At 39.0% G+C, this 72,089-nt stretch overlaps 1 pseudogene; it reads right to left on the reverse strand.

Annotated features, from left to right (window-relative positions):
• Window positions 1-14,133: 14,133 nt before the first annotated feature.
• On the reverse strand, window positions 14,134-49,910 carry LOC125157052 (40S ribosomal protein S24-like; annotated as a pseudogene).
• Between the last annotated feature and the right edge of the window lie 22,179 nt (window positions 49,911-72,089).

The following is a 72,089-nucleotide window of genomic DNA, read 5'->3' on the forward strand; positions in this document are numbered from 1 at the left end:
GCGTGAGTTGAGTCAGTTTTCAGTGTAGTTGAGTACATATGCACAGGTAAATAGCATAAAATATAAAAATGGTAAGTTCCCTGTAAAAAAATTTAAAAGAAAATTCCATGCGGAGCGCCTGGGTGGCTCAGTTGGTTGAGCGTCCAAATTCGGCTCAGGTCATGATCTCACAGCTCGTGGGTTCAAGTCGCGTGTCAGGCTCTGTGCTGACAGCTCGGAGCCTGGAGCCTGCTTCAGATTCTGTGTCTCACTCTCTCTCTCTGCCCCTCCCCTGGTCTCTCTCTCCCTCAAAAATAAATAAAGATTAAAAAGAATTTTTTAAAGAAAATTCTATGCGAGTCTGGCAGGGAGTTGTCATTTCTGCCTAATGGTAACTGGAGAAAGTTTCATGCAAGAGGATGCCTGGGTTTTCTTATCTTTTCTTTGATGTTTTATTAAATTGAGATGAGGAGCTTGTATATCATAATTATTTTTGAATTTTGTTTATTTTAAGTGGGCTCCACACCCAATGTGAGTCTCAAACCCATGACCCCAAGATTGAGTTCCATGCTCTACTGACTGAGCCAGCCAGGCACCCCCTGTATATTTTAATTTGATGGGCACGAAATGTCTACCTGCACAAAAATGTATCCCTTCCTGACCTTGCTATAGGACCTCAAATTGCCATTTTTTGAATTCTTTGGAAGTTTATATTATAGCCCAATTGTGGTTAGATGGAGGTAAGAACATCCAAAGCCGTTTTCCTCCATTAATATCTTTGGGTTTATTTCTGAAATAAACCATAATGAGAAAATTTCTGAGCAAGTAGGACACAGAAGTGGGAGGGTCTCCTTGTTGGCTTGGTGGGAAAGAAAGGGAGTCAGGAATAGTCTGGAATGGTATCCTAGGAGAAGGGTCTTGGCCTGTATAGACAGATGACTATATAAATTACTTGGGTACTTGGTGCTGAGGAGTGCTGAAAGACAAAAGGAAAGCTTAGAACTTTGCCTGAATAGGTAGTTTTGTTGTTGTTGTTGTTGTTTTCCTGAATGATGGTTTTCCAGGGTTACCTATTTCAGTGGATGGCAACTTCATCCATCTGCTATTACAAATGAGGAACCTAATGGAAGGTGTAGACTGGATCCTGTTCTGCCCTTCCTTCTCTTTCTGTTGCTCTGCTCTGTTTGCTATGAGAGAAGACACATATTGGAAGCCTAGGACATAGGTGAAAACAGCTACAGTCTTTTTGAAGATATTCTAATGGGAAGCTAGAAGTCAATGTTGCATATGAGAAAATATGAGAGTGAAGAAGGTTCTTTGATAGGGTAGTCCTATAGCTCCAAATTACTGCAGTAAACCTTATATATACTCATGAGCTCCCACCAGTTGGTGATTGTAAGAAAGAGGTTCAGGGTTTCCAGAGGATCATTTTTTTTCACTTTTCTTTCCTAAGGTGTCTGGAATGACTGTTAACAATTGAGAGTTCAAAACCTATCTGTCTATCTAGTATCTATGTATCTATCTATGTATCTATGTATCTATCTATCAAACACAGGGGAGTAGTAGAGAGAGAGGAAGAGAGAGAATCCCAAGCAGGCTCCACACCCAGTGTGAGGCTCAGACTCATGAACTTTGAGATCATCACCTGAGCCAAAATCAAGAGTCAGATGCTCAATTGACTAAGCCCCCAGGTGCCCCAACAATTGAGAGTTTAGGAACTAAAATGTTTTTATTTAAGTCTTGCTCTAAGATAGTACCTTTCTTTTGAATATATGTCTTGTTACTTTAGTGAAGTGATATTTTGAAGAAGAAAAACGATAGAGAATACATATACTAAATGAACTTTGAATAAGTTTTCCATGCTTAGGGTGAGATTATTCATCAAGTCAACACAAACCAGTCACCAAAGTATATCTGATGGCAGTGACACACATTATAAGCATAGTGCTAAACAGTGAATAGAATAGCTGGTGAAGCTAATCTTGCAACCCATTGACATCGAGTTTTAGAGAAAGTCGTGACGCCTATAGTGAAATTTACTTGTTAGAAGGAACAATCTTCTGAAATGTAAGTGAATTATCTGTGGATGCAATTTAAATAACCCTGTATCAGTGTTCTATTCATATTTGCATAGCTGTAGATTTCTGTGGGATTGTTGAAGATGAATTGGAATTGCAGAGTATATCTAAGCCCCTAGAAATCTACACTGGGTAGTACCTATGAGAACAAATTGTTGATATTTTCAAACTAAAGTCTAGCCTTTGATTAAAAATACACACACACATATGTAACAAAAACAAATATACAGTTACACGATTTTATAGCAACATGTATCATCTCACTTCATTCACACGTCCCTTTGATGTATGACCATGATTAGCTCCATTATAAGGGTGAGGAAACTAAGAAACATTAATAGTACCAACTCAAATTTCATGGACTCTTGTTTCTTGATTCCTACAAGACCTCCAGCTCCTTGCAAAGCCTATAACCCCATCTTGCTCTTTCTTATTTCTGTCTGTCATTTCTACATGTCCAGATACAACTTGCAGACCCACACAGTTTGTGTTGTGTGCCTCTGCTGGGCACTTCTCCTTCTGTACTGACTTCTACCTGCCTCTGGTTTCCCCTGGGTGCTGCTGTTACTGTGTTAGGTGCTGTAGTGTGCTGTGTGTGTGGAGATGCAGTGGTACTGGGTACTGGTACTCTGCACACTTTCTAGCCGCACTCCATTGCTGCTGCATTACCACGCGGGGGAAATGTCTGTCTCCTGCTGGGTGCCTACACTCTCCCCTTGGACACTCTTGCTGCTAGTCTGGATGCCCCCTCTGGTCATTCAAAGCACTGATGTTGGCACAGGTAAGCAGTTCTTTGTGGAAAAGACACCCCCCTTTCACTCTGTCCCATAGAGTTAGAGGACTTCCAGAGCTGTGTGCCCATCTCCCAATGTGTTAGAGCTTTTTGTGGAAACAGCATTTTGCAACTTTTACACCCAATTTTCTCTCTCTTCTTGGAACGCATATGTATCCATGGGTCTAGGCCAAGGACAGATTTGAGTGATAGTCCTGTGTTAAATGTGGAATAACCATGCCACTCAAGTCACTCAGGCTTTGTTGTATGGTCTTTTTTTTTTTTTTGTCTTCTTCCATCTATGTGTCTCTTTCTGTAGGATGAGGTTTCTCTCAGATGCCTCTTTTTTGAAAATTTTGTTTTTATTTTATTTTTGAGAGAGAGAGAGACAGAGTGCTAGTGGGGGGAGGGGCAGAGAGAGAAGGAGACACAGAATCCGAAGCAGGCTTCAGGCTCCGAGCTGTCAGCACAGCTGATGTGGGGCAGTTCAATGTGGGGCTCGAACTCACAGACGGTGAGATCGTGACCCCAGACACCCAACCGACTGAGCCACCCAGGTGCCCCGCAGATGCCTCTTTATCCCCTAAGCCCATCCTACCATATTTGTTCAAGGATTTCTTAATGACAGTCATGGCAATAGTTGAGGTTCAAGCTTGGCTCACTTTCATGGGGAAGAGGACACCCACTGGACCCTCTTCAAGGCGTCAGTTATCAACAAAGATAAATCCTGACTAGAATCTTGATTTTCCTTATTTAAAAATAACGTGGTTCGAGCTGATGAATTAACCAATAGGAGCTGTCACAAACTGTTTTTAAAATACATTTTTACATTTCAAGCTAAAAGAATGCCCATCAGTACCCAAACTCTCAATTGCTTTCTCTCTTTGGATTTGTGCTTCACATTATTATTATTTCCTTTATGGATTCTGTCAGCATATTAATAAGATAATGTGGCCTAGAGAAATAGCTTTTTATCAAAATTAGGCAGCTTTGCAAAAGACACACTTTCATCTGGATGTATTTTCAAAATGCAGGGCTGCAAAGAAAACTCACCCTGTTGTTGAGATCAAACCTTTTATTACCTCGTGATTGAGTGTTGGTAATGCTGGAGTTTACAGAAAAACATGCATTAGAGAATTTCTAGTGGTTTCACAGAGGTTATTTCAGTTATATTCTGAGCCTTAACATTTTTTATGGGAAGGTTTGAGAATTTGGGGTCAGATTTGAGTGATTTAGACTAACACTCATGGGTTGAGTTTCTGACCATGTTGCTAAACCAAAACTAATGTAATCAAATAGAGGATTTTTCCATTGTGGCCCAGAACAGTTTCCAAAGTTGACAAATGGGATAAATTTGGAAGAAACAAAGTTTATCAGGTAATATCCATAGTACAAGCCAATTGCAAAGCTTACTAATAAAAAATACTGATATTGCAGCTGTAAACTAAATGTAGCTGAAATGCTAAGATCATTTCTTGTGTAGAAAGGAAGTCATATTTTCCTCTGATTCTATGAGCATTTATTACTCACTTTCTAGGAGTTAGGCACTGTACTAGATGCTTACACTATCTTAATAAGATGTTACTTATAAATGTCTATGATCCTAAATGCCACTTCCATAAGTTCCTCTCAGTATTCATTTTTTTTTATATTTTAGAGAGAGAGAGAGAGAGAGAGAGAGAGAGAGAGAGAGAGAATCCTAAGCATCCTCCACATTCAGCATGGAGCCCAACATGGGGCTCGATTCCATGACCCTGGTACCATGACCTGAGCGTAAATCAAGAGTTGGGCGTTCAACTGACTGAGACACCCAGGTGCCCCCCTCTAAGTATTCATATAGATTTTAATTGTTTTTATTGAAAATAGCTCAGTAATTTTAAAATATATTATAGAAAATTAGAAAATATAGTCAAACAATATTTTTCTTTCTTAAAAAAATTTTTTTTAATGTTTAGTTATTTTTGAGAGAGAGAGAGAGAGAGAAACAGAGCACAAGAGGGGAAGGGGCAGAGACAGAGGGAGACACAGAATCTGAAGCAGGCTCCTGGCTCTGAGCTGTCAGTGCAGAGCCTGACGCAGGGCTTGAACTCACGAACTGTGAGATCATGACCTGAGCCGAAGTCAGATGTTTAACTGACTGAGCCACCCAGGCACCCCAAGCAACATTTTTCTAAAAATCACTCATAACTCCGTTGACCAGAAATTGCCATTGTATCATTCGCATGAACATCATTCCAAGCCTTTTTCTATGACTATATTTCCATTTTATAGGGGTATCATTCTAAAATAGTTTCTTTCTTTCCCACTTTTCCTTATTCTTAAGTGTAGTATGCTCATTATTATTTAACTTCATCATGATTACTTAAACTCAGGATTATAAATATCAATTATTTTCTTCTTTTAGCCTAAGATTGCTATATGAAGTCTTCATTCTGGATATCTAGAGGCAGCCAAGAGGCTGCTTTTAATCTAAGGAGTGCTTCAGGAGTCAATGAAATCAATACCAAAAATAGAGGAAGTGTACACATGTTTAGTGATTGTTGTGAATCACCTATGTACTGTCACCTGCAGAAATGCTCTTCATGTCTCATTCTTGGTAGAGTATTTTCGAAGAATACTTCAGTCTCAAGGATGATTATTACCATATTTATTTGAATAGGTGATATGAGACAAAATTGTGGCCTTAGGTTTAGCTTTTGTGACTATTATTCAGACTAGTTGATTGCTTATAGATTAGAATTCAAGTGTATTAGAAAATATATCAAAAGTATCTCTCCAGAGGTGTTTCTCACCTTCCACTTCAATGGTATAAAAATGACCCATTAGAATGTCTTCCTGGTTATAGGGTATTAAAGGTCACTGTGGAAATGAAACAGTGTTATGTGAGAAGGGAGGTACAATGAACTACCATCATCCAAAAACACCTGAGTTTGAATAAGAAATGGAATGTGGCAAATAATGTGGTGCCGGTATAGAGTGGTTGAATGATAATTTGTTACTTGAATGTTGAATGGAAGTTTACACAGCTTCAGTGGAAATGGCTCAGAAAGTAGTACAGAAGAACATCAAGTAGAAATAATGGTTCCTTTGCTGGTCTCCATTTATGGAGTGTTCACTGGCCACAGCCTATGGAATGATAACTATCCCAAGTAGAATATATGAGAAAAAATGTGTTGTAACTTTTGCTACTTTGCAAAAGTCACTTAGATTGGAGATTGAATTCTTTAATCCAATTTGAGTTGAATATTTTACCTAGGATGACTAAACGAGAACTAAGTATCCTTAAGGGAGAGAAGAGATACCAAGTTTTCTAGATTGGGATACATTTATAGCCAGGATCAGCAAGACAATTTTCACCTAAGGTTATAACACAACAGTTATTGGAATGGGGTAACAAGCCTGTTTCATAGTTGACTTTATCTATGGTTGGAGCTTTAGATCAAGAGTTTTCTTGTCTTCTTTCATTACACTCTACTTGTGGGAAAATCACTCTGGAGTAAATAGAGTATAAATGTGACCTGAAGTGTAAAGTTAGACCGCCTGGTTTGGGAGCTAGCATCTACCCATTGCAGAGTCTTGAAAAGACAAGAAACAAGAGGAAAGAAATTGGGCTCCTGTGGTATCATCGTGGCCAGGAGTCAGGAGATCATCCTGAGTAGTGCTCTGCCCAGAAAGGAGAAAAGTTAAGGCAGCTCAAGAGGAAGAATGTGGAAAGGGCACCAAAGGATAAGACTGCTTCTGTGTTACTTTACCATGGCTGGCAGGGTATTCTTAGACCCATGAGCTATAGGAAGGGTAGGAGTTTCAGGATATAGCATTGGGTTTGCTTCTACTTTCTCTTCTCACGTCTTGGATTTTATTCTATCTTCTCTCTATTCCCCTTTGTATAGACCAGAACATTTTGTAATAGTTTTGAATGATGAAAATAGGCTGTAAGTGTTAAAAAAAATGCCAGGAAGTCAAAACTCAGTTCAGAATTTACCTTCGTGCCTTCAAATTTTCATTTTATGAGTAGATATTTTAGTTCTGGAAATTCAAATTACATCATGGATGTCAGGGAAAACCAAATAAAGGTAAACCAATACACTTTAATATATGCTTAAATTTAATGTATTCATTTTTTATTTTAGAAACATATTTAAAAATGTGTGGTTCTTGTCTTTGGTGAGAGAGAAGTTGAAAATAATCTATGCATTCCAGGAAGCATCCCGATTTTAATTAAAAATGCCAGGCTAATTTGTCTCCCTCCCAGAGCTACCGATATTTTGCCTTTGGGCTGTTGTGTAGACTTGTCTGCCATTTGTCTGAATATAAATAACTCTCATTTTCACACTTGTCTTTTCTTGCAGTTTGTCAAAATGGTTGCTTATAGTGGTAAATTAATTTCATATCTGGAGAGCAGTATATATATATAGAGAGAGAAAGCACGAGTAAGTGTGAGAAAGCTTGCATACAATTTCTCAACAAAAGACTATTTTATCTGTTATGTAAAAACAAGCAAACATATTGTCTTGGGGGTCCCCAAGATCACCCTTACATTGGATGATTTGCTGGAAGGACTCACAGAACTTAGAAAAGCTGTAATTATCATTATGGTTCATTACAATGAAGGGATACAGATAAAAATTAGCAAAGGAGGGACCCCTGGGTGGCTCAGTCACTTAAGTGTCTGACTCTTGGTTTCGGCTCAGGTCATGATGTTGTGGTTTCATGAGTTCGAGCACTGTGTCTGGCTCTGCGCTGACAGTGTGGAGCCTGCTTGGGATTCTCTGTCTCCCTCTCTCTTTGCCCCCCACCTTGCTCTCTCTCTCTCTCTCTCAAAATAAATAAAAGAAAAAAAAACAAAACTAGCAAAGAAAAAAGATGCTTAGGGTAGTATCCAGGAAAAACTGGGCACAGGCTTCCAGTCATCCTCTCCCAGTGGAGTCCCACAAACAGCATTTAATTCTTTCTTCAACAATGTGTGATGACATTTGAAAAGTGTTGTCAAATAGGAAAGATTCTTGGAACCTTGGTGGCCAGGATTTTATTAGGAGTCAGTCACATAAGCATTGAGTTCCACGTTACTGACCTTAGCTGGGTCTCCAGCACCACCCTCCTCCCCTCAGATCTAACTGATACGGTGTTGCCTAGGGCCCCAGATAACAAAAAGAAGTGTTCAAGATAAATCACAGTGTTAGCATATTGTGTCTGGTGTGGAACAAGGACCTAGCTTTACAAAGATACTCTCTCAGAAAGTATGTTCCAGGTGTTTGGAGGTAATCTCCCAGAAGGCTATCAAGGGTCATCCTGAAGACTTTTGGATTGTGCAGCATTTGGATAACCTAGGCTTGATGAGTTAGCTCTTTAATGCATGGTCACGGTGCGAAATACAGAGGCTTCTCACATAGTTCTGAATGCTGACTTCTTTCTTTGCGAAAAATGTCAGGGCGGTATGGTTCCTTCCTCCTCAAAATGTTGAAGGCAAGCAGACAATGTTGACTTATCTCAAAGGGGCCTCTTACACTGTGGTGTAGGAATTCTAAGTGGAGGTGAGTTGAGGGGTAGACTAACTGGCATTGTGGAGGCCAATACTGGACCCCGGATTTGTGTAGTGACTAGTGCCTTCAGTCTGTTGTGTGTTCTGGTTGTTTCTAGCGGCCCCTTGTGACAGTTGCAAATATTTCCTGTAAGGGGAAAGGCAACCTGGTTAACAGTTCTTCTGCTTCATCAATTTCTTGATCATGTTATACAGCATGTAATCTGGCAGAGAAGAAACGACAAAGATTTGATAGATGGAAACATTTTTATTGGGAAAAAGTAAGAACAAAGGTCTTGGGCACAAAGTGCTAAAAGTGGTAATCTAGTGACCATCTATGGGGATCCCTGAGAATCAAGGCAACATTCTGATGATAGGGTACATGGGGAATTTTTAATCAGTATGAATCCAATGTGATGATCTGTTTCTCTGACTTCCCAGAATTTTTGGAGGGTAAGCCTTTCTGGTATGATAGGTTTTTAGGCTCTTAAGTTAACATGTTAACCTTACATGATGTCAATCATTTAGAAGAATATAATGCATATACAGGATATACGGGTGTTCGTGGCTGCTATGTGAGACTTGTTACCCATGGTAACAAGATTAGTTCCAGATTTCACCTATAGGTAGAACAGGAATGGATACAGTGCTGAGAATTTAAAGGAACATGGCAATTTGATTGCTGAAAGGTGAACGGGAGTGCAAGGCAACATACCTGGTCTCATTCAACATAGACCAGGTTTAGTGAGATGACCAGCATACTTTTCTGTTATGAATGTATCATTTTATATTTAGATAGTCTGAATTGCCTAGAAAATACAAATTTGTAACTCAAATGGTTTTTAGAACTAAACTGAATCCTGTGTGATTTGGAACCTAAATGTATAATAGGGCTCATTTAAGGAGCATTGGGTAAACACAGAATTGAATACACTTGGGCCTTGATTATTAATAGTGATGTCTGAATGTGTTTAATAAACAGAGAATTTCCTAAGAAGAACTTATTGAAACAGTGAGGTATACTAATACATTTTTAGAGCGGGTCAGAATTGACAATTCAGTCTTTTTGTTGGTCTTGGTTCCTTATGGAATATATAATTTTTTTGTGTGTTTCAGATCCTGCTAAGTTGGTTATAAAAAAGGACCTCTTGCTTTTTTGTGTTGTAATTAATTTTTGAAAAAATTTGGATTTTATTACAGAGGGATTGATTTGATATTCATGTGATTTTTCAAATTTGCTTTTAAAATAATGCAGTTTAAAGGCTGGATGATTTTACTCAAATAAAAAACTACCTGATTCTAATTATTTTCCCCTCATCTCCTGCTGTCTCCTGTCATCTTTTTTCCCTCCTACTCATCAGTCCATGTATTCATTGAATATTTGTTTAATACCATCCTATTCAGAAGTATAATAGTCACTACATGGGATAAAATGGTGAGTCAAGTTCATGTCTTTTCCTTAAGAATCTCAACAACCTCACCCATATCTAGTGTTAGTCTTTTTGCTTTAATCATTTTTATGGCTATGAAGTATTCTCTTATTTTGATTTTAATTTGTATTTCTCTGATGATTAATGGTGTTGAGCACCTCTTCATGTGCTCACTGGCTATTCATATACCTTCGTTTTTGAACTGTCTTTCTCTTTGGCTAATTTTTAGTGGATCATTTATTTTATTTTATTTTATTTTTTAATTGTAGGTATAAGTTCTAAGTTCTGGATGCAAGTCTTTTGGATATATATATTTGAAAACATTTTCCCATTCTGTGGCTTTTCTCTTTATTCATTTAATGGCATATTTTCACAGAGAAGTTAATTTTGATAAAGAATAATTCTTCAATATTTCTTTGTGGGTTTTTATTTTTTTTGAGAGAGAGAGAAAGAGCACGAGCAGGGGTGAGGGGCAGAGGTGGGGAGAGAGAGAATTTTAAGCATGCTCCACACCCAGTGTGGAGCCCAGTGTGGGTCTTGATCCTATGAACCATGAGATCATGACCTGAGCTGAAATCGAGTCAGATGCTCAACCAACTGAGCCACCCAGGCGCCTCCATCAATTTCTTTTATGTTTAGTATTTCTGTGTTCCACCTATGAAAATGTGTTCACCAAAGGTAATGAAGACATTTACCTGTGCATATTTCTAAAAGCTTTACAGTTTTAGCTTTCATGCTTAGATCTATTATCCATCAATTAAATTTTTGTGTATATTGGGATGTAGAAGTCAATGTTTATTTTCTTTCAATATTAATAATTTCTAAAAAATGTTTATGCAGTTATAATTAAAATACAGTGTTAACATTAGTTTCAGGTGTACAATATGATTCAACACTTCTCTACATTATTCAGTGCTCATCTCTGTAAAATGCACCCTTGATCTCCACCTATGATCCATCTTTTTTTTTCTTTGTTTGTTTTGTTTACTAGTTTTTTTTCTAAGAGAAGTTTTAGATTTACAGCAAAATTGAGCAGGAAGTACTACCTGTTCACCTGACCACTGCCTCCTCCACTACTATAACACTCCAAATTCTGTGTCCAGTGTCAGGTAGAGAGCAAGCTTCTTTCTCCCCCACAATTTAATAGATTTTATTTTTCTCAAGCAGGTTTAGATTCATAGCAAAATTGGGTGGAAAGAACCCCTGCCCCCTCATATCACCAACTCCTCCATTATCAGAAACAGACTACACCAGGGTGGCACATTTGTTACAATTGATGAACTTACATTGATAAATCATTATTACCCAAGGTACATAGCTTACATTAGGTTTCATTCTTGGTGTTGTATATTTTATGAGTTTTGACAGATTTATAATGACACAAATCCACCATTTTATTTTATTTATTTTTTAAAGTTCAGTTTATTTATTTTTTAAAGTACAGTTGGGAAGGGATAGAGACAGGGAGAGAGAGAATCCCAAGCAGGCTCTGCACTGTCAGTGCAGAGCCCAATGCGGGGCTTGAGCTCACAAACCATGAGATCACAACCTGACCTGAGATCAAGAGTCAGACGCTGAACCCACTGAACCACCCAGGTGCCCCCAAATCCACCATTTTCATATGCTGAGTGGTTTTACTTTGCCAAAAATCCTCTGTATAATCATCCTTCCCTCTTTCCTTAACTGGAAACCACTGATCTTTCAGTAGAAAGTGTTCAAAGTTTTGTCTTTTTTAGGATGTCATATATAGTTGAAATCATAGTGTATGTAGCCTTTTCAGATAAGCTTCTTTCACTTAGTAATATGCATTTAAGGTTCCTCCATGTTTTTTCATAGCATGATAACTAATTGATTTTTAGTGTCGAATAATATTCCATTGTCCGGATGCACCACATTTATTTGTTCACCTACTGAAGGACATCTTAGTTGCTTCTACATTTTGTCAATTACCGATAAAGCTGCTATAAACATCTGTATGTAATGTTTTGTGTGGACCTAATTTTTCTACTCTTTTGGGCAAACATCAAGGAATGCATTTGATGGATCATATGGTAAGAGTATGTTTAGTTTTGTAGGACTGCAAAGTATGTTACTATGTGGGCATTCCATTTTGCATTGCTATCAATAGTGAATGAGAATTAATGTTGCTCTTCATCTTTGCCAACATTTGGTGTTGTCAACGTTCCAGACATTGGCCATTCTAATAGGTGTGTAGTGGAATCTCAGTGTTTTAATCTGTAATTCCCTGATGGCATATCATGTTGAGCATCTGTTCGTGTGCTTGTTTGCCAACTGTATATTTTCTTTGGTGGAATGTCTGCACAGTGTTTGGCTAGTTTTTTTTTTTAACGTTTATTTATTTTTGAGACAGAGAGAGACAGAGCATGAATGGGGGAGGGTCAGAGAGAGGGAGACACAGAATCTGAAACAGGCTCCGGGCTCTGAGCTGTCAGCACAGAGCCTGACGAGGGGCTTGAACTCACGGACCTCGAGATCATGACCCGAGCCGAAGTCGGCCGCTTAACCGACCAAGCCACCCAGGCGCCCCTGGCTAGTTTTTTAATCAGATTGTTTTCTCATTGTTGAGTTTTAGGAGTTTCTGGAATATTCTGGATAACAGTTCATTGTCAGATATGTATTTTGCAAATATTTTCTCCTAGTCTATGGCTTGTTTCCTCATTCACTTGACATTGACTTTCACAGAGCAGAAGTTTTTAATGTTGCTGAAGTCTAGCTTCTCCCTTCTTTCTTTCATGGATTGTGCCTTCGGTGTTATTCAATATCTATCACCACAGTCAAAGTCGTCTAGATTTCTCCTATGATGTACACATTTTATAATTTTTTATTTTGCATTTAGTTCTGTGATGCAGTTTGAATTAAATTTTGTGAACGGTGTAATGTTTGTGTCTAGATTCTTTTTGTGGGGATGTTGGCTATGAATGTCCAGTTGTTCCAGTACTATTGGATGAAGGGTTCATATTAAAAACACAATTGTCCTGTAATTCTTAGATGTTGAAAAGCCTTTCTTTTCCCTAATTGAATTGTTTTGGTGCCTTTTTGAAAATCAATTTACCATATATTGTATGGGTCTGTTTCTGGACTTTTTATTCTATCTATTGATTTGTCTATTGTTCCGATAACCACATGACTTAAGAATTGTATCTTTAAATACAGTAAGTCCTTACTGTTTTTTAATTAAATTTTTTTAAGTTTTTAAAATTTATTTTGAGAGAGACAGAGACAGAATGAGCAAGGGTGGGACAGAGAGAGAGAGAGAGAGAGAGAGAGAGAGAGAATGAATATCTCAAGCAGGCTCCATGCTGCCAGCTCAAACCCATGAATTGTGAGATTATGACCTGAGCTAAAACCAGGAGTTACATAACTGACTGAGCCACCCAGGTGCCCCTAAATAGAGTAGATGATGTAAGTCTTCTGCCTGTGGATCTGTAGAATTGATATTTTGAAGTTTTACAGTCCATGAACATAATAGATCTCTCAATCTCCTTATGTTTTCTTTAATTTTTGCCATCAATATATTTTAATTTTCAGTATAGAGACTTTACACAACTTTTCTCAAATTTGTTCTTCAATATTATTATGCTGATGTTATTTATAAACAATATAAGTTTTCTTTCCCAATTTGCTTTCTCCTAGAATAAAATACAATTGATTGTTCTTTACTGACCTATTAAATTAATAATTTAATTGATAATATTTTAACTCCCATCTCATTGCATTCATTAGGACCTCTAGGGCAATGATGAAATAGAAATGAGAGTGAAATCTTTATCTGATTTTTAGTTTAGGGACCAAATGGCCATTATTTCACCATTACATATGATTTTCTTTTGGATGCTATTTATCGAATCATATCACATATTTACTTCTGTTCCTAATTTGCCAAGAGGTTTTTATCAAAATTATGTGCTGGATATTATCAAATGCTTTCTTTACATTTCCTAAAATGGTTGATTGTTATTTTTTTAACCTTTCTTCTGTTAATGTGGTAAGTAAAGTTCTAAAATCAATCTTAAAAAAGATCTTCTATACTTGGAATAAACTTGCCATGGTCCATTTTACACGATATAGGATTCAGTTTATAACTTTTTGTTTAAAGTTTTGCACTTATGTTCTTGAATGATATTGGCATATAATCATGTTTCATAATTTTTGGTTTTGGTCAGGTATTGGTGCTGAAAGTATGGTGATTTCATTAGGTAATTGAGCTTTTCTCTCTTTTTATTGTTATTATTTTTTAACTTCTTAGTTTATTAATCCTCTGATGAAAAATCTGCACAGTCTCTGCAGAAAAAGTCACTACAGAATCTTTACTCTTCCTTTTGTCCAATCTCCAGCTTACTTTTTATTGGCACCAACATGGGCTTTCACAGTCCCCCTGACTTTCTTTATTCTGCTCTTGTGTTCCTTTCTCTGTTTTCTTGAGCTCTTTTTCTTTTCATACAGGCCGTGTCTTGAAAGTCTATGTTTGGGTTCATTTTTCTTTGCATCATCCATGGAATCATAAATCATGGCAAAACCAGTTGTCTTCCCACCACCAAAATGGGTTCTGATTCAAATACAAAGATGATATCTGGTGTGGTCTTCTACATTTTGGTTAGTTTTTCCCTGAATATTCTGTTTTAGGTACTGTTGCCTTTCTGAGGTGAAGAACATCAATGACCATCTGTTTCTGGTGATGTAGTCGGTTGGTCTTGAACTTTCTGATCTGGATAGTTAGTGTGTTATTCGTGATGGTGGCCAACTTTCAAGCAGTGAGGGAGGAATAGAGCTCCCTCTTTTTATTTTTATTTTATTTTTATTTTTTTTTATGAAATTTATTGACAAATTGGTTTCCATACAACACCCAGTGCTCATCCCAAAAGGTGCCCTCCTCAATACCCATCACCCACCCTCTCCTCCCTCCCACCCCCCATCAACCCTCAGTTTGTTCTCAGTTTTTAACAGTCTCTTATGCTTTGGCTCTCTCCCATTCTAACCTCTTTTTTTTTTTTTTCCTTCCCCTCCCCCATGGGTTCCTGTTAAGTTTCTCAGGATCCATATAAGAGTGAAACCATATGGTATCTGTCTTTCTCTGTATGGCTTATTTCACTTAGCATCACACTCTCCAGTTCCATCCACGTTGCTACAAAAGGCCATATTTCATTTTTTCTCATTGCCACGTAATATTCCATTGTGTATATAAACCACAATTTCTTTATCCATTCATCAGTTGATGGACATTTAGGCTCTTTCCATAATTTGGCTATTGTTGAGAGTGCTGCTATGAACATTGGGGTACAAGTGGCCCTATGCATCAGTACTCCTGTATCCCTTGGATAAATTCCTAGCAGTGCTATTGCTGGGTCATAGGGTAGGTCTATTTTTAATTTTCTGAGGAACCTCCACACTGCTTTCCAGAGCGGCTGCACCAATTTGCATTCCCACCAACAGTGCAAGAGGGTTCCCGTTTCTCCACATCCTCTCCAGCATCTATAGTCTCCTGATTTGTTCATTTTGGCCACTCTGACTGGCGTGAGGTGATACCTGAGTGTGGTTTTGATTTGTATTTCCCTGATAAGGAGCGACGCTGAACATCTTTTCATGTGCCTGTTGGCCATCCGGATGTCTTCTTTAGAGAAGTGTCTATTCATGTTTTCTGCCCATTTCTTCACTGGGTTATTTGTTTTTTGGGTGTGGAGTTTGGTGAGCTCTTTATAGATTTTGGATACTAGCCCTTTGTCCGACATGTCATTTGCGAATATCTTTTCCCATTCCGTTGGTTGTCTTTTAGTTTTGTTGGTTGTTTCCTTTGCTGTGCAGAAGCTTTTTATCTTCATAAAGTCCCAGTAATTCACTTTTTCTTTTAATTCCCTTGCCTTTTGGGATGTGTCGAGTAAGAGATTGCTACGGCTGAGGTCAGAGAGGTCTTTTCCTGCTTTCTCCTCTAAGGTTTTGATGGTTTCCTGTCTCACATTCAGGTCCTTTATCCATTTTGAGTTTATTTTTGTGAATGGTGTGAGAAAGTGGTCTAGTTTCAACCTTCTGCATGTTGCTGTCCAGTTCTCCCAGCACCATTTGTTAAAGAGGCTGTCTTTTTTCCATTGGATGTTCTTTCCTGCTTTGTCAAAGATGAGTTGGCCATACGTTTGTGGGTCTAGTTCTGGGGTTTCTATTCTATTCCATTGGTCTATGTGTCTGTTTTTGTGCCAATACCATGCTGTCTTGATGATGACAGCTTTGTAGTAGAGGCTAAAGTCTGGGATTGTGATGCCTCCTGCTTTGGTCTTCTTCTTCAAAATTCCTTTGGCTATTCGGGGCCTTTTGTGGTTCCATATGAATTTTAGGATTGCTTGTTCTAGTTTCGAGAAGAATGCTGGTGCAATTTTGATTGGGATTGCATTGAATGTGTAGATAGCTTTGGGTAGTATTGACATTTTGACAATATTTATTTTTCCAATCCATGAGCAGGGAATGTCTTTCCATTTCTTTAAATCTTCTTCAATTTCCTTCAGAAGCTTTCTATAGTTTTCAGCATACAGATCCTTTACATCTTTGGTTAGATTTATTCCTAGGTATTTTATGCTTCTTGGTGCAATTGTGAATGGGATCAGTTTCTTTATTTGTCTTTCTGTTGCTTCATTGTTAGTGTATAAGAATGCAACTGATTTCTGTACATTGATTTTGTATCCTGCAACTTTGCTGAATTCCTGTATCAGTTCTAGCAGACTTTTGGTGGAGTCTATCGGATTTTCCATGTATAATATCATGTCATCTGCAAAAAGCGAAAGCTTGACTTCATCTTTGCCAATTTTGATGCCTTTGATTTCCTTTTGTTGTCTGATTGCTGATGCTAGAACTTCCAGCACTATGTTAAACAGCAGCGGTGAGAGTGGGCATCCTTGTCGTGTTCCTGATCTCAGGGAAAAAGCTCTCAGTTTTTCCCCGTTGAGGATGATGTTAGCTGTGGGCTTTTCATAAATGGCTTTTATGATCTTTAAGTATGTTCCTTCTATCCCGACTTTCTCAAGGGTTTTTATTAAGAAAGGGTGCTGGATTTTGTCAAAGGCCTTTTCTGCATCGATTGACAGGATCATATGGTTCTTCTCTTTTTTTTTGTTAATGTGATGTATCACGTTGATTGATTTGCGAATGTTGAACCAGCCCTGCATCCCAGGAATGAATCCCACTTGATCATGGTGAATAATTCTTTTTATATGCCGTTGAATTCGATTTGCTAGTATCTTATTGAGAATTTTTGCATCCATATTCATCAGGGATATTGGCCTGTAGTTCTCTTTTTTTACTGGGTCTCTGTCTGGTTTAGGAATCAAAGTAATACTGGCTTCATAGAATGAGTCTGGAAGTTTTCCTTCCCTTTCTATTTCTTGGAATAGCTTGAGAAGGATAGGTATTATCTCTGCTTTAAACGTCTGGTAGAACTCCCCTGGGAAGCCATCTGGTCCTGGACTCTTATATGTTGGGAGATTTTTGATAACTGATTCAATTTCTTCGCTGGTTATGGGTCTGTTCAAGCTTTCTATTTCCTCCTGATTGAGTTTTGGAAGAGTGTGGGTGTTCAGGAATTTGTCCATTTCTTCCAGGTTGTCCAATTTGTTGGCATATAATTTTTCATAGTATTCCCTGATAATTGTTTGCATCTCTGAGGGATTGGTTGTAATCATTCCATTTTCATTCATGATTTTATCTATTTGGGTCATCTCCCTTTTCTTTTTGAGAAGCCTGGCTAGAGGTTTGTCAATTTTGTTTATTTTTTCAAAAAACCAACTCTTGGTTTCGTTGATCTGCTCTACCGTTTTTTTAGATTCTATATTGTTTATTTCTGCTCTGATCTTTATTATTTCTCTTCTTCCGCTGGGTTTAGGCTGCCTTTGCTGTTCTGCTTCTAGTTCCTTTAGGTGTGCTGTTAGATTTTGTATTTGGGATTTTTCTTGTTTCTTGAGATAGGCCTGGATTGCAATGTATTTTCCTCTCAGGACTGCCTTTGCTGCGTCCCAAAGCGTTTGGATTGTTGTATTTTCATTTTCGTTTGTTTCCATATATTTTTTAATTTCTTCTCTAATTGCCTGGTTGACCCACTCATTCTTTAGTAGGGTGTTCTTTAACCTCCATGCTTTTGGAGGTTTTCCAGACTTTTTTCTGTGGTTGATTTCAAGCTTCATAGCACTGTGGTCTGAAAGGAAGCATGGTATAATTTCAATTCTTGTAAACTTATGAAGGGCTGTTTTGTGACCCAGTATATGATCTATCTTGGAGAATGTTCCATGTGCACTCGAGAAGAAAGTATATTCTGTTGCTTTGGGGTGCAGAGTTCTAAATATATCTGTCAAGTCCATCTGATCCAATGTCTCATTCAGGGCCCTTGTTTCTTTATTGACCGTGTGTCTAGATGATCTATCCATTTCTGTAAGTGGGGTGTTAAAGTCCCCTGCAATGACCACATTCTTATCAATAAGGTTGCTTATGTCTATGAGTAATTGTTTTATATATTTGGGGGCTCCGGTATTCGGCGCATAGACATTTATAATTGTTAGCTCTTCCTGATGGATAGACCCTGTAACTATTATATAATGTCCTTCTTCATCTCTTGTTACAGCCTTTAATTTAAAGTCTAGTTTGTCTGATATAAGTATGGCTACTCCAGCTTTCTTTTGGCTTCCAGTCGCATGATAAATAGTTCTCCATCCCCTCACTCTCAATCTAAAGGTGTCCTCAGGTCTAAAATGAGTCTCTTGTAGACAGCAAATAGATGGGTCTTGTTTTTTTATCCATTCTGATACCCTGTCTTTTGGTTGGCGCATTTAATCCATTTACATTCAGTGTTATTATAGAAAGATACGGGTTTAGAGTCATTGTGATATCTGTATGTTTTATGCTTGTAGTGATGTCTCTGGGACTTTGTCTCACAGGGTCCCCCTTAGGATCTCTTGTAGGGCTGGTTTAGTGGTGACAAATTCCTTCAGTTTTTGTTTGGGAAGACCTTTATCTCTCCTTCTATTCTAAATGACAGACTTGCTGGATAAAGGATTCTTGGCTGCATATTTTTTCTGTCTAGCACCCTGAAAATCTCGTGCCAATTCTTTCTGGCCTGCCAAGTTTCAAAAGAGAGATCAGTCACGAGTCTTATAGGTCTCCCTTTATATGTGAGGGCACGTTTACCCCTTGCTGCTTTCAGAATTTTCTCTTTATCCTTGTATTTTGCCAGTTTCACTATGATATGTCGTGCAGAAGATCGATTCAAGTTACGTCTGAAGGGAGTTCTCTGTGCCTCTTGGATTTCAATGCCTTTTTCCTTCCCCAGTTCAGGGAAGTTCTCAGCTATTATTTCTTCAAGTACCCCTTCAGCACCTTTCCCTCTCTCTTCCTCCTCTGGGATACCAATTATGCGTATATTATTTCTTTTTAGTGTATCACTTAGTTCTCTAATTTTCCCCTCATACTCCTGGATTTTTTTATCTCTCTTTTTCTCAGCTTCCTCTTTTTCCATAACTTTATCTTCTAGTTCACCTATTCTCTCCTCTGCCTCTTCAAACCGAGCCGTGGTGGTTTCCATTTTGTTATGCATTTCGTTTAAAGCATTTTTCAGCTCCTCGTGACTGTTCCTTAGTCCCTTGATCTCTGTAGCAAGAGATTCTCTGCTGTCCTGTATACTGTTTTCAAGCCCAGCGATTAATTTTATGACTATTATTCTAAATTCACTTTCTGTTATATTATTTAAATCCTTTTTGATCAGCTCATTAGCTGTTGTTATTTCCTGGAGATTCTTCTGAGGGGAATTCTTCCGCTTGGTCATTTTGGATAGTCCCTGGCGTGGTGAGGACCTGCAGGGCACTTCCCCTGTGCTGTGGTGTATAACTGGAGTTGGTGGGCGGGGCCGCAGTCAGACCCGATGTCTGCCCCCAGCCCACCGCTGGGGCCACAGTCAGACTGGTGTGTGCCTTCTCTTCCCCTCTCCTAGGGGCGGGATTCACTGTGGGGTGGCGTGGCTCGTCTGGGCTACTTGCACCCTGCCAGGCTTGTGATGCTGGGGATCTGGCGTATTAGCTGGGGTGGGTAGGCAAGGTGCACGGGGGCAGGAGGGGCAGGCTTAGATCGCTTCTCCTTAGGTGATCCACTTCAGGAGGGGCCCTGTGGCAGCGGGAGGGAGTCAGATCCACTGCCGGAGGTTTGGCTCCACAGAAGTGCAGAGTTGGGTGTTTGCGCGGAGCGAGCAAGTTCCCTGGCAGGAACTGGTTCTCTTTGGGATTTCGGCTGGGGGATGGGCCGGGGAGATGGCACTGGCAAGCGCCTTTGTTCCCCACCAAACTGAGCTCTGTCGTCAGGGGGCTCAGCAGCTCTCCCTCCCTTTGTCCTCCAGCCTTCCCGCTTTCCAAGCAGAGCTGTTAACTTATGACCTCCCAGACGCTAAGTTGCGCTTGTTGTGGGAACACAGTCCGTCAGGCCCCTCCGCTTTTGCAAGCCCGACTCGGGGGCTCTGCTTGGCCGGCGAGCCGCCCCTCCGCCCCTGCTCCCTCCCGCCAGTCCGTGGAGAGCGCACCGCCTCGCCGCCCTTCCTACCCTCTTCCGTGGGCCTCTCGTCTGCGTTTGGCTCCGGCAACTCCATTCTGCTAATCCTCTGGCAGTTTTCTGGGTTATTTAGGCAGGTGTAGATGGAATCTAAGTGATCAGCAGGACGTGCGGTGAGCCCAGCGTCCTCCTAAGCCGCCATCTTCGAGCTCCCTCTTTTTAAATGTAAACTGTGTAAGAGTTAAAGATTGCTGATATGATATATTTATGAATCCTTAAATGTTTGGTAAAATTCTCCAGGAAAGGTTCCTGAGCCTGGAGGTTTCTTGGTGGGAACATAATTACAAATTCAATTCCTTTAATAGATTTTTTAAATCTTTTTTATTTTGAGAAAGAGAGTGTGGGGGGGGGGGTGAGAGGCAGAGGGAGAGAGAGAGAATCTTAAGGAGGCTGAATGCCCAGGGTGGGGTGGGGGTCTGGATTCCATGACCATGAGATCATGACCTCATCCAAAGTCAAGAGTCAGATGTTTAATCGACTGAGCCACCCAGGCACCCTTCCTTTTATAGTTTAAAGTTAGGTAAAAATCTGTCTATTTTGCAGGTTAGGAACAGTTTTTCCTCCATACTTCTAGATTATTTGGCTTGTGTAATAATTAAATTGATGTAAGACAGGTTTAATGGGAGAAATACAAATTTAGTTTTGTATATATGGGAGCTTCATAAAAATATGATGTCTCATGACAATCAGTTACAGCCTTATATGCCATCCTGAGTTAAGCAATGGGAAAGGGGCTCTTTGCTCCAAAGAGTAGGAGGGCAATTCACAGGAGCATTAAAAGAGCGTATGTTTAGTGATTAGATGTTTGTCTTGACATACAGATAGACATTCATATCAAAGTTATCTCTGGTAATAGCTCTCTTTCTGGGGGGCAAAGACCGTATCTAAATTCTTTTAGGTCGTTAAGGGAGAGGTAAAAGTTTTTGAGTGTACGTGGTCTTGATTGCTCTCAGCCCCAAATAATCCACATGCTAAAGTGGCATATTTCAGATTCATGTATTTTGCTTCCCTTCAATTTTAACTAAATTTTCTTTTTGTTTAATATTTTCATGACTTTTTTTAAAACTTCTTGAGAGAAATGACTAGATCAGATCACCTTTTTTTAAAGCTCCAAATAGTAGATATTTTAGGCTTGTGACCAATACAGTCTTTTTCACAATTACTCATCTCTTCTATTGTATTTCAAAGGCACCCATAGGCAATACTTAAGTGAGCTTGACTGTATTTTCCTAAGAATGTTAACAAAAACAGGTGACTGTCCTGTGGGCCATTGTTTGTTAGCTCTTTACCTCCATCATTGATTTTTCAGCCTTTTTTCCCTAAGTTATGCATTTAAGATTATGAATTTTTCTCTAAACCTCAACTTTTAATATAGCTTATTTTCATTATTATGTAGTTCAAAATATTAAAGATTTCACTGAGATTTCTTTTTTGCCCCATGGTTATTTTGAACTGTATAGCTTAGTTTCAATACATGTAAGGGTTTTTAAAGTTACATTTTGTTGTTTTCTAGATTAATTCCACTGTGGGCAGAGAGCATGTTCTATGTAATTTAAAGCTTAATGGTCATTTTTGGTATAATTTTGTAAAATTCCACATAACTCTTTAGTTCATTGTGCTGTTTATATGTACTAATTAGGTGTAATTTGTTAACAATTTTATTTATAATGTCTCTATTTTATTTGTTTTCTTATTTATCAGTAAGCGAGATAATTGTGTTCAAAATTTCCCACTATGGATGTGAATTTGTCCATTTTCATTCTGTGTGTGTATGTGTGGTTTTATATTTTTCCCCCAATTTTATTGATATATAATAGAATACAGCATTTGTATGAGCTTACAGTGTACAGCATAATGACTTGTCTTACATGTATTGTGAAATCCACAAGTTTAGTTCACATCCATTATCTCATGTAGATACACAAAAAGAAAAGGAAAAGAAATATTTTTTGTGACCTGGAAATTTTCATGTTTACTCTTTTAATGTACCATTCAGCAGTGTTAACTATAGCCATACTGTTATATATTACGTCCCTATTATTTATTTCTCTTCTAACAGGAAATCTGTGCCTTTTGACCACCTTTTTTTCCATTTTCAATACTGTGAAATTTTCCTTCCATATTTTGAAGCTATGCTAATGGTTCCTATGAGTTTAGAACTGTGTTATCTTCTTAATGGATTGACTCCTTTATTGTAATGAAGCATCCCTCTCTATCTTTGGCGTTAGTTCTTTTCTTTAAGTTTACTCCCCTGAGTTTTACATAGTATTATAGTAGACTAGCTGTGTCAGCTTCCTTTTGTTTTAAGTGTGCATGGCATATCTTTTTCATCTTTCTACTTTCAACTTTCTGTTTTCTTCTATTTAAGATGTGTTTCCTTTAAGAAGCATATATATTTGTATTTAGTTTGACAATTGTTTAGCTGGAATATCTTGTTTGTTTAGATTCTCTATAATCAGTACATATATTTTCATTTAAATCTATATTCCTCAACCCATCCAATGTCTTCCATCCATTTTAAGTTCTTGTCTTCTTTCTTATCTTGCCTTCTTTTGGATTTACTATCCATTTTGTATTTTTTATTTTTTCCATTTTCTTTTGCATGCTCACTATATACTTTTTAATTATTTTGTTAATGGCTACCCTAGATATTACAGCATCTATCCATGGTTTCTTCTGACCTTCAAATACAATAACTCCATTTATTATTTTCCAACTTGTGTGCTGTTTGAATTGTGTGTTTTAAATTCAGAAATATGTATATTTTTAATTTTAATGTTTATTTATTTTTGAGAGACAGAGCATGAGCATGAGCACGGGAGGGGCAGAGAGAGAGGGAGTCATAGAATCTGAAGCAGGCTCCAGGCTCTGAGCTGTCAACACAGAGCCCCATGTGGGGCTTGAACTCACAAACTGTGAGATCATGGCCTGAGCCAAAATCGGATGCTTAACTGACTGAACCACCCAGGTGCTCCTAAATTCAGAAATATTTTAAACTCAATCAGATATTATTATCATTGTTGTTGTTTACAGTCAATAGTCCTCTGGATTTACCCCAAAATTTCTGCTTTCCCAGCTCCTCCTTTCTTCCTTTATTTCTTTGTTTGTATCTGGGATTATTTTCCTTCTTCCTGAAGAGCATCCTTTTAGTATTTCCCTCAGTGTAAGTCTGGGTGGTGAAAAACCAATTTTGGTTTGGGTTTATAATTATTTTCTTTTGGCATTTTGAGATTACTGTTTGCTTTTCTCTAGATTTTGTTGTCTTTGTTGAGGTAAGCAGAAAATATGATTATTAACATGCTGGACATCATCTATTCTTCTTCTTTTTTTATTTCTTGAGATAAAACTTTTTAAACCATTTTAATATATACAATTTCATAGTTTTTAGTATTCTGATTTCCTCTAAGGCTTTTTTCATCAGTTTTACTATGAGTGGTTTTAATTATTATATTTCCTGTTTCAAATTCATAGGGCATTTTGAATCATTTATTTGATGTCTTTCTCTAGTTTCAGAATGTGTTCAGTCATATCTCCTCTATTCTTTATTTTCTCTTCCCCTCTTGAGACTTACTTTATTTTTTTCCCACTCTTTTGTCTCTTCATGGTTCTTTTTGCCTATTTTTTAATGACCTATTTTATAGTTTACTGAATTTCTTTTCAGATATATTGTCATTTACTATTAAATTCATCATATGAATTTGTAATTATGGTTGCTGTATTTTTAGTTTTAGAAATTTTATTTTTTATGCTTTCTAGTTTTCTCCACACATTCTTGGCATTTTTCTTTTATTTCATTGAATATATTCACCATGCTTATTAAAAAGATCTGTGTCTGATATCTCCATTAATTTTATTTTCTGATATTTCTTTTTATTTTATCTATCATTTTTTAATATTTTTTCCTCATCTGTGTACTGTTCTTTGATTTAGTGATGGATATTGTACATAAAAAACTGTAGAAGGAGTGCCTGGGTGGCTCAGTTGGTTAAGTGTCCGACTTCAGCTCAGGTTATGATCTCATGGCTTGTAGGTTGGAGCCCTGTGTCAGGCTCTATGCTGACAGTTCAGAGCCTGGAGCCTGCTTCAGATTCTGTGTCTCCCTTGCTCTCTGCCCCTCCCCCACTCACACTCTGTCTGTCTCTCTCTCTCTCTCTCTCTCTTAGAAATAAATAAGCATTTAAAAAATTAATTAAAAATAGACATTAAAAAACTATAGAAAGCATTTGAGCCCTGAAATGACAGTATCTTCCTTAGGCACCCCTCCTCCCACCCCACTCTTTTTAGCTAACAGATGGCTATCGGAACTCACAGTCCTGGATCATCTTAATCCAATTTCAGTGACTAGTAGGCATACATTCTGAGTGATTTGGTCTATTTATAAATTCATCCCTTATTCCTAGGATTTAAACCTTTGTGGCCCCAACGTAAAGCTTTTATCAGCATGCACTCCCTCCTCCACAGTAGTCTCTGGACTTTAGTTTTTGTCCCACAACCTCTTCAGATTTTCAAGTGTATTATTTAGTTTTCAGCTTCTAAGCTGTGTGTTCCAGAATGAAAGGTCCAGGTCACCTGTCTTGTTTTTCTTCTCCTTTTATATCTTTATTCTACAAGTTTTAACCACCTTGTTAATTCTCCAACTTAGAGATAACTGTTCAAATATTTATGCCAGGTTTCCTGGTTGTTTTGGGGGAAAGATTGTCCTTAATACCTAGTTTACCTTTATATGAAGTAGAAATCTGCTATTTGTTTTTAAAATGTCTTCTTGGCCAAATTAAAAAAAAAAACTTAGAAACTTTTATCAGATCTTCAGAGTCTTTTTGTGGAAATTTTGCTTATGCATGAAATTCAGTTTTAATAGCCACTAATTAAGATGATACAAAAGAAATATAGGCTCCTGTCCTTCTGACTAAGGAGCTTTATTTTCAGTTACTAAGTCCTACTTTCCATGGCTTGAAGTAGTTAGTGATTTGTAGTATATTCCTTTTGTTGTTGTTGTTGTTGTGTTGTTGTTATTATTACATGGGGCTCAAACTTAGAACCCTGAGATCAAGAATCACATGCTCTACTGACTGAGCCAGCCAGGCACTTCTGTAGAATATTGTTTTTATGCTAGGCTTTGATTGGGTGGATAACCTCCACATAGTAGTTGAGAATTCACATAGAAGTTAAGAGCTGGAGCTAGGGTTTGGTAGATGGAGATCACTAGAGGGAGGGAGAAGGGTATTGCTTGTATGGAACCACATAAGCTAGGGTTTAGTCACCACTGAACCTATTTAATTCATACCATGGTGACTGAATAGTTTATCCCTTAATCCTTCTTTCCCTTGATTTGTTGTTAATACTAATCAGGCTGTGCTGGAAGCTTGGGAATTCATTGGTGCACATTGTAAAACATGTGTTAATTTGATTGCCTGTGATTTCTGTAGCAGACCCAGGAGTGCAGCAAACATACAGGTGATTGTATAAAGTCTGCATAGTCCCCCAGTTGGGTATTTTACAATCAGCTCTACCTCAAGAGTATCTCAGTTAATCTAGCTGTTTTCTTCTAATACTCAGTTGGAGAATCCTGCGTACTCACTATCCCTTGTGTTAGTACCTGAGTGAGACGACTGTGAGTATAACCCTAAAGCATAAGCCACACTGGTAAAGATTAAGAAGGGCCCACATTGTACCTGCCTATTCAGCATGCTGATTTCACCTGCCTGAAGTGACTGCTTTTTGGAGCTCAGTATTTTTTCTTGTGAATTTGCCAGAGATGCATGAGGCATCTTGGTCAACTCCTCAGGGTCTAGAGCCTGTATCTTTGAGGCTCTCTGTGGCTCTGTATCTCTGGTGGGTGTGAGGAAAGGAGGCAAGGTAGTATAGTGACCATGAACTTAATTTCATAAACTCAGTTGTACAAGATATATTTTATGTGTTTCCTGTAAGTCCAATTTAATCTATTCTGAGCATCCAGTTTATCAGGCTGGTTGGAAATTCAGTCTAAATTATTATTGGTCTTTTTCCTATCACTTTACCCTCCTACGTTGTGTTATGGTCCTGAGAGTCTAGCGCCAAACAGGACATGCAGTAAGGAGGTTGATCTTTTGTTTGTACTGATGTACTCCTCATACATACACTGACCCACTCCTCATCCAAGCCTGCATCATCTCTTGAAGGTAAGGTCCACTGTGGCTTCCATGGATTTTTGCTGAGTTTTAGAGCCTCTAGGATTTAGCATCTTTGTAGACCTCTGGGCACATATTTTCCTCTGAGGTCTTTTTTTTTTTTTAATCATTTTTAAGGTTTATGTTTGAGAGAGAGAGAGTGCAAGCAGCAGAGAGGTCGAGAAAAGGGGAGACACAGAACCAGAAGCAGGCTCCAGGCTCTGAACTGTCAGCACAGAGCCTGACATGGGGCTTGAACTCACTAGCCATGTGATCACGACCTGTGGGGAAGTTGGATGCTTAACCGACTGAGCCACCCAGGCGCCCCTCCTCTGAAGTCTTGATGCCATGACAGGATGCTTTGAGGGAGAGAGCACCCAAACATGGTTCCCACTTCAGTCTCTTAGAATTTTTTGTTCATTTGTGGAAGCAAAGGTGAACGTGTAACGAAAGTGCTCTGAAGTTACCTTGAAACTGTAAACATCTCTTTCTTCCACTGGATGAAAGGGGGCTGTGGGAAGCTGTCAACTCTAAGACACAGAGGTACGGAGACTGGACTTTATAATCATTAGTTGATTTCCTGATTACCTATTGGGTGTCAGATCCTGTGCAATGAATAAAATTTACTTTGTGTTCTCAGGGAGGTGATGTTCCTAGTGGGGGAATAAAGAATATAGTCGAAAAAGGGGTTCTTATTACTAATGACCTCAACTTCCCAGGCAACCATCTTAACTCTTCGCTCTCAAATTGCCTTTTTAAAGTTCCACTGGTAATTATGAGTCAGTCATTCTTTGGGGGTGTTTGGCCTATAACGGTGGGGATGGCTGAATGTGTCTATTTTTGTACTAGGTGCTCTTGGGCTGTGGCCTCAAAGGATGGAACTGTGTGGCTCAGGCAGTTTTCTGAAATCTGTGGCTTTACAAGACTTCCTGCTGTAGATAAGGACACTGACTTCTCTTATCTGCTTGTCCCTAGGTGCCTCTTTCTGGCGAGATAGTGAATTTACCTGCAGAGTTGGATTGCTTTTATCCCTGAACTATATACTGCAGACACTTGAGATTAGTGCCAGGAGAGGAGAAAGGGTAATTGTTTCTGGGGAAAAGAATTGTGTAGGTAGTAGTTGTTTAAAAAAAAACTGGGGGCTAGAGTGGTAGTTAGTCAAATATGGCTGCCAGACAGCAGAGAAAGAGCCTTTTAGCATCTTTTTCAATGAGCTCTGTACTGACATGCTTTGTACTCTGACAGTTATTCTAGAGAAGAGTGCTTAAAATGTTACAGCCTTTAAAAAAAATTCCTCACCTGTTTTAGTTGTATATCACGTTTTTGTTGAGTCTTCTGGAATGCTAGGGATATCAGGGTTTTATTAATTCAGTGATACTGCATTGTAAATCAGAAAGTTGGCGTTCTTGGCCCATACCGTTTTAATTTTCTAAGCATCTGAGCAAACTACAACTATTACCTCAGAGATATCTGAATGCTCTTCTTGTTAAGTATACATTTATCCTAAAAAACTTGGTTCTGGAGAGAGCCTTTTATGTGCAATTTTGACTTTATATTTTATAAACCCGTATTGATTTTTTTTCCATCTCCATAGAAGTGGGATTCCTTTCTAGAGCTTTAGGCCCTTTAAGAAATGTGAGTACATCTAAATGGAACTTCTAGAAAGAGCCCTTAAAATTGCCCTAATAATTTAGGGGTATCAGGGTTACAAGCATTCCTTTTCAATTAGGCAGAAGGGAATTAATTGTGAGGAAAAAGCGTGTTAAGCCACATTCTCCCAGCAGGAATGGTTAGTTTCTTAAATATCTGTATTCCTGTCACTTGGGATGTACAGTTGACCTTTGAACAATATGAGTTTAAACTGTGTGGGTCCACTTAGATGTGGATTTTTTTTACAGTATTGTAAATGTATATTCTTTATGATTTTAATATTTTTTCTCTGGCTTACTTTAAGAGTACAGTATATCATTCCTATAACCTACATATATGTATTAACTGTTTGTTGTTAGTAAGACTTCTGTTCAACAATAGGCTGTTAGTAGTTATGCTTTTGAGGAGTCAGAAGTTTTATATGGAATTTTGACCACTTAGGGGCTAGAGCTGCTAAGGCCCCTGTTTTTCAAAGGTCCAACAGTATTTATGTGAGAAATAAGCGCAACAGGCATATTTGGGGAGTAGATATAGTAGGTCCTCTGGTCTCTGAGATTTTTCTCACTGGATGGTCCATCTCCTTAGCTTCTTTGGAGACCCCACATGCTTTCTGTATCCTCACAAAACTTGTTTTTAGTAAGAAATCCAAAGTAGGAATTCATAGTAGAGTGTGAATAACTTAACGACTTAACCTGCCCCTCTCCTAAGTCATTTGCATGTGAAAAAGCTGAAAAAGCCCAAAAGAAAGCCTCTCACAGGAGATTTTCAGTTATCAGTTCTTCAGTGGAAAGGGTATTTATTAACAAGTAATATCTTTCTGTCCCTCCTTCTCCCCCCACCCAATATTCAATCGGGGTTCCCCTAGTCTCTTTTAATCTGATGTCTGATATCCACACTGAGTGGCAGTTGAACTGTGGCTGACCAAGTCTCTAACTTGCTCTGTGACACTGTGTGTTGGGGGCAGTGGGGTGGGGGGAGGCTGGTGGTGTGGTGGAGACTGGCCTTGCAAAACAGAGGAGTAGTGATGAGAGAGGAAGTAAGTTTAGCAAATCACATGGACATCCACTTTGGACCTTTTGGAAACACAGGCCTAGTTTCTACTTCTTATAACAAGAATCTTCTGACTCTTTTGATTAAGTAATGTAAAGTATGTAATTTAGTACATTTGGAGACAGGCCAGTGTGGGCCTCTGTATAATTCTTTTTTTTTTTTTAAGTTTATTTATTTTTTTTTGAGGGAAAGAAAGAGCGTGAATACGAGTGGGGGAGGGTCAGGGAGAGAGAGAATCCTGAGCAGGGTCCATGCTGTGCACAGAGACTGACGCAGGGCTCAGACCCACAAACTGCAAAATCATGACCTGAGCTCAAATTAAGAGTATGATGCTTAACCAATTGAGCCACCCAGGTGCCCCTCATTCTGACTTCTTGACTGTATATTCGTGGGATGAATCCTTTACCTTCTGTAGCCTTCAATTCCTCAAATGTAAAATGAGACTCCTGCTTTCCACTGTCCAAAGATGCCACAAAGAACAGATGAAGTAATAGATATAAAAGCATGTTGCAAACCCAAAAGCTATAAAGAGCTATTAAAGCTATATAAAGCTCAGGATAATAGTTTAAGAACATTTAGCTGATATCTTTAACTCCCTTCTCCCTGTTCTTCCCTGATATTACATTGCCTTTCACTTCTTTGTTTGGGAAAGGACACACTAATGTAAAACTGGCGGTATAGTGTGGTTAGACAGAAATAATTGAGTGCCCCTGGGCAGTGACAAAGGGCCCATTGTTTAGGGTGGCCCTGTACTTGCCTTAATGGACTGCTCATCACCTTGAAATTCTTAATTTTTGAATAAAGTGTTCCCACACTTACATTTTGCACTCAGTCTTCTAGATTTTGTAGCTAGCCTTGCTCCAGGGTTGTTCTCTGTTCCTTTGTGGAGTTGGAACCAGAAGTTCCTTTATAACCCACTGGGAGGAGGAGTATATGGAAGTTAGCTGAGAGTCTGGCTGGGAAGTTGGCCAGAGTGGGTTTAATGTCGGTAGTTAAGTAGCTACCTAGACGAGCACTGTGGGGTGGCCGGTCTGGATTGAGGACCAAATGTTAAGCCAAACGTTGTGCTAACAAGTGCTATGGTGGAGCCTAACCAGGAGTGAGGACCATTGGGCCTTGACTATACTAAAAGAAAACAGCTTAGAATTCACCAGCAAATGCTAACAGAGTGAACCGTCACCAGGTGGGCAGGCCCATTGCCACACAGACCCAAGGAATGAGGAAGTCAGAGGAGAGTTATAAGTAACTGTGAGTGATTGTGAGTTTCCCTCTCATTTTCTCCTGCTATAAGCTTATGTAATGGTTACATGGGAAAAGTGGAAGTCAGTGAATTGAGTTCATAAAGCAGTTGTCCATCTCCCTCTCTGCATACTCAAACCTGCATCATGGTTTGTTCTTTCTTTGCCACTGAGTGATGTACTGGAAGCTTCTATAGTTCTGGGATAATTAAAAATCCCCTGGTCACATTTGGCCACAAGAATAGTCTCATTTCAGTAATTAAAATGCCAAGTCCTATGTACTAGTCAATATTGTGAACTTCATTTTGAAGTTAAAACTCATTCCATCTCTGAGCATGGTCAGTTTCAAACTTATCTGTAGTAGACAAGGAACATATTTTCACCTTCACATCTCCTCATTGTGCTCCTCCTTCTCCCAATTTCTGAGCCACATTTTTGAACTCTTTGGGAAGTGGTGGGTGGAAGGATGATACATAAGGAATGAGAAAAGACTTATCTGAAAGGCCTTTCTGTGGTTTGACTTTAATGTACCTATTCGGCAGGTGTTTAAACCTTACTCCTGATTTGTTTTTCTGTTACTATATTCTGTTTTGAGTTATTTGGTGATCTCTACTTCTAGATTCCTTAACAAAGTTAATGTTTGACTTCTGGATTCCTATTAAAGAAGTCCCTCCCACTCAACCAACTCCTAATTCTGATTTAAAAAACAAAAACAAAAACAAAAAACCCAAACCAAATAAAACAAAACAAAAAACCCCTTCATTCACTTGTGCTGAGGTCCCATTGCCCTTTTGTAATGGAGTATTTAAGGAAGCTCACTTCTGATCTATGGTAGGTTGAATAATAGTTTCCCAAAGATTTTAGTGTCCCAGTCTTCTGGAACCTGTGAATATGGTACCTTACTTGATAAAAGAGACTTTGCAGATGTGATTAGGGATTTTGAGATGAGGAGATTATCCTGGGTTATCAGGGAGTTCTCTGTATCATTACAAGGGTTCTTATAATAGGGAGGCTAGAGGTCAAAGGGCAGAGAAGGCAATGTAACAGTGGAAGTAGAGATTCAGGTGCTGTGGCCATAGCCAAGGAATGTTCACCCTCTCTAGAAGTACGAATAGACAAGAATGGATTCTCCCTTTAAGCCTTCCAAAGGAACCAGTTTTGCAAACACCTTTTTTAGCCCTGTAAAACTAATTTTAGACTTCTGACTTTGGTTTAGGGCCCTCAGTTTATGGTAATTGTTACAGGAGCAACAGGAAAGAGCTTCATGTCTAAAAGCAATACAATGCAAAGTTAATGTGGACAGATTGTTAGACTATAGGCTAGTGTTAGTGTGCCATCTTCTCTTCACTCTATTCTTAGAGCAGCTAGCCAGCTGCAACCTGTTGCCCTTTAGATTTCCAAGTAGACACTAGTTTCTTGTGACCCCTAATTTGCAGGGGATGCAAAGTAAGCTCTCTGAATGTTCTTCTTGAGGACCCTCTCACTTGAGTTGAGCTAAGAGGAAAACACCAACTCCCTTCTCTTATGGGGAGAAGGAAGAGAAATGTTACTAGAAATCAACGATCTTTCTGAAAGAGATCATTACTTTCCATTTTCCAGTCCATCGTCAGCATCAACTCAGTAATGCCAGAGGTGGATATTCTTTGAAATTTTTGCATTGGTTATTCACGAGCCTCAGTTTGGAATATAAGCATACTAGCAAATAGTTTTTTTTTATACTTAATCTTCTGAGGTGTCAGATTAAACCGATCATAAAGCCCAGGTGCCATCTTGGGGATGAGCAGTAGGATGGAGAGCACATTTTAAAGACTGAATTAAGAGTTTAAATTATTAGATTAGACTAAAATGAATAAACTAGATAATTTTTTCTCTTCTATCGAATGATCAACTTTGTGAGAGTTTATGCACACTATCAGATCAATTATGGAATAAATTAATAAGCTGCATTTTCTTTATGCATCTGCATGCAGTGTGACTTGTTTTATCCTACTCTGTGTCTGATTTTTGAGTACCTAATGGTTGGCAATGTTGGCAGTGCTTCCTCAATGTGAGGACTATTGTGGAGTCTATTTAAATTTATGCAATCAGGGGCGCCTGGGTGGCTCAGTCGGTTAAGCGTCCGACTTCAGCTCAGGTCATGATCTCACGGTCTGTGAGTTCAAGCCCCGCGTCAGGCTCTGTGCTGACAGCTCAGAGCCTGGAGCCTGTTTCAGATTCTGTGTCTCCCTCTCTCTCTGACCCTCCCCTGTTCATGCTGTCTCTCCCTGTCTCAAAAATAAATAAACGTTAAAAAAATTTTTTTTTAATTTATGCAATCAGTTTCTATAGCAATCACTATGGTAAAGACTTTTACTGAGTGCTAAAAATATGGAACTCTATAGGTAGTACCTGACCTGTGGTGTAGGAAAGAAGACCCATCTATATGTCTAATATTTTTAGTATCTAGGTGGCAATAGTGGGATAAAACACCTTCAAAGAGTATATGTGTAAAGGAAAATGAAGAATTATATCCCCATACTATAGAGAGCCCCATTTTGTAGGACTCTTGGTAATAATCTTCATACCCTGCTTAAGCTCTCTGTCCATACATGCTGTGCCTGCTCACTCTATGTAATATCTCAAGTGAGAAAAAAAGTATAAAAATAAAAACCCAGAAACATCTGTTGGATCTGAAAAAGCATGGTGCTGATTTACATCCAGAACCATCATCAGCTGAGAAATGAATGAACAGGATGGCATGTTTAATGCATAGTGTACAGAATCTTAGGTGTAAGTGTCTCATCTTTGAACAGAATGGCTATTATACCTATTTCTCAGATAGTAATTAATCAAATAAATCTTACACTTAGATCGCAAGTGATTTTAGGAAGCTGACATTATGATTTTGATTCTGGCAGAGTGATTTTTATAAAGTAAGTGACTGCATGGGTTTTATTAGCAATACATGTGATATCCAAAAGGGATAGACTGGGAGTTAAGACACATAGGTTCTAAACCCACCTTTGTTGTGTGTTAGCTATTTGATCTTGAACAATTCACAATGTACCTGGGCCTATTCATTTTCATCCATGAAATGTAGATGATAATCTCTGCCCAGCTCATCTCATTGGGTAATTGTGAGCCTCAAATGAGGAAATACACATGAAAGAGCTTCGTGTAATATAAAGTGCTTTTCACATAAGAAGTGTTACTGTGTTAGCTTTAGAATGACTCATGTGTGTGTGTTTATTGAATTCTCTTTACCTCTCATTTTCCCCTCTGAGGAATTCCCATTACTGTCTTAAGGATGGTCTATTTTTAGTGTGCCATCTTGTGTGTGGTCTACTATTTTAGTTTCTCAAGACATTTCCCTTTGTATCTAATGGATTTCCTTTATAGGAATGGATGGTAAGAGTCTGTTCTGCCACCTGAAAGTGTTTCAAAATTTGTCTCTTCTTATGTTGGAACTACTGTATTTACTGATATATATAATTTTTTTTGCATGTTCTTTTTCTCTCTTCCTAGTCTCAATAATTAAATACAAGTTTGTTCTTCTCTATTATTTTATTGTTGGAAGAATGTTAATTGCTAGTATCAATTAAATTCTAAACTTTGAAATGTGCATCAGAACAATTTAAGGGACATAAACTATGTTGATTATAGTAAACCAAGGTGTATTAGTCAGGATAAGCTAGGTTATGCTGCAGGAACAAAGGACTCTGAAATCTTAGTGGTTTCAAACATGAAAGCTTTATTTCCTGGATTCCCATGCTACACATCCATTTCAGGCCTTTGGGGTTTCTGCTCTGTGTTGCCATCACCCTCACTCTGTGACTTTGGGTGATGGAGGTGCAAATATAGGGAACAACGAAGAGACTTCTGAAGGTTCTTACAATGACAGTTGTCTGGTTCAAAATTGGCATGTATCACGTCCATTCACAACTCTTTGCACAGAAGTGGTCATTTGGAATCACCGGGAGCCACAAGGAAGGCAGGATGTACAACTACATGCCTGGAAGAGGGAAAAACTAAACATTTTGACAAGTTTAACTAAATTGCTCATGCTTTTTTGAGGCCTCTGTTTTACAACAGAGGAATCATTTATCAGTTTTGCTGTGGATAGTCTTTCTGGTGCCTGGATGATTGTTAATTCACCTCTGAGATCTCATTTATAGAGTTAAATTCCAAGGTAAAGTCAATGTAAGCATTCTTTCTGAAGTCTTCCTCTCGTGCCAGTGATGCCCCTTGTCATTATTTGATGGCAGGATGTGGTCATCTCCAACCTCCTATGTTTTCTCCTCTAAATGGTATTAGTCAAAAATGGCACACGACTTAACAGTTGTAAGAAAACAGGATTCTAGTTTGTTCAGAAAATGTAGTGTATATGATCTCTTCGATCCAGGGAAAGATTTTTATTTTCTAACCGATGCTCCTCTTTGATAAACATGAAAATGTCATGTCTTTACTGTTGTTTTAAATTTCCAAGTAAATTAGTGTGACTAAAAACAAATCAAAGAAATTACCAGTTTAGAATTTCTGTTTTTAAAACTACCCACGTACCTCTTTTCCCAGAAGATTTTATGCTCCATGGGATGATTCCTCCTGCTTGCCATCTCTGTAGCATTCTGTCATCACCCCAGTTGAAAATGATTCCTCCTCTAATTATATCATTTGCATTTATATCCATTGTTACAGTGGGGATTGGGGAACTTTTCAGGCTGTGTGTCAGAGCCTACAATGGCCTTGAAGGATGAAAAGGCTTTGGGTGGGGCGCCTGGGTGGCTCATTTGGTTATCTTTAACCTTCTTTAAGCCAACTTAATTGACCACAAAACTTTTTCAGGAAACATCAATTAATATTACATACAACACTTTTTCAGAAATGTTGCCCTTGGGGCACCTGGGTGGCTCAGTCCATTAAGCTTCCTACTTCCCAAGGGAACCTGCTTGGGATTCTCTCTCTCCCTTTCTCTCTGTCCCTCCCCTGCTCTCTCTCTCTCTCTCTCTCTCTCTCTCTCTGTCTCTGTCTCTGTCTCTGTCTCTGTCTCTGTCTCAAAATAAATAAACATTAAAAAAATAAAAGGCTTTGGGTGGTCAAATTCAGATGGGAAGTGGTTTTTTACTGAATAACACATTATATTATGATTCCTATTACCATTCTGTTTCTGTTTTTAATTTCCTTTATATTCTTTCACAGTACTGTGAACATAGTAGATGCTAGTTCAAACTGGCTTGTTCTGTGAATAAAGAAGTTGACTTACCCTAAACTCCTGTGTGGAAGCTCAGATATTGATAGGCAGGCAACTATAAAATGTATAAATTCCAGCAGAAGCAAGTTTTCAAATATTAAAGCTTTTTCTAACCTTCTCAAGGAATTCTACAAGATTGTAATAGTCTGGATATTGAAAGAGACTTTGGGCAAAGAAGCTAAAACTCACCAGTTGGGTGATTCAGCGACAGAGATTTATAATCTGGGACTGCAGACCCTCCCACTGCTCCCCACAAACACTCAGTTCTTTGTCTCTGGTGTGAGAGATTTGTATTATTCTAATTTAGCCTTTCTGCTTTTGGCCATTATTATCTGGTTTGAAATCCCCACCATTGATCTCAGTTTGCATGTAAAGATCAGGACATTGGTTCTGCAAGACCAGTGTTAAAAATCAGAAATATTTCCTGAGTACATATATCCCTTTTAACTTACCATATATTTTTTTTTTTACATGTTGTCTTAGATGTCACAAAATGCCTGCTCTGGAATCCTCCAAAGGGAAGCAAGAAGGAGGAATGGAGGCTTCGTAAGAATACTTAGGAAATTCCACCTATCTATGAATTTAGCTCTCCTGACGCCCTTCACCAATTTGGTCTTGGCTCTGATTTTTCCCTTTATTCTGTCTTTGCCATGACCTTTCCTTTCCCTTAGTCCACCTGACTTTTTGCTGTTAGCATAGCTTCTTTCCAGACTGTGGAGCCCTGCTGGTTTGCCTAAGGAATAGCCTTCTTCACCTACTTCACAGTTTGTGATATTTACCGAAAAATATAAAGCCTATCACTATCCCTTTTTGTCTACACCTGCAAGATTTCACTTTGTGTAATTGCCCCAAGTGAATTCCACGTGGCTAGTTGCCATGGAACATTTTTGTCTTTTGCTTTTAAGAAATTTATTCTTACCATTATTATTATTTTTTGTTATTCATTTGCAACAATGAGTGCTTTTACAAATCTAATAAATGCTCCAATTAATCTCTTGTAAAGAAAAAGAAATCACACATCATGTTTCCTTAATGTGAAGTGCTTCTAGTTAGCACAGACTTTCCTGCTGTTCCTTTTTCTGCAAAGTGGTCCTGTTATTGCTGTGGGAAATTTCACCGGCTTGTCTTTGGGAAATGCAAAAGGACAATAACCCTCCTATTCTCCTCAAAGGGCAGTGCCTTCTTGGGGACATGGCCACTTTTCCTTTCTACTTCAGACATAGTCAGCAGCTCTGTGCTGTATAGAATGAGACATATGTATAATTTAAAAACCATTTCCTGCATCGTAATATCGGACTTTACCAGGAAAGCATATTCAAAGCTTATATTCCTGCAGGCCAAATGAACCCAGACCTTTTCTTTCTGCCTCTTCACTCCCTTTGTCAGTTCTCCTGGAGGATCAGGATTTAAAAAATTACATTAGTGTTTAATTTTTTGCAATATGTATTTCCATTCCCTGAATGCAAGGCTCCTCAACCACAGCAGGTCATTACCTGATGATTTTATTTCCCTGGTCGCCCTTTGACATTTAATGATTTCTAGCTTTGCCTTGTATATAAAAACATGAAACTCAGGAAATAGGTGGAAAAAGGCAAGGCCCATCTTCTATTTATGAAGATTTTCTTCCTAGTGTGTTTTCTAGGACTTGGGACATTGCATTCATAACAGTTGTAAGATTCTAATTAGAGTTCCTAAACTGCTCAGGAAGATCCCTACCGTATTGAGAAAGTTGTAGGAACATCAGTTTGGAGAGGCTTCTCGTTCTGTAGACTCACAGGTGATCAATATTCAGGACAGACCCTTCTAGATAAATTTTATAGCAAAGATTAATAGTTTAAAGTATCAGAGTTTTGTTTCAATTTTTGTTTATAAATCGTGGTTAAAAAAATCCCAAAGTTCACCTCGTCCAGGAAGCCTTTCTTGATCACTCTAGATCCAATTATTTTCTTGTCTGAACTGTTAGCAGTTAGCTGACACATAGTTACATATTACCTTGTGACAACTATTGTCTCAAATGACTAATTAACTGGTGTTATGATTTAAATATTTGTAAATACAGGTATTAATGTATCTCTTAACCCCCACCGTGGGGACAGACTTTGTGTACTTTATTTTGTTTCCTGAATCACTTAATGTCATCCCTTGTAGAACCCTGGTAGATGCTTTTTGAATAAATGAATGTATTAAGTGATACTTCCATTTTGAATTGCCAGTGAACCATAAATTATTACAGACCGATAAGCATATCTTTTTTTAAGACACTTCCAGTGTTAGCTTGGGCATTCACTTCTGTGATTCATTTGAATTCTTTTCCTTGCACAGTAGTGTAACTACTTATTCTCTCTCCCCACCTGTTTGACACTTCCTACACTTTCCTTCTACCTTATTCCATAATTTTGGTTGTTTCTCGCTACTTTGGTCTTTGCCTCTTATTCTCCTTCTTGAATATTCATTCTCCTGGCAAGTTTATCTCCTGTCTGGCTTCAAATACAATCTCATTGTAGTTACTTTCCAATTCTACCTTTCCAGTCCTGTCTTATGGACATTAGTACAGTGTTGTCAAAATGGAGGGGGAGATAATCACTTGGGTATATTTCAATCACCTCAAAATTAATATTTTACTAAAGAAATTCATTATGTTTTCTATCACCCAAACAACCTTCTCTTCCTTCTTTCCTTCTCCATTTTTATTGGTTGTATGTGGTTCTGTCATCCCACAGCTCCTAGGCCTTGGAATCTTCTTTCTCATTCCTTTTTTCTTCAACTTTCATGTGTTATCTGTCCCCAAATCCTGTTGAGTCTCTCCTTGGAATGTATTTGAAGTTACTGCTTTTGTGACCTTAGCAAATGACCTGATTTTGGACTTTATCTAGGTTTAAATAATAGTTTACTTCTAGATTACTGTCTCAGCTTCCTAATTACTTTCCATAGTCCATTTGTTGTTGGGAAAGGTAATGATGGTTATTAGCAGAAATCGCCACTGTTTATTGTATAGTGTGTGATAGGCAGTATACTAATGCACTTCATGTAGATTATCTCATTTGATTCTCCTAACAACCTGATGGAGTATATATTACTATGCACATTTTAGAGATTAAAAATCCTGCATCTCAGAGAGGTTACATATCTTGTCCATGGCCTCACACGTAATAAGATGAAAAAAATCGGCATTTTAACTTTGAAGGCCATGCACCAATAACAAATACCCTGCATATCAGTGCCAGACCAGTATACCCTTTTCACTGTTCCACTCACCTTTTCAACATGTGGAGATTCCCAATGACTACAAAAACTAAATGAGGACCTTTATCTTGTTCTAAGGCCTCCCATGACCTTGTATCCTGTTCTGAATAATAGTATTTCACCATAGATCCATTCAGTTTAGTGGAGGAAAACTTTTTAATTACAAGGGAAAGGGAATATAAGGAATTAAACAATTATAGTAAACAAATAGGGAGGGAAGTATACAGAAGAACAAAGAAGGCTTAATACATCAAATTGGGTACTTACAACACCCACCCTTCTGGCTGGGGAAGCCTCACAGTGACCAGCCCGGTTGGAGTCCCCATTCAGAGTCCTGGGGCTGAATGTCCTTCCCTCAGGTGAGACTTCCAACTAGCTATTGCCTCCAGGGCAATATATGCACTACCTGTGTGTGATCTCTGGTTAGTCATTAAGTTTGCCAATGTGCAGTCCCGAGCGAGCTGGTTTTTCTGTTTCTCTTATTGTAGCTCACAGTCTCAGGAGCCTGGGCATCTGCTTATTCCTCTTTCCTCCCTGATCCATTCCAGGGGGCCAGCCTGGTCTGGCTCAAGGAGGTGAGGCAGGAACAGAAGGGCCAGTTCTAATCCCAAGGCTAGGTACAGAATATATCCCAACTAAGCCCCCTCCATGTGTATGTGTGGTTTGGGGCAGATATATATGATAAGTCACACAAACAACGTCTATACAAAATATATCCCCACAGCCTTCCAATTTTATTTCTCATGACTCTTGATAGCTACCCCCTGCTTAATCTAGGCTGACTTGACTTGATCATTGTTTTCCACTTCTTTCCCAATATTCACTTCCTCAATGATTTCCTCTAGTTCTGGGACACTGTTTCCTTACCTTCAAATCCTGCCTGTACTTTAAGGTCCAGTTTCTACCCCACTTCTCCATGAAGCCTTCTCAAAATGGTCTAGCATGAGAAGAGATCTTGTTCTCTTTCTTAACTGCTCTGTGAATTAGTTTGCGTTCCATAAGATTTAGCATTCTGTGATGTATTCTTGTGATATTCTGTAGAATGAGATAATTCAAGGGAACATTTTTTTTATTGATGTATAGTTGACATACAATATTGTATTCATTTCAGTTGTACAACTTAATGATTCAGCATTTATATATATTATGAAATGCTCACCACAATAAGTCTAGTTACCATCTGGCACCATACATAGTTATTACAATATTATTGACTATATTTCCTATGGTGTAATTTTCATCCCTGTGACTTGTTTTATAACTGGACGTTTGTACCTCTTAACCCCCTTCACCTGTTTGGCCCATTCCCCCAAGGCCCTGTCCTCTGATAACCACCAGTTTGTTCTGTGTATTTATGAGTTTGTTTTTGTTTTGTTTTGTCCATTTGTTTTGCTTTTAGGGAATTTTTCATTTAAAAATATTTTTTATTGAAATCTTTTTATTGGGTTATGGTTGAAACAGAATGTTATGTTAGTTTCAGGTGTACATCATAGTGATTCAACAAGTCTATATGTTACACTGTTCTCACCATAAATATAGCTATCACCTGTCACCATACAACACTATTACAGTACCATTGACTATGTTCCCTGTGCTGTACCTTTCATCCCTGTGACTTATTCATTCCATAATCAGAAGGTTGAATCTGTAACTCCCCTTCACCCATTTTGCCCATCCTCCCAACCTTCCTCCCCTCTGGCAACCCACAGTATGCTGTTTGTATTTTATGGGTCTGTTTCTACTTTTTGGTCATTTATTCATTTGTTTTTTTGTTTGTTTGTTTGTTTCAGTATCCACATATAGGTTTAATCATAGGATATTTGTCTTTCTCTGTCTGACTTATTTCACTCCACATAATACACCCTACCTCCATCCATTGTCACAAATGGCAATAGCTCAACCTTTTTTTGGCTGAGTAATATTCTAGTGTGTGTGTGTGTGTGTGTGTGTGTGTGTGTGTGTGTGTATCTATCACATCTTCTTTAACCAGTCATCTATCAATGGACACTTGGGTTGTTCCTTACCATTCTCTTGAGTCTAGTATTTTGTGCTCGTTTATCAATTTCTATGTCCTTATCCCTACCGAAGTGCTCGCACAACCTGCCCAGAGTCCTTTTTAGGTATTCCCAACTAGAAGTAACCTTGTATTCATCCACCTTCCATAATACCTTTTATTAAACCTCCAGTAGGTCGGTGTAAGGAATTTATCATGTAAAAGTGTATGTGATTGTTTACTTATTGGAGAGGGTTGCATTAGGGCAGTATTGCTTATGAAACAGTATCTGCTTTGTTTGTTGGAATTTTAGAAAGTTAAAAGGGTGGAGTGTGGCTGAGGGAAGAGAAAGATCTCAGTGAGTGGGGAAAGGAATATATTGGGGTGGGTAACTATTCCTACAACCTATTAAAACATAGTATGTAGGTCACCTCCAATTCTGCCAGAATATAAAGTTGGATAGGGCTCCAGTGTCTTCAGGGTTTTCCTGCCTGTGACTTGCAGTATAAGTATTGCCTGAATGCACTTAAGAAGAACTATCTGGTCATTGAACAAATGATTTCTCAGAAATTCATACCATTTTTCAGATTCATGTACAGACTTTAAATACAAAAGTATTTAAGAGCATGACTGCATTCACATACCAGCTTTTGGTCCATTTTTTCTCATGATCAGTGAACACTATATGTATAATTGGTATCATGGGAAGATCCACAAAATACTGTGATGTTTTATAAGGATCCATTTTAAAGGACCTACAAGTTGATCTCTATCAGAAACTCTTGCAGGGCAAAGATTGTCTCCCACTTTGTTGATGTTTCACAGAACATGATGTAGGGGTGGAAAAATTTCCCTTCTTCTCTTTGAGGTTATTTGGCTCATCTGATAATCAAATTGATATAAGACAGATAACTACAAGAAAAACCAATAAATGCTTAATAACATGTATACCTTCTGTATACCTGGGAGAGATCCAGAAAAACTTAGTAACTCTCTGAAATGGTTGAATCCATCACCTTCAATATCATTTTCAACTAAGGATGATGGGGAATGTTGGGGGGTAGATGGCCAGTGGAACCAGTTATGGGAGTCTATCAGGCAAAGCACAGCAAAAGAGGATATGGTTGTTATGGAGGTTTAAATCCTTTCCTTTTCCATTGATGAGTTTCTAGAGATTGAATTATCCCTTTCATTCTGGTACAGGGAAGTGAACATTCTTATAAATGAAGATTTTTCTTATAAATGTAAATGTACCTCAGTAAAGGGTAACTTCTATTCAGTTTTTCAGAGCTTCATCTGTGTCTGCTATTTTGTAGAAATAAACAGCTTAAAATAATATGCCACAGAGGCACAACTTCGGGTTGTAAAATTTGATCCCCTTCAATGCTACTGCACTAGTAAAACAGAACTTTGAAACTCTTGAATGAATGATGGAGGGAGGAAGTTGGATGGGGAATTTCATTTTCTCCCCTGTCCTTCGTTTGTCAAATGAGAGTATCAGACTAGGTGATGTCTCAGTTCCTTTCTGGCTATAGCATCTTAGGTTGATGTGTACTTGGACATAATTCAAATGCTTTGCTGGTCCTTGGCACTAGGGAATGTTTGTGAGAAGTCGGCTCTTCTTAGGATGGTTCTTGGCATCTATTTGAACTTGGTGTCTCCATTTCCAGAAGTATTGTTTCTAGTGAGAAGTTAAAGGTACATCATAGATTCATTTGGCCGGTAGTCAGTGACTTGTGGATTTTTCATCTTGGTGCATAAGGCCTTAACCCCTCTCCTGATGCACAGATTCTCATGATTCTAAAGGCTCACTGTCTCTCTGACGATGGGGGTCATTCAGTTAGACAGGAATATAGGAAAATGACTTCTCATGGGTGTGGCTTTGTCTTTTCTGGACACATCAATACCAATTCCACTCCTCACAAAATTGATCATATTTCAAGTGGCTATTCCTCTCTGTCTAAATTTGGTATGGAAGATACTTCTTGTTTATCTGACAATAAGGAGCAGTCTAACTAAGTTATTTCTTTCCTTTTCTTCCTTAGTTTCTAATAATAATTTGTTACAGTCCAGATTCTGTGTCTCATTATCTGTATGATCTTGGGCAAGTACTTTAGTGTTTTGAATCTCAGTTTCCTCTTCAGTAAAAGCAGTTGTACTGTTGAGAGAATTAGAAAGAGTGACATGTTAAAATGCCTGGAGAAGTATCAGGCACACAATATACATTCAGTAAAAGGAGTTATCACAGTTATTCTTGCCTTTTTATTTCTTTCTCATTTTTCATTCACCTTGCCTCTAGTTTCTGTTTTGAGAAATGATCTTTACTAATGTAGTATAGACTTACATGGCAAGTGGCGATAGTGACCTCTCAGCCTGGGCATCCAGTTTCCTCCTAGACTCTCCTCCTGTAATTTGGGATTTCAGGCTTGAAACTGGGGTACTAACTCTGGGTCCTTGATGGCAATAAATGGTGTGGGAAGCAATTAATCCCAGCCCCACTGGTGCTTTTCAGTGGCCTCAGTCCAAGGGATGTGGGCCAGGAATTGGATCTCATGTGGATTGTCCCTGCAGAGTTATTTCTGAATCTTCTAGATTTACAAATCATTTGGTACCCAGCTGTTAGGCTGCGTGATTCACGGTTATGGGTTCCTTGTTTCAAACGCTTGTCAGCAGTTTCTTCCCCATGGTTGCCTTGTGATTCAGTTGTTTTCTGTGTGGTGTGCATCTCCTCACATTCATTTGGACTCTGCCTACCCCAACTTCTGTCATGGAACAAATGAGTCAGTGTCTAATGGTGCCGCATTGCCATCCAATTACTTCAAGTTTCCTTGTTGTGGGTGGGCGCCGGAGAAGATAGTGCTGCTGGCTCACAGAGGGGGCTGTCTGCCCTGTTGCTAAACTGCCCCGATAAGTGGGGGGAGAATGGCCACATTTTCCAGAATGAATATTCAGAAAGCATTCAGGATAGACAAGGCCAAGGAAAAGGGCATTCTTGTTCAGTAGGTGGCAGTGTGGTCTGGCTTGATGAAAAACCGCACATTTCCTGCATGTATTTGCAGTGCTTTATCCTGATGTCTTTGACAGCTTCAACTTGAGATTTTATTCTGAGTATTTTAGTACCTTTTGTCAAGTGCTCTTTTTCCCGGCGGAAAAAAAAACAGCACTTCATTTCTTTAGAAACTTCTCTTGGTAGTGGGCGGCATGTGTTTGTGGCAAATACTGTGATCCGAACCTTCTGGGCGCTCGGTGGGCTAATTGCTCTTAGTTGGACATTTTGCCAGGTAGAGTCGACTTCTGTTTCCCAGCTGTGGTGGAGAGAGTTCTTTCTTCATGGATGTGGTGGATATTTTTCTGACTTTATCAGTGGGGAGCACTTCTGTAGCCCCTAGATATGACTGGTTTTTGTGTTGGGGAGGGAAGCTTCTGAGACCCAGTGTGTCTCTCCTGTCTCACTCGTTCAGCTCACTTGGTCTGGTCAAGCTGAGAGTGTGATTCCATGATGTACCCTGGCAAACTGAATATGGCCAAATCCTACATTGTCTGTACCTTGTTTCCCATTGCACAGTCCTTGACCAGGATGTCTTATTTCTCAATAACAGTAGAAATCTTTGAAAAGTTTTGGTTTTTAGTAGGAAGTCTACTCTCCAGCATGAGCCTTGGCAGGAAGAAGAAAATATGTCTTTAAATTTTTTTTTTCAACGTTTGTTTATTTTTGGGACAGAGAGAGACAGAGCATGAACGGGGGAGGGGCAGAGAGAGGGAGACACAGAATCGGAAACAGGCTCCAGGCTCTGAGCCATCAGCCCAGAGCCCGACGCGGGGCTCGAACTCACGGACCGCGAGATCGTGACCTGGCTGAAGTCGGACGCTTAACCGACTGCGCCACCCAGGCGCCCCAGAAACTATGTCTTTAAAAAAAATTTTAACGTTTATTTGTTAAGAAGAAAATATATCTTAACTAGGCCATAAGTAGGTCATCGTTACCTCGATTGGTAGCTTTTTGGCTGGGACTGATAAGCCTAAGGAAGGGCTTGGATATCCTGGTCTCCTAGTTTCAGGAGCTTTTCAGAATTGTAGATACTACATCTTGACACTGAGCTTGAGATCTTGGAGTCTCTGTTTCACTGGCTCTGTTCCTGGTCTTTCGTGCCCAGATGCTTGTCCAGGTGTACACATGATCTCCAGGAAGCATGTGCAGTCATCTCCAGGATGAGATGCTAGGTGTTGAGCACAAACCCATTTCATGTCAGATAGGAGTAAGAGATTCTAGAAGAATATGCAGTTGAGTCTTGTTATTTCTGATAGTTATGTTCTAATACCTAACTTCAGTGTTCAGAACACTAAATTTGGTTAGATTAGGTTTCTGTGAGCTGATTTGTTAACCAATCAGGATATAAACTTGCATTATATGTGTTTTTTGTTTAAAGACACCTTATTTAATATATATTGCTTATTCATTAATATCAAACTCATAGCTAACAGCACTATATATAACTCAGCCTGAATGAAGCTTATCTAACACACATATTTTCTCTGTAAGGCACATCACTGCCTCTTGTACTTAGAAACATCAGATAGCACTTCAGCACTATGTTGGAAGACCATTTAAAATAGTGAAATTACCAAAAAAAAAACCCACAAAAAGTTAAAACAGTGGCACTAAAAAGACTGAAAGATCAGTTGTTGTTGTTGTTGTTTTACAGTAGGAGAACTGAAAGTTAGAAGGAGAGTATTTACTTGTTCCATTTCAACTGGGAACGTTCATGGGCTGACTCAAATTTTTCTCTGCTATGCACATGTAGGTGTCTGTGAATTACCATGAAAGCACTATGAGTTTTGATCTGGGGGTTACAAATAGATTTTAGGGAGTATGCATTTGTGGAAATCAGGAAGTTTTGAATATTAAGGATCAACTGTCCATGTCTGACCATAGTCCCACAGCATTATGTATAATTTAACTATTAGAATTCTTAGTCTTATCCACATCTCTCCATTTTGGTAAAACACACTCTTGTGAATTGGACAGTGGTCAATTTAATCTGGTCATGCGTGTTGAGTTCCAAGCAACTGACTAGGGTGAGCAAACTTCCTCAAATAGCATTGATCTGTTGGTTTTTCATATGTATTATTTAGCAGTTTATTAGTCAGCAATTCTAGGGCCTTGTTAGTGAGGCTTAAAGATAGAGTTGGAATAGTAAAATTCAAATCACATTCAGAAACTCAATCTATATAAATATACTTTGCATATATAAAAACCCACTTTTTCAAATTTAAAGTCAAAGTTGTAGTTTAAACTCAAAAGGTAAGAATGGTGGCCTGAATGTAAATGGTCAACTTGATTACCTTTAGTAAGTCAGCAAACCTTTCTGTTCTTCTACAGAAGAAGGCAAACAAAAGGCAAACAAAAACACACCACTGTCTTATCTGTTGATCATCAATAATAGAAAATAGTTCCTCTAGGAAGATGTTTGTGACTTTTCAAGACAGCTATGCCCTGCTGGACCATATTTTTTATAAATCTCTTTCTTATTTATTGCTAGTATCTACCACCCTAGAACTTCTGCCTCTATAGCCAAATAGAATATTAGAGTACTATCTCTTCTACATGATTAGCCTTTATACTTCTTAAGGCAGCACTAAAGTCATTCATTTATCTTTCCTTCCATTAATTCACTCATCTACTTATTTAATAAATATTTATTGATAACCTATATTTTAGGCATTGTGGTACAAGTTGGGGATATATGGGAGACACACAATCTCTTAGTTCATGGATGTTATATCTACCTGAATCTTTTTATTTTATTTTATTTTATTTTATTTTATTTTATTTTATTTTATTTTATTTTATTTTATTTATCTTTTAGTGTGGAACATGTTTAGCTTCTTGAACTTTTACTACACTGGGCATTGTTTGGAGTTCCCTCACAGCCTTACTTTTCTTCCCCTGGCCATGCCACCACCTTCCCTCTAGGTGTGTGGGTTCCGAATCAGGAGTGCTCTCATCAATGGTTGAGATATCTAGGTTCAAATGGTACGTTTATTTATTACTATGTTATATTGAACCAGGTATTTAACCTCTCTGGTCTTCCATTAACCAATTATGTCAAGCGGGAGTAATAATAGTATTTTCTTGGCTGTTGGGTGGATTAAACAAGATAATGCATATAAAAAGCACTTAGCTCAGTACTTGGCATATAAGAGCCTCATAAAGAATAAAACTTTATTTTATTCATATTTATTAAACAGCCTAAGATGGCATTAGCATTTTTGGCAGATACATTCCACTGTTACTGCCTCCTGAGGTTACAATCACCCTAAACCCTCAAGTCATTTTCTGTCTTCCTGGGAAATTACTCCTGTCTTCCAGAACTATGCTATGATGTCAAACCTCCATCAACCTCTTTGAGACACATTTTGACCAAGTCTGTCTGTTTGACTGGCTTGTGTGTCATCTTCCTGAGAGATGGATGTAATTTCAGTGCCAGGATCGATGTCCTTGACTTGACTTTTCTTTATCTCTGGGTTTGCTATGAATATGAAAATGTGGTGTGTGGCTTCCCTTAACTTTAGAATCATTTCTATAGATGAACAGATTATAAATATAACACTTAAAGCAATAGGGTGAAAATGTTGTCCATTCTATTTGTGCCTTGCTTTATTACATTTGGTGAGTCTTTGATGCATAGGCCTTTACAAGATGATTATTCAACCAAATTAATCCCATTTCTTAATGTGGTGCATTTAATGATGGCTTGGCTGCCTTTGCCCATTCCATCATTTTGTTTTAGGACTTTACCTGGACTACTAGTCTTTTTTTTATTTTTTGGATGCACACAGAAACACACGTCTGGTTTTTCCCCTCCCTTCACTGCTGTCTAGAAATGTTGGGCAATAATTCAGAGGGTGAGGACTCGTGAGTGGGAGTGGGGAGAGGAGGAAAGATTTCAGCTATGACTTATATAGATTATACAAATAAATATAACTCTATGGACAGGCTTTATGTTAGTGTTTCTGGGCAAGGCTTAAATCTTAAGACTGGGAAGTAGGGAACTGGGAAGTTAGAAGCTGTCTGAGTGCACTTGTGCGAGCTAAAGCAGTGCAGAAGACATAAATGGAGATTAGAAAGCTGACCCAGAAGTAAAGCTTATTTAATTACTTGGGATCTGTCCAGTCTTATTCCTGGTCAAGATGTGCTACTGCCCTGAACTCTGTGCTCTAAAGTGCCCTACACTGGCCCTCCTTTGGCCACTCTTTTCCACGATGAGAGGACTTAGTGCCACCTCCGTGTGCTTCCCTTGGCTTGAGGGAAACTGTGTGGAAGGGAATCGTCTAGTGTTGCTGGATAAAATGCTGCCTGGATTTCTAATAGCTGCATCTGGCAACCCTAATATAATGAGAGTGTGGATTTGTGGGCTGGGATGTCTTCATGCTTGTGAGTGAGGCCCTTCATTCTGTAGGACAGATCCTGGAGTGGGAAGAGGAGCCAGGAGGCCATGGACTTGGCTTCAATGGTCTCTATACTCCTTTATTCTGGTGCAGAACTCCAGGGAGCCTGAGAATTCTAAATTTGAACCTGCCCTGCAATGTTGTTACAAATTCTATTTTTCAAGATAGGAGGAGAGAACGTATTTTATTTAACTATTTTAAAATTGTGATTTCTATTTTTAAAATATATAGACATCTGCTATGTGGGTCTCAATTTGTGCTGTTGTCCCAGGCTCCACATATACTAGTACAGGGCCTTTAATAATGGCAACAGATTACCAAATGAGGTTTAGTCACAGATGCTTTAGACACCAAATTTTGTTTGATCCTTGTAAGAACTCTGTGAGTTTGGCAATGTAAGTGTCCCTGTTGGACAGGTAAGGAAACTGAGGTTCAGTGCATTGAGAGGAGTTCCCCAAGGACACAGAAAGAGTAAATGGCAGAACTAGATTGAAACTCAAACCTTAGTCTATCTCAATGCATATAAGAAGCTTTGGATCCAGACTGCTTGAGTCAAAATAATGCTTCTGCTACTACCTAGCTCTTGGATTTTGTGCGAGTTACTAAGCTTTCAGTTTTAGTGCCTATGTTTCTTGAGCTGTGAAATGTTGGAATGTATGTGATAGTAACAGTACCTACCTTATATGATTTCCAGAAAGATTTAAAAAGACCTCATGTGTGGGGTGCCTTGGCTCAGTTGGTTAAGCATCTGACTTTGGCTCAGGTCATGATCTCACAGTTCATGAGTTTGAGCCCCGTATTGGGCTCCGTGCTGACAGCTCAGAGCCTAGAGCCTGCTTAGGATTCTGTGTCTCCCTCTCTCTGTCCCACCTCCACTCACGCTCTCTCTCTCTTTCAAAAATAAATAAACATTAAAAAACATTTTTTTGAAGACCTTGTGTGTTAAGTGCTTAGCAAAATGCATTAAAAATTGAATGGCTCCTTAAATGATAGCAATTAGTAGTAGCTCTAGTGAGAGTAGCAACAACAGCCTTAAATTGAGATATAAATATGGTGCAAGTATAATTTTGTCTTAGTCATCTATTGTTGTTAACAAATTATCCCAAAACTTAGGGGCTTAAAACAACACACATTTATTTTGTCACTATTTCTGTGGGTCAAGAATCCGCTCAAAGCTTAACTACATCCTTTACTCAGGCTCTGTGTGGGGGAAGATCTGCTGCCAAGATCACAGGACTGTTAGCAGGCCTCAGTTCCTTGCTGACTATTGGCTGGAGGTGTCTCTTAGTTCCTTGACTCATCGCTTCTCCGTAGGGCAGCTCCTAATATGGCTGGCAAAGATCACAACCATAGTCTTTTGTAACCTAATCATGGAGGTGACACTCCATCACCTTTGGTATATTCTGTTCATTAAAAGGTGGTTCCTCGGGGAGGAGAATTTTAAAAGGGCAGTAATACCAGGAAGCAGTGACCGTGGGGGCGTATCTTGGAAAGCTGCCTGCCTCAAATAGGTGGTATCGCGCCAAACTGTTGAGGCTCTGTGGGATGCACATGATGCCTCTTCTTGGAAAGGCAGTTTCACTCTGTGGCCAATGCAACTTAAAGTCAATACAGGTACAACATGAAGTAGAAGGCAAAATTCATGCAGCTTAAAATTAAACACAGACATGAACTTCTAAAGTTGTCTTATGTTCATGGCTGCTGCTTTGTACTGTCTACCAAATTTCTGAAAATTCGACTGGAATGATTCTCAGATCAGAGGAAAAGAGATTCATCTTGAAAAGCTTGTTGTTCAGGTGTTTTCATTTTTCCTATGTTCCCCAGCGTTCTCCTTCTGGAACAAGATGAGCTGGTCATCTCTCTTGCCTTGCCTCTCTGTGTGATTTGATGGAGGTTGGGGAAAGACAGTGCCTGACACAGTGGTCTTCAACCTTGGCTGCATATTAGAATCAGTTTGGAAAATTTTGATAACTAGTGAGGCCTGAGCCTTACTTCCAGAGATTCTTTTTTTTTTAAAAATGTTTATTTAGAGCACAAGCAGGGGAGGGGCAGAGAGAGAGGGAGACGCAGAATCCAAAGCAGGTTCTAGGCTCTGCGCTGTCAGCACAGAGCCTGACGGGGGGCTCGAACCCACTAACAGTGAGATCATGACCTAAGCTGAAGTTGGATGTCTAACCCACTGAGCCACCCAGGCACCCCCAGAGATTCTTCTTGTTTACAAATAATATCAGGAAAAGTGATATCATATGTTAACTATCTGCTTATTAGAACGGTAGAAGGATTGATTAGCTTGGTGCACTTGGTGCCTTTTATCACTGATAATGATGATAGTTAAGATTTCACATACTTGTTTTATGCCCAGCAGGTGTAATACTAGAAGCTCTATATGTAGTACTTTCCTTAATCCTCACAAAAATCCTCACAAAAATCCTTCTATATAGACAAGGAACTTGAAGCCATTCTAAGTAACTTGTTCAAGGTTACAAAGGTCAGTCACAGTGAAAATTGCTGGAAGTACTTATGTAATGTTCCTTGTGTGACATGCGCTTGGAGAAGTATGATTTACATAATTATTTACTCATCACAACAGCTCGATGGAAGTACTATTATTATTACTGCTTGAAAGGTGTAGAAATCAAAGCACAGACTTGTCGGGGATCATAGCTAGAATATAATAAAACCACTGTTTAAGCACAGGCTGTCTGGTTTCAGAATCCACATTGCTAAACCACCTTGCACACTGCTTCTTGGATAACAGTTAAAATCTGAATCTAGACTCTAAACCAGCTGCTTCAAAATACTGGCAGCTAGTATTTATTGAACTATCATGATATAGACATGGAATGGAGCCATCATTTTCATTATTTTCTTTAATCTTTATGATAGCCCTGCTATTTTGTTACACAATACAAGCTGGCAGTAAGACCTCACAGCCCTAATTGGCATGTTCCAAATGCTACGTTCCCTCCCACCCACCACTCAAATAATCTGCTTCCAGCTATTGAGTTCCTGGCAAGTCTCTCTCTTAGTTAGTTATGAGGCCTTACACAATTAAGTTACACACAATTTCATATACAAAAGAGTTATTATTACTGAGCCCCCTTTTTTCCTGTAGGTTAGATATTGTAAGTCATTTCAACTGTGCTTCTTGTGACATGGTTCCTTGATTCTTCCCAATCCTAGTTTCTGTTGTTAGTTTAATAAATGGTTTTCATTGCAGATTTATGCTATTTACATTTTATTTTTATTTATTTTTTTGTTAAAGTGGCTTTATTTTTTTTTAATTTTTTTAATGTTTTATTTATTTTTGAGACAGGGAGAGACAGAGCATGAACGAGGGAGGGTCAAAGAGAGAGGGAGACACAGAATCTGAAACAGGCTCCAGGCTCTGAGCTGTCAGCACAGAGCCCGATGCGGGGCTTGAACTCACGGACCGCGAGATCCTGACCTGAGCCGAAGCCAGATGCCTAATCGACTGAGCCACCCAGGCACCCCGCTATTTACATTTTAGACAAGAAAATTCTGCATACTTATCAAAATCTCTTGCACACTGTAGAATTCTCTTGCAATACTGCCTCTAGATAAGAATAATCATAATTAAACACAGAATCTTATGAAGAAGACTCTATTTTTTGGATCCGTTGCCTAATGCACCCTATTTATTGGCTTTGTAATGATTAATAGTTACATTTCTCTTAAGTGGTGATATTGGCAGTTTTGAGGAGCCACAGCATATTATTGACTCAATTGAATTTGTTGCTAATAGAAAATTGTAAGACATTTTTAGTGTCGCATCTGTTTTGTGCCTATACATTTGGTTGTAGGAATACAGGTGTGCTACTTTATTTCTATTCTCTTACAACTTCTTATATTTTGATTTTGTCAACCCGTGTATTTGGTATTCTTTCAAAGTAACTGTCACTTGGAATTCTGACCAACAGGCTGTCTATATCTTCATTCAAGTTACTGATTACCATGTTGTACAGGATTAGGTAAAGGACAAGGGCCTTATATGTTATTATAGACCTCCTCCCAGGTTGACATTGAAACAGTATTCAGCATCAATCAGTTAAGGTTGTATGCCACTTTATTATCTAGACATTCTGCATTTCTTCATATTGTCCATAAGGATATCATGAAATTCTTTTTTGAGAAGGCCTTGATATAATCAAGGATTGCTCTGGAAAAACATTTCCTCTGTTCTACCATTTCATAGTGCTTTGCATGTAAGTAGCAGCTTTAAGGGTCGTTATTTCATAGACCAGTTCTATTTGTGCTTAGAAATTACATGGAAATAAAAAAATTTGATAAGTGATTTAGAGTTTAGTGATGTTATTGAATCCAACATCCATGAGTAATACCAAGATGAATTTGACATTCCAGGTCTGTACTCGGAATTAGTCCTAGTTTGAGATTGAGTCTCTGACCTCAGGCTTCCTGAGGAGGTTTCAAATTATGCCCCCCTCCTTCCCCAATTGCTCACTAAATCCAGAAATTTCTTCAATAGGAGATGACAAATTCTGTAGTTTCTCAAGGAGAAAGAGGGCTTTAAATTCACTCCCCATTGCAAAAAGAAAATGGTTTCTTACCCTAATGGAGGTATTAATGACAATGCAGTTTCTTTCATGGGAGCAAGTTTTGATGAAAGGAGGGGAGAGAATGAAGAGATTGGTTCCTTGTTGAGAGGCAAGATTAATTGTAGAGAGTGGGCAAGGATGAAAGTACAGAAGGGGGAGACTGAGACAGTAGAACTTTCCTCTACTTTGCAGTCATGCCTTGCATCAACCCTGTCCTCTACCAAATGCTTGCAGAGCATGACATTTCTGCTTGTTAGAATTATTTTTTGAAGGTGTTTTCAAAACATGTGCATTTTTACTGGTTAGAGATGTCTGTTTATCTGATTCTTTGTAAAAAAATTTAAAAATGTCTTTATTTATTTTTGAGAGAGAGAGAGAGAGAAAGAGATAGAGAGAGAGGGAGATACAGAATCTCAGGCAGGCTCCAGGCTCCAAGCTGTCAGCACAGAGCCTGACATAGGGCTTGAACCCATGAACAGTGAGATCGTGATCTGAGCAGAAGTCCAATGCTTAACCAACTGAGCCACCCAGGAGCCCCTGTTCATCTGATTCTGATCTGCAGTCACCTACAAAAGAGCAGGTGTTGGAGCCAGAGGGCTTCTTGGGAAGCAATGGGACTGGGAACGGGAGGACAATGAATACTTGGGCAGGGCATAGCAGCCCGGAGGAACTACAGCGATTCAGTAATAGGAGCAACTGGGTTGCTGAAGGACACACATTATTTAATTAGCAATTTCAGGCTTTTGCCCAGAGTGCGACTCTCCATATGGCCAGAATCTGCACCTTTTCCTTCCATTTGGGCACAGATCTGGGCCTGGAACTTCCCCCTCAGGGGCAGCTCTGCCTCTCCGGTTTTTCTTTAGTTTGCATTTTTGCTTTTGCAGGCTTCTGTACAAAGCTTTATTGGCGATATGGTTTTTGTGTACTTCTCTCTGAATGCCGGACATTGATGAATTTGGCTGCACTTCTTGTGTTACATGCAGCAGTAAATAATCTGCCTGTGTGTCTTTTTTTCCTTTTTTTCTTTTCCATTTTTAATTTTGAAACGGAAGTCAGTCCTCTGGCTGAGTGGCAAAGAGAGCTCTTCTGTTCTTAAATGATTTGGCTCCTGTCTCCTTAGCCGTCTTCTTCCTTGCTTCAGCCCTTGGCTTCCTCAGTTGCCCTGCCTGTTAGGACTGAGTAAATGGATTCTAGCTGAAGGAGCTACAAATGAGCCTCAAAAAGGTGAGGTAAAATTAGTGGTGAGCTTGTTCTAGAACATAGGTCCACGGACCTGGTCAGTGGCTCTTTCTGTGGCACCATTTTGCTGGGAAAATTCATGGAAATGATTCTGATGGTGCCATGATTGTCTTCCATATCTTTTGTCTAGTGACATTGCTACCCTCAGTACTTAGCAGGTGACCAAGAGAGATAGCAGCAGAGATGGTGGCAAGGATGATTTACTGACTGTTTGGTCATATTCCTGGGACACTTATTTTTTCTCTTATGGGGCATGCTGGATGCAAAAGAAGTCAAATTGAATTTCTACTATCTACCACTTGCTCTCATGTCTCTCTTTTTTTTTTTTTATCTGGCATCATCATAAATGCCCTCATCCTGTACACAATTGCCTCAGGCTACCCCTGGATTGACTAAGGTCCCCCTGTTGCTCTTCTTCTACCCCAGTATTACCTCAAGGTCCAGTCATCTTCTTCCCTCCATCCTAAGTGAAATTCTACACAGGAGTTAACTTACTTAATAAGTCTACCTCTGTTAATGGAGCCACTAGGAGCTCATGGGTCAATATGTTTATATTATGTGTTTTTAACAATGGGTTACTGGCAGCTGTAGCTTAACAGAAGGCATCAGAGCCATTCATAGTGCTTGGGGGGGGTGACAAAAATATATGCATTACCTAGACCTACCAAAGATTTTCTAAGTTAGTGACTTAGCAGGTTGGGACCTGAGAATCTACATGCTAATAAAATTCTTAGGTCATTCTGAAACATACAAACAAGTTGAGAATTACTTTCCTACATAGCATTTTCTGCAGGTATGTAAACATGTTTGTATGTGACAATGGTTATTATTGGTCTAGCTAATGTTTTTTGCCTTTAGAATTCATTTCGGGGCTCTCGGGTGGCTCAATTCATTGTCTGACTCTTGATTTTGGCTCAGTCATGATCCCACTGTCGTGGGATGGAGCCCTACACACTGAGCGTGGAGTCTGCTTGAGATTCTCTTTCTCTCTCACTCTGCTCCTCTCCCCTGCTTGCACATATTCTCTCTCTCTCTAAAGTAACACATTTTTTAAAAAAATTGCATTTCATGAGTCATTGCTTTCCTCACCATCTTCCCCCACCCCCAATTCATACAGTAGACTGGAATCCTTATCTGAGGCTGGATTTGTCTTCCCAAGAATCTTGGGTTTCTTCTCTTGTATGCTGGATGTAAATACACAACCTGTGAGGGTTTTTTTCTGGAAAAAAAGTCTGATTTCCATGTCTAGCTTATAATGCATGACATACACTCTGTTCAATAAGTGTCTTTTGAATGTACAACTGTGTTTCACATGGGAGAAAGCACTCTATTTCATCATAACAAGGGCACCCAACTCATTCCTCTATGATTTGAAAGGAGCTATGACATGAAAGAAAGGGAAATTGGTAGGTAAATGGGGGAAGTTTTCAAAAGAAGGGCTCATTTTGTTATAGTCTTGATCTCTTGGGAGATTCATATTTCGTGGGTGTCCTGGCAAGTGAGATAGGGGAAAGAAGAAAATAGGAATAGATTATTAAGCTGTTTCTCTCTTGGACTCCTGTGTAATCTTTTCACATGGGCTGATCTTTTAAAACTTGGGTAATCTCAATTCAGTGAATAGATACATAGTAAATGAAAATATGACTCAAATAAAAAAAATATGACTCAAATGCCACCTTATAGCTATGTGGCTATTTCTTGTCTGTTCTCAGAATTTGTCCCATACATTATCTATTGAATTTCATGTTCATGGAGTGGATAGATAAACTTTCTGATTACAGAGAAGTTGGGCTCACCTAAGTGAGGAGTCTTCTCACCATATAAACTGCGGAGCTGCTCTGTGGCCCTTCTGCAGCTTGTTCAAGGCTAATCAGTGACCGAGAAGTCACACCCTTTGCCCGTTGCACATCATTTATAAGGTTGGGGTGCACTTTTTACCTTTCCACCCATTACCTATACAATAAGGTGATTAATTTTGAATTATGGAGACATATCACTCTAAATTCCTGTGTTTAGTAGAACCATCAAATCTCTCTGCTGGAAAGATTTACTGGGATCTTAGATTCACTCATATCATGCCGATTTTGACCAAGGGGGTGAAACTGGTGATTGTCTTGGTTGATCTAGGAAAGGAGGTGGTAATATGTGCTTAGCAAAGCTCAGCCTGAGTAGGCTGACCCATTTTCAAACTGACTGGTTCTTTGGCAAATTTACTCACTTACTTATTCACAGATAAACATTTAAGACTTAAACATGTCACATTAAGAATCAAGTCAAAATGTTTTATTCATTTAACACACTGAGTTTAAAAAGCATAAATTCCCAATTAAGTTAATTTTTACAAACATCTGAAAGCATCATCGTTAGTAATGTAGGGGTTCAGAACTAATCACCCCAAGATTTGCATGCAGATTATTTCTAGCTGCAAACAATCAAAGGCAAAAGGACTCTGAAAGAAATTTTGACCTTCCTCCTATCTGCTTAAAAGAATTTTCATGGAGGACTAGCTCTAGAAAGAGCAGTATCACCATAAATAACTACATGATGATATGAATATGAATTTGGGGTAGTAGATGGGGAGTAACTTAGCCTTAGATAAATAAGTCTGTTGGCTAAAATTCCTCTCTATGTCTCCCTGTGTCTCTGTGGCCCAACAAATATATGTTTACCAAACATTTACTCTTTTTCATCTTCCTATTAATTACTTTTACTTTCCCTTTGAAGTCCCAGACCCCTACCCTGTTTCCTTAGTTTAGGATGACATATACCTCATTCTGCCTGTCTTTAAAATCTCTCATGTTTAGGTGGATTCACTGTACATATGTAATTTATTTTTATTTTCTCCTGTTAATTTATCTCCTGTCAATTTAATTCTTAGACCTGTCAGAAGACTCTCAAATGGGAGAGAAAACATTTTCTACCCTACAAGTAACTTTATTGGTTTTTCATTAGCAAATGGAAACAGGTAAGGTAAATGGATCATACAGGCTCTTTTTCTCCCTCTTCCACCATCAATTTTGAAAATGAAGGAAATACAAGGCATTGATAATGTTTAACCTCTTCCCTTGAGCACTAGTTCTATACAGGTAAGGGACCATGATTGTCCTCTGCCTAAGATGCAGAGTCTTCTCTCTGCTTATTACAAGTAGACAACCTCATTTGAGATTTTGGGAAGAGTAATTCTCTTTTTAATGAGACTCTAATGAGGTGATAGGTTATTTATGTAATTTTATGCTCATCACACTTCTGCATTAAAGTGCCAACCATTTTCTTCACCATCCCCATTATCATCTCAGTGAACTTGATTACTGAGAAGGAACACTCTGCCTTACTCTCACCCAATCCAAACCTCCTTGCTGTGACTGACAATTTTTGGATGAACATCAGATTCTCCAGCAACTGTGGATTTGGGATTACAAAGAGTAAGTCAGTGTGTTGAGTCATGAACATGGAGAAATTGGTTAGCAGGAATCTAATAAGTTAGACATACAGAGAAATGGAGATGAGAGACGACCTGGTACAGAGAGGACAGAAAGGGAGACAGTAGCTGGCTGTCTTTTGACATTCTGGTTCGTATCAGGTCTAATACTTCTTGCAATAGGATTTTATGAGAATTTCCTACAGTCATAAAATAAATCTCCTATTCTTTTTTAAAAAATAAATCTACTCTTAGTGGGTTGCTGATCCTTGCAACTTACAGTCTATGGGTAGGATTAATTTGAACTTGGTGCACAAAAGTTTGTAGTACATTTCCAAAAGGCCTTCATCTCTATTAACTCCCTTGTTCCCTATAACACTCCCATGTCACAAATCGGGTAGGAGTGATAATTGCTTTGAGAGCCAGAGAAACTGAGGCCTCAGATGGGAAAGGCGCTTGTTTGAAGTTAAACAGCTAAATAGAGGCAGAACCATGGCTAAAACCCTGTCTTCTGGTTCCTATGCCTAGTGCTTGGCACTTACTAGGCACCTAATGATTATGTGTTGATCGATAGACAAATCTACGTAGGAATGGGTGATTCTAGGCAGAAATGATAAAAGAGTAGCTGGTCTTATAATACACATGAATATTCTGAGGAATCCCAACACAAGCAAGCCCCTGGAGTCTCTAGCAAATCTTTCCATTTGAACTCACTCACTTAAGGAGAGGCAGTATATTGTCCCGTTGTGCCTCTTACAAGAGAGTGCAGATCAGATCTTGCCTTTGACAACACTCACCTTACCTCACCTCTCTGAAGCTGCTGCCGGGGGAGACATCAGTTATGTGGCTCAATTTGGTACTTTCTGCCTCAACATTTAAAAAACAAAATCGTCCCTGGGGCAAAACTTTGAGCGCCAACTCCATTAGAAAGAAAGTTTCTAGGCAAATGACAGAATTCTGAAAATCATGTTTTAGAACCAGATTGCTGACAGGACCTAGCTTCTCATGGAATATTTAGAGCTACAAATGGATATATCCCTTTAACTGTTGGGCAGTTGTAACCTCTTCAAACAAGACAAGATAGGGTCTGGTTTTAAAGTATTACGTATATTTCCATGGCACTGTTTTACTTCAGTTTCTGAGTAATGCCTGATTTAATTTGTCCTTTGAAAACCAGATAATGAGATGTGTGTGTTTTAGGAGGAGTCATATGGAGATGGTTTTCATTGCTATTTCATGATACATTAATAGGTATTAGAACAGAAAATACATAATATCTTAAGAGCATACAGGTCTCCCTCATTATTTCACATGGTCTCTGAAGGTTTATGTTGCCCATTGAAATAAAAGAAAATGAAGCAGCATGGACCATAAGGTTGTTATTCTTTAGCTTTTATTTATAAACAAAGTAGAATTGGAGAGTAATGCTGAGGAAAGAAACATCCTAGAAATGTGGTCCAGTCAGAAAATCTGGATGTACTGGGGCACCTGGGTGGCTCAGTCAGTTAAGCATCTGACTCTTGATTTCAGGCTCAGGTCATGATCTCAAGGTTCATGAGTTCAAGCCCTGCATTGAGATTCTCTGTCTCCCTCTCTTTCTACCTCTCCCTGGCTTATGCTCTCTCTCTTTCTCTATGTCTCTTTCTCTCATAAATAAACATTAAAAAAAAAAAGAAAATTTGTATTATAAAGCATTGGTTCTCTAAAAGAAGGAGTTGTTAAAGTTTCTGAGGAATCTTGCTGTTAAAAAAAAAGCCTTATTAAACTTTTTAAAAATCAGCTTTCCTGAACTTTATTGATCATGGGACCTTTTTCTATACAGAATACCTATTAGCATTCCAGCTCCCTTTTGAGGAATACTGGGGTAGACTCTAGCTTGCCTAAGGAGGTAGGGTAAGAGATAAGATTAGAAACATAGATTGGGAATATGCTACAGTTTCCAATACTATGCCCAAGAGGATTCAAATTCATTGTATAATTGTATAAATAATGGGATAACGATTTAGCTTTTTTCCCCTTTAGTAGTTTCCCCACTTTTCTCTATACTTTGATTCATTCTCCTTTTCAGTTCATCCTGAGTAGCAGTATTAGACTACCTTTCCTAAAACTGCTTCCATCATTTGTCTGCCCTATTTAAAAATCTAAGTAATGCTTTTCAGGACTCTAGATTTTGGTATCTTTTCATCTTCAAATAGATTTTTTTTATAAACGACTTTGTATTTCTCTCCACAGTTACCTATGTATCATTAAAAAAATTTTTTTGAACATTTATTTTTGAGACAGACAGAGAGAGAGAGAGAGAGAGAGAGAGAGAGAGAGAGAGAGAATGAGCAGAGGAGGAGCAGAGAGAGAGGGAGACACAGAATCTGAAGCAGGCTCCAGGCTCTGAGCTGTCAGCACAGAGCCCTATGCAGGGCTCAAACTCACAAACCACGAGATCGTGACCTGAGCCAAAGTTGGACGCTCAACTGACTCAACCACCCAGGCACCTCATACCTATGTATCATTTTTAAAAATTCTATTATAAAGTGGTTTAAACCTTGGCTATGTTAGAATGGTCTTGGGGGTTTATAAAAATCTCTGTGCCCTCACCTAACACATTGTTTCAGAATTTCTAAGGGTGGGATGCAGGGATTAGTCATGTATAAAACTTTCCTGGTGATTCCAATGTGCAGTCACCGTTGAGAACCAGTGCTCTGAAATCTGGCTTGAAGTTTATTATTTTTTTTTTCTTTTTTTTTTTCTTTTTTCTTTTTTTTATTTATTTTTTCTTTTTTTTTCTGAAATTTATTGACAAATTGGTTTCCATACAACACCCAGTGCTCATCCCAAAAGGTGCCCTCCTCAATACCCATCACCCACCCTCTCCTCCCTCCCACCCCCCATCAACCCTCAGTTTGTTCTCAGTTTTTAACAGTCTCTTATGCTTTGGCTCTCTCCCATTCTAACCTCTTTTTTTTTTTTTTTTTCCTTCCCCTCCCCCATGGGTTCCTGTTAAGTTTCTCAGGATCCACATAAGAGTGAAACCATATGGTATCTGTCTTTCTCTGTATGGCTTATTTCACTTAGCATCACACTCTCCAGTTCCATCCACGTTGCTACAAAAGGCCATATTTCATTTTTTCTCATTGCCACGTAATATTCCATTGTGTATATAAACCACAATTTCTTTATCCATTCATCAGTTGATGGACATTTAGGCTCTTTCCATAATTTGGCTATTGTTGAGAGTGCTGCTATGAACATTGGGGTACAAGTGGCCCTATGCATCAGTGCTCCTGTATCCCTTGGGTAAATTCCAGCAGTGCTATTGCTGGGTCATAGGGTAGGTCTATTTTTAATTTTCTGAGGAACCTCCACACTGCTTTCCAGAGCGGCTGCACCAATTTGCATTCCCACCAACAGTGCAAGAGGGTTCCCGTTTCTCCACATCCTCTCCAGCATCTATAGTCTCCTGATTTGTTCATTTTGGCCACTCTGACTGGCGTGAGGTGATACCTCAGTGTGGTTTTGATTTGTATTTCCCTGATAAGGAGCGACGCTGAACATCTTTTCATGTGCCTGTTGGCCATCCGGATGTCTTCTTTAGAGAAGTGTCTATTCATGTTTTCTGCCCATTTCTTCACTGGGTTATTTGTTTTTTGGGTGTGGAGTTTGGTGAGCTCTTTATAGATTTTGGATACTAGCCCTTTGTCCGACATGTCATTTGCGAATATCTTTTCCCATTCCGTTGGTTGCCTTTTAGTTTTGTTGGTTGTTTCCTTTGCTGTGCAGAAGCTTTTTATCTTCATAAGGTCCCAGTAATTCACTTTTGCTTTTAATTCCCTTGCCTTTGGGGATGTGTCGAGTAACAGATTGCTGCGGCTGAGGTCAGAGAGGTCTTTTCCTGCTTTCTCCTCTAAGGTTTTGATGGTTTCCTGTCTCACATTTAGGTCCTTTATCCATTTTGAGTTTATTTTTGTGAATGGTGTGAGAAAGTGGTCTAGTTTCAACCTTCTGCATGTTGCTGTCCAGTTCTCCCAGCACCATTTGTTAAAGAGGCTGTCTTTTTTCCATTGGATGTTCTTTCCTGCTTTGTCAAAGATGAGTTGGCCATACGTTTGTGGGTCTAGTTCTGGGGTTTCTATTCTATTCCATTGGTCTATGTGTCTGTTTTGATGCCAATACCATGCTGTCTTGATGATGACAGCTTTGTAGTAGAGGCTAAAGTCTGGGATTGTGATGCCTCCTGCTTTGGTCTTCTTCTTCAAAATTCCTTTGGCTATTCGGGGCCTTTTGTGGTTCCATATGAATTTTAGGATTGCTTGTTCTAGTTTCGAGAAGAATGCTGGTGCAATTTTGATTGGGATTGCATTGAATGTGTAGATAGCTTTGGGTAGTATTGACATTTTGACAATATTTATTTTTCCAATCCATGAGCAGGGAATGTCTTTCCATTTCTTTAAATCTTCTTCAATTTCCTTCATAAGCTTTCTATAGTTTTCAGCATACAGATCCTTTACATCTTTGGTTAGATTTATTCCTAGGTATTTTATGCTTCTTGGTGCAATTGTGAATGGGATCAGTTTCTTTATTTGTCTTTCTGTTGCTTCATTGTTAGTGTATAAGAATGCAACTGATTTCTGTACATTGATTTTGTATCCTGCAACTTTGCTGAATTCCTGTATCAGTTCTAGCAGACTTTTGGTGGAGTCTATCGGATTTTCCACGTATAATATCATGTCATCTGCAAAAAGCGAAAGCTTGACTTCATCTTTGCCAATTTTGATGCCTTTGATTTCCTTTTGTTGTCTGATTGCTGATGCTAGAACTTCCAGCACTATGTTAAACAGCAGCGGTGAGAGTGGGCATCCTTGTCGTGTTCCTGATCTCAGGGAAAAAGCTGTCAGTTTTTCCCCGTTGAGGATGATGTTAGCTGTGGGCTTTTCATAAATGGCTTTTATGATCTTTAAGTATGTTCCTTCTATCCCGACTTTCTCAAGGGTTTTTATTAAGAAACGGTGCTGGATTTTGTCAAAGGCCTTTTCTGCATCGATTGACAGGATCATATGGTTCTTCTCTTTTTTTTTGTTAATGTGATGTATCACGTTGATTGATTTGGGAATGTTGAACCAGCCCTGCATCCCAGGAATGAATCCCACTTGATCATGGTGAATAATTCTTTTTATATGCCGTTGAATTCGATTTGCTAGTACCTTATTGAGAATTTTTGCATCCATATTCATCAGGGATATTGGCCTGTAGTTCTCTTTTTTTACTGGGTCTCTGTCTGGTTTAGGAATCAAAGTGATACTGGCTTCATAGAATGAGTCTGGAAGTTTTCCTTCCCTTTCTATTTCTTGGAATAGCTTGAGAAGGATAGGTATTATCTCTGCTTTAAACGTCTGGTAGAACTCCCCTGGGAAGCCATCTGGTCCTGGACTCTTATTTGTTGGGAGATTTTTGATAACCGATTCAATTTCTTCACTGGTTATGGGTCTGTTCAAGCTTTCTATTTCCTCCTGATTGAGTTTTGGAAGAGTGTGGGTGTTCAGGAATTTGTCCATTTCTTCCAGGTTGTCCAATTTGTTGGCATATAATTTTTCATAGTATTCCCTGATAATTGTTTGTATCTCTGAGGGATTGGTTGTAATCATTCCATTTTCATTCATGATTTCATCTATTTGGGTCATCTCCCTTTTCTTTTTGAGAAGCCTGGCTAGAGGTTTGTCAATTTTGTTTATTTTTTCAAAAAACCAACTCTTGGTTTCGTTGATCTGCTCTACAGTTTTTTTAGTTTCTATATTGTTTATTTCTGCTCTGATCTTTATTATTTCTCTTCTTCTGCTGGGCTTAGGCTGCCTTTGCTGTTCTACTTCTAGTTCCTTTAGGTGTGCTGTTAGATTTTGTATTTGGGATTTTTCTTGTTTCTTGAGATAGGCCTGGATTGCAATGTATTTTCCTCTCAGGACTGCCTTTGCTGCGTCCCAAAGCGTTTGGATTGTTGTATTTTCATTTTCGTTTGTTTCCATATATTTTTTAATTTCTTCTCTAATTGTCTGGTTGACCCACTCATTCGTTAGTAGGGTGTTCTTTAACCTCCATGCTTTTGGAGGTTTTCCAGACTTTTTTCTGTGGTTGATTTCAAGCTTCATAGCATTGTGGTCTGAAAGGAAACATGGTATAATTTCAATTCTTGTAAACTTATGAAGGGCTGTTTTGTGACCCAGTATATGATCTATCTTGGAGAATGTTCCATGTGCACTCGAGAAGAAAGTATATTCTGTTGCTTTGGGATGCAGAGTTCTAAATATATCTGTCAAGTCCATCTGATCCAGTGTCTCATTCAGGGCCCTTGTTTCTTTATTGACCGTGTGTCTAGATGATCTATCCATTTCTGTAAGTGGTGTATTAAAGTCCCCTGCAATTACCACATTCTTATCAATAAGGTTGCTTATGTTTATGAGTAATTGTTTTATATATTTGGGGGCTCTGGTATTCGGTGCATAGACATTTATAATTGTTAGCTCTTCCTGATGGATAGACCCTGTAACTATTATATAATGTCCTTCTTCATCTCTTGTTACAGCCTTTAATTTAAAGTCTAGTTTGTCTGATATAAGTATGGCTACTCCAGCTTTCTTTTGGCTTCCAGTCGCATGATAAATAGTTCTCCATCCCCTCACTCTCAATCTAAAGGTGTCCTCAGGTCTAAAATGAGTCTCTTGTAGACAGCAAATAGATGGGTCTTGTTTTTTTATCCATTCTGATACCCTATGTCTTTTGGTTGGCGCATTTAGTCCATTTACATTCAGTGTTATTATAGAAAGATACGGGTTTAGAGTCATTGTGATGTCTGTATGTTTTATGCTTATAGTGATGTCTCTGGGACTTTGTCTCACAGGGTCCCCCTTAGGATCTCTTGTAGGGCTGGTTTAGTGGTGACAAATTCCTTCAGTTTTTGTTTGTTTGGGAAGACCTTTATCTCTCCTTCTATTCTAAATGACAGACTTGCTGGATAAAGGATTCTTGGCTGCATATTTTTTCTGTCTAGCACCCTGAAAATCTCGTGCCAATTCTTTCTGGCCTGCCAAGTTTCAAAAGAGAGATCAGTCACGAGTCTAATAGGTCTCCCTTTATATGTGAGGGCACGTTTACCCCTTGCTGCTTTCAGAATCTTCTCTTTATCCTTGTATTTTGCCAGTTTCACTATGATATGTCGTGCAGAAGATCGATTCAAGTTACATCTGAAGGGAGTTCTCTGTGCCTCTTGGATTTCAATGCCTTTTTCCTTCCCCAGTTCAGGAAAGTTCTCAGCTATTATTTCTTCAAGTACCCCTTCAGCACCTTTCCCTCTCTCTTCCTCCTCTGGGATACCAATTATGCGTATATTATTTCTTTTTATTGTATCACTTAATTCTCTAATTTTCCCCTCATACTCCTGGATTTTTTTATCTCTTTTTCTCAGCTTCCTCTTTTTCCATAACTTTATCTTCTAGTTCACCTATTCTCTCCTCTGCCTCTTCAAGCCGAGCTGTGGTGGTTTCCATTTTGTTATGCATTTCGTTTAAAGCGTTTTTCAGCTCCTCGTGACTGTTCCTTAGTCCCTTGATCTCTGTAGCAAGAGATTCTCTGCTGTCCTCTATACTGTTTTCAAGCCCAGCGATTAATTTTATGACTATTATTCTAAATTTACTTTCTGTTATGTTATTTAAGTCCTTTTTGATCAGCTTATTAGCTGTTGTTATTTCCTGGAGATTCTTCTGAGGGGAATTCTTCCGCTTGGTCATTTTGGATAGTCCCTGGCGTGGTGAGGACCTGCAGGGCACTTCCCCTGTGCTGTGGTGTATAACTGGAGTTGGTGGGTGGGGCTACAGTCAGACCCGATGTCTGCCCCCAGCCCACCGCTGGGGCCACAGTCAGACTGGTGTGTGCCTTCTCTTCCCCTCTCCTAGGGGCGGGATTCACTGTGGGGTGGTGTGGCTCGTCTGGGCTACTTGCACCCTGCCAGGCTTGTGATGCTGGGGATCTGGCGTATTAGCTGGGGTGGGTAGGCAAGGTGCTCGGGGGCAGGAGGGGCAGGCTTAGATCGCTTCTCCTTAGGTGATCCACTTCAGGAGGGGCCCTGTGGCAGCGGGAGGGAGTCAGATCCGCTGCCGGAGGTTTGGCTCCACCGAAGCGCAGAGTTGGGTGTTTGCGCGGAGCGAGCAAGTTCCCTGGCAGGAACCAGTTCCCTTTGGGATTTCGGCTGGGGGATGGGCGGGGGAGATGGCGCTGGCGAGCGCCTTTGTTCCCCACCAAACTGAGCTCTGTTGTCCGGGGGCTCAGCAGCTCTCCCTCCCTTTGTCCTCCAGCCTTCCCGCTTTCCAAGCAGAGCTGTTAACTTATGACCTCCCAGACGCTAAGACGCGCTTGTTGTGGGAACACAGTCCGTCAGGCCCCTCCGCTTTTGCAAGCCAGACTTGGGGGCTCTGCTTGGCCGGTGAGCCGCCCCTCCCCCCCGGCTCCCTCCCGCCAGTCCGTGGAGCGCGCACCGCCTCGCCGCCCTTCCTACCCTCTTCCGTGGGCCTCTCGTCTGCGTTTGGCTCCGGCGACTCTGTTCTGCTAATCCTCTGGCGGTTTTCTGGGTTATTTAAGCAGGTGTAGATGGAATCTAAGTGATCAGCAGGACGTGCGGTGAGCCCAGCGTCCTCCTAAGCCGCCATCTTGCCGCAACTCTGAAGTTTAGCTCATAGTGTATACTCATTTCAGACTTGTAGAAGTCACTTATTTTTATTTTTTTAATTTACATTCAATTTAGTTAGCATATAGTGCTATAATGATTTCAGGAGTAGATTCCTTAATGCCCCTTACCCATTTAGCCCATCCCCCCTCCCACAACCCCTCCAGCAACCCTCTGTTTGTTCTCCATATTTAAGAGTCTGTTATGTTTTGTCCCCCTGTTTTTATATTATTTTTGCTTCCCTTCCCTTGTGTTTCTCTGTTCTGTGTCTTAAAGTCCTCATACGAGTGAAGTCATATGATATTTGTCTTTCTCTGGAAGTGATTTTGTTAATATCTCATTGATCAATTTCCATGGACCTCACATTTAGTTACTAAGAGGAGACTCTAACTCTCCTGTGGCAAAATCAAAGTTGTAAGTTTTGTGCTTGGAAATGGAAATTACTTAATTAATAAACATTCTGCCCTTTTTTTTTTTGAAGCAAGTCAGAAGTACAACAGGAATATCCAAGACCGAATAACTATTGAAGTTTTTATAGGTAAACTGATTACAAATACCTTTGTCAGTCAATTTGATTGATTACAGCATACACATATTGAAGTAGGCTTCAAGCAGCAAGTTTGTCTGAAGCCTTGCTGTTAAATCTCTTGTGAAGCAATTTGAGATTGAACCCCCAGAGAATTGTGAACTGCTCTTTGAAGGCAGAAAGTTCTAGTAAATATACCATCACTGCATACCACTGAAGAAATCAGATGAGCATTCAGTCTTGGCGTTTAATAATATGGGCATACCTCCGAGATTTTGTAGGATTGGTTCCATACCACGGCAATAAGGTGAATTTCCCAAGAAAGTGAGTCAAGTGAACTTTTTGGTTTCCTAGTGCATATAAAAGGTAGTTTTATATTATATTATATTGTTGTCTATTATGTGTGCAGTAGCATTATATGTAAAAAAAAAAGTACATACCTCAACTAAAAAATGCCTAATTGCTAAAAATTAACCACCATATGAGCTTTCAGTGAATTTTAATCTTTTTGCTAGTAGAGGGTCTTTCCTTGATGTTGATGGATGCTGACTGCTGGAGGTATTGATTGCTAAAGGTTGGGGTGGCTGTGGCAATTAAAAAAAATAAGACAACAAAGATTGTGATTTTTAAATATCTTAATGTATAATCAGGGTTGAGAATTATTATAAATTTTATCTCCCAAATAACTTTTGATTCCTTCTTTTTCTTTTAGGCCCATGATCTTTAAATATTGTTGGAGATGCTAATGTTTCCTGCTACCCCTTTTTGTTCTTTGGCTGGTGTGTAATAATCAAAGTAACAGGACAGATTAAGAGAAAAACAAAATTAGTTTTGTATGTATGTGGGCCTCAAAGATATTAAACCCACTGACAGGCTGTTGAGGCACATATGAAGTCCTGAGGTTTAAGGGGTAGGAGATAGGAGGTTAGGTTTCAAGGGTTGAAGGAGGGGAGGGAGAGAGGAGGAAGACAACATAGGAGAAGATGGGAAGATCAAATGTTTGGTAAGCCAAGTTTTGCCATTTCTTTTGGAAAAGTCCTTCTGATGAAATAAAAAGAAAAAATTAGTTTTTGGTAACAGCACTCTGTAACTTTTTTTAGGCTGTTAAAGGGAAGGGAGAAAGCTCTGCTTGAGTCTTGGATTGTCTTTATCTTGAAATAACTCACATGCCAAAGTAGCATATTCTGGGGCTGCTTGCCCTGAACCCCATCAATGTTTTCCGATTGCATATAGAATATAGGTCATACTCCTTAACATGGCTTACAAAGTCCTGCAGAGTTTCATTATATTCATTCATTCTTTCACAAGAATCTGTTGATGTTGGTCATTGCACAATAATGGGAATGTCCTTCATGCCGCTTAACTTTCCACTTCACCATGGTTAAAATGATAAAATTTATGTTATGTATATTTTACCACAATAATACACAAAAATTTATTGAGTTCTTACTAAGTGTCAGGCATCTCCCAGTATCATCAAATGTCTTGCTTTTTCCTCAACACACCAGGCTTTTTCATATTCATTGTCTGAAATATCCTTCTCTTCCCTGATTCACAAACTCCCTATTGCCGTTAAAGATACAGTAAATGTTTCTTCCTACATAAAGCCTTCTGAAATTGCTAGTTCCAATGGAACTGCTCACATGAAGTCTTTAAATGAGAATGCCTCTATTTCGTCCCTCTAAACTATTTTCCTCAGAAAGAGAACTGTTTCTTCTATCTTTATTTTTTTGTTTCTGTCTGATTCCCACCTTATGGTGGGTAGGGTAGGGCAACACGACCAGGTGTTGGGGTTGAAGTGTGAATTTTGAGGGGCCAATGCTGGAGAAGGCACCTGGGAACAGCTAGTATCAGCGGAATGGGCAAAACCAAAGTTTTTAGGGGAAAGCCAGTGCTTAAATGTCAGGGCCATAACACAAAGGCCAAGTGGCAGGGAGTTCAGAATTGGTTGAAGATGTGATCCAAAGTCTTCTTCCCACTGACCTGCTACAAGCAGCTTAATTCCTTATTATTAGAGGTCTTTTGTTGTGCTCAAGGTGCAATTTGTACCGGAAATAAACCCTTGTGAAAAATACCTATACCCACAGGGTATGTGTCACATTCACTCTCTTATGACAATCATTTGGCACAAATGACTTAGGTTTTTTGGTTATGACTTTGGAAAGTGATAAGTAGGAGCCTGAGTGATGTTTCAGTAAGGACAGGGAAGGGTTTTCCATGTTCTAGTAGCAGATCTGGGTGACTGTGGATGCAGGAAAACTGTGAGCTCCTGAGACATTTGCTGACAGAGACCATGAAGATACACATTACCTTTGTCCAGGTTCTGTTCAGAGCTGACTGTATCCAAAGGAAGCATGGTCCTATCTCTAATCCCTTGGAATTTGGTAGCTATATGAATAAAATGTAGACATTTTAAAGGAAATGAAAGCCATAGAAAAGTTTGTGAATATGAATGTTTTCTATTGGCAGCAAAAAGTAGAAGAGAAAAAGGACCATAAAGATTGGTTCAGCATATTCCTTTTTTTTAGGGTTTATTTATTTTTGAGAGGTGGGGGGAGGGGCAGGGAGCAAGGGACACACAAAATCCAAAGTAGGCTGTAGGCTCCGGGCTGCGAGCTGTCAGCACAGAGCCTGATGCAGGGCTCGAAATCACGAGCAGTGAGATTATGACCTGAGCCAAAGTCGGACACTTAACTGACTGAGCCACCCAGGCACCCCTGGTTCAGTGTATTTCTAATGGTAGTACAGTTAGGTAGGGAGGGGAGACACATACTCCTCCCCCAACCTGACCTTCTCTTGAGTGTTTAGAGAGCCTAATTCTTCACTTGCTTGTTTGCTTGTGCACAGTAGGCTTATTGCATTTTTTGTCCTGAATTCAAATTACTGTTATCACTTCTAGTAATTGCAGGTGTCTGCAGGAACAAGAGATTCTTCTGTGGCTTGCTGTAATTTTAGATGCTCCTTTGTTCCTGCTCTATGGCCATTCTTAAGTTAGACTGTTTAGAATTAAGTTCAATGAATGTGCTATCTGCTCTGAATGACCCAAGACGTGTGTTGGAAGTAAACCTGTATTTTTACTCTTGCTATATTTTGTGTATGCGCCTCTGTGGACCGGGGACAGCTTGTGCAAATGTTTCTCTGTAGATTTAAATAGTCTAGTAACAGCCAAATCTGTAAGTCCTGTCTGCAGTACTCAGTAGGAAATTCAGATGCATGTCAAATCACTTGGAAAACTGTAAACCACTTTATAAATTGGAAGGATGCTAACAAATACCTGAATACACTGGATAGCCACTGAAAATTCTTCATTAGCAGGCTGAGCTAAGTGCAGACACAAAAGAGCAAATTTCTTATTAGCTGTACTCACAGGAGGACACCATTGGTATAATCAATCCAAGAGCAGCAGATAATTTAGACATCCTTGATACTTGAATCAGGGATTTACAGATTTACTTTTGTGATTTACTGAAACCGATAGAATTACCGGTTGTCTTTCTCTGAGTACAGGTACATGGAATATGCAGAGATGATAGTTTAGGAATTAAATATGCCTCTGACTTATCTACGGAGTGGGTTCTCATCAAAATACAGAGTTTGAGGCCTGAGATTACTCCATGTGACACCTCAGTCCATATTGCCTCATAATGTCCCCCATTTATTTCCAGGACATGTGGTTTATTGCTCTAACTAGATTATGTGATGTGAAAACAAATCTTTTTTATGAAATGAAACTGTCATTTACTGAGACAAGTTCTATGTGATGATTATTTTCCTAGTCTCTTTCACAAACATTATTTCACTGACTTCTCAGGACATTTGTGCGAAATGGAATTTTTATCACTGTTTTTATAGATGAAATGCCAAGAGTTTAAGCAAACCTGTGCAAGGTCACACCACAGGCCAGTGATGAGTTGGGGCTTGAAAACCAGGTATTTCCTTTCCACGTCAGTGCTTTTTCGTCTTTTGTGCCCCTTTGTCCTTTTTATCTGGCTCTATGATTTCTCTTAGTGTTTGAGGGAATATATCCACTCCTTGTGTTTCAGTTGATGGAAAAGTGACCCAGAATCTCTTTGCTAGTGAGCAGTGTTAGAAAGTAGCCATAATTACTTAACTGGAAAAAAGTGGACCCTAAACCCCATTTGAGCCTTGTCTAATATAGAAACCTTGAAATTCTCATAATGCTTTCTGTGTTTTCTGTTGTATCCTCAAAGAGATTTGGGGAAGCACAGTTTGAATCTCTCACTTCATCTGTGAATTTGAAAATGTGCATGGAAAATGGTATGATTGTCTGGGTAACACAGAGGTAGCTCTTTCTCCATGGGCATTAAACCGTCTTATCAAGTTTTCACCAGTCATTCATTTTCTGAAAATGAATTTGCCATGTTTCTTTCCCTCCCTTTTTACAAGATGGAATGGGAACTCATTTATGTTAACTTTTCAGCTTTAAAATCCACTTTTAATCTTTCACTGGAGTACTACTCTCTTGGCCAGGAGAAAAAGATCTCATTAAAAACAAAAATGATATACAGTGTCTATTAATCAATTGGATGGAACTACTTTATGCCCTGAATGCAGAATGTTGAAATGTATCTCTTAAGGATCGATACTGTTTCTAAGTAACTAAAGCTAAATCAATACCGTCTCCACACTTCACTTTTGGTAACAGATCATTAGATTCTAGTGTTTCAGAACCTGTAACTACAAATACAGACTGGCCAGAAATAGTTTTCAAAGTAAATTTTTACCATTTGTTTTTTTTTGGAGGTTGATTTACTTATGTTTTCATGAAACCCTTTTATAATATTACTGTTAACATAAGGCAAATTCTCTTAAAGGACTTTTAATATATAATGTTTTGACATCTCAAAGAGATTAATTTGAACTATGTATGTCCAAAACCACATAATAACAGGGTTCAGTTATGTTTTATTGATTTCTGCTTACTCATTTTAGTTTCAATGTACACCAGACTTAGGGAATTAATGAGTTCTCTGTTGAACATTTAAGAACAGATTTTAAGCCATAGCGTTATTGCTTTTCAGGGTTGGAGAAAACCCTCAAGGTATATAGTTTAATTTCTTATGTGAGGCTTGGATCAGTCTCCTGTACAATAGCCCCAGCAAGCGAATTCAAATTTAGGTTGGATTAAATCAAGCATAAAATGTGGAGGGAATGAGGTTGATTCATTCAGATACCTGGCAGGAAACGGATGATATCCTTTGAAGACAAATTTGAGCAGTTTAATTAAGGGGTATTTACCTAGGCATAGGG

Source organism: Prionailurus viverrinus, chromosome X (genome assembly GCF_022837055.1).
Source record: "Prionailurus viverrinus isolate Anna chromosome X, UM_Priviv_1.0, whole genome shotgun sequence".
In the NCBI taxonomy this organism is placed as follows: Eukaryota; Metazoa; Chordata; class Mammalia; order Carnivora; family Felidae; genus Prionailurus; species Prionailurus viverrinus.